Source organism: Diabrotica virgifera, chromosome 4 (assembly GCF_917563875.1).
Source record: "Diabrotica virgifera virgifera chromosome 4, PGI_DIABVI_V3a".
NCBI lineage: Eukaryota > Metazoa > Arthropoda > Insecta > Coleoptera > Chrysomelidae > Diabrotica > Diabrotica virgifera.
The window spans coordinates 156,258,286-156,330,374 of record NC_065446.1 but is presented as its reverse complement, the minus strand read 5'-3'; the positions used below and the strand labels follow the sequence as shown (position 1 = coordinate 156,330,374).

The 72,089-nt window shown below is 32.0% G+C and overlaps 1 protein-coding gene across 1 annotated transcript; it reads left to right on the top strand.

The window, feature by feature from the left end:
* Positions 1 to 24,169: 24,169 nt before the first annotated feature.
* On the top strand, positions 24,170 to 51,847 carry LOC114345692 (uncharacterized). The gene is made up of 3 exons (XM_028296484.2): positions 24,170 to 24,338; positions 42,085 to 42,198; positions 51,407 to 51,847. Exons 1-3 carry the CDS (start codon positions 24,257 to 24,259, stop codon positions 51,580 to 51,582), a joined length of 372 nt encoding a protein of 123 aa, XP_028152285.2. The 5' UTR covers positions 24,170 to 24,256; the 3' UTR covers positions 51,583 to 51,847.
* Positions 51,848 to 72,089: the final 20,242 nt, after the last annotated feature.

Below are 72,089 nucleotides of genomic sequence, written 5' to 3'. Positions count from 1 at the left end.
TATAATTAATACATTTAAAAAAGTTATTATTATTATTAAACTGTATTTAAGGGCCCGAACATTGTGTAGTGCCTCGGGCCTGATTTGAAGTAAAATAGGCTCTGGTCCTATTAGTCCAATCGTGATGTATAGCACCTCAAATGATAGGATTTGACAAACAGAATACAATGACATAGAAAAATCAAATACAACAGCATGTCAAAAGGGCCTTAGTAGCGTATCTTCGGTCCTATTAGTCCAATCGTGACGTACAGCATCTTAAATAATAGGACTTCATAAATAGAATCATATTTGACACAAACAAATCAAATACAGCAACAAGTCAAAAGGGCCTTTGTTATGTATCTTCGGTCCTATTGGTCCAATCGTGACATACAGCAACTCAAATGATAGGGTTAAACGAACAGAATACAATGACACAGAATAATCAATTACAGCAACATGCCAAAAGGGCCTTATTTACGTATCTTCGCTCCTATTGGTCCAATCGTGGAGTACAGCACCTCAAATAACTGGATTTGTCAAATAGAATACAATGACATAGAAAAATCAAATAGAGCAGCATGTCAAAAGGGCCTTAGTCTTGTATCTACGGTCCTATTGGTCCAATCGTGATGTTCAGCACCTCAAATAATAGTATTTGACAAATAATATAAAATGGCACAGAAAAATCAAATACAGCAACATGTTAAAAGGGCCTTAGTCATGCAGCTTCGCTCCAATTGATCCAATCGTGACGTACAGCGCCTCAAACGATGGGATTTAACGGGCAGAATGCGGCTGTAGACAAATCAAAATGGCGGCATGTAATAGCACTTTAAAATTGTAGAAATAAAATGGATTAACGCACAGAGGTGTATGACATATTATGTGACAGTATTTAACAAATTGAATACGATTACATATGTCCAGTTTTTGACAAGTGACTTCTCTACATGATAAACGCGAAAAGGCTCCGTTCGTTCACTGTTCGACATAGGCCTCCCGTTCACTGCATATATCCACTGCTTCCTGAAGCCGTGACATAAGAGGATAGAGTTTAACGAATTAAACGACAAAGAAGACTGCGGGAAAAACAGGACCATCCTTTGTATACTCCACAGGAAAGCATTATATATTCAACGTTAGAATTATGTTATAGTATAAGGGTATATATTTTTAAATGATAAATATATTTTTTTATTTAGTACATTCCGTACCTTTTTTAAACATGATCAGGAGAATTTGTTGCCTGAAGTCTATAAAAGAATTTCCTAACAATCCTTGTGTTATGGATTATTTTTGAGAATGTGTTTAAAAGGTAGCTTACATGCTTATTGTTCAATGGTCTTATCAGTTTTAAGCGCTTGTCTTTTTGTAGGGCTATTAATTGTGATTTCAACCATTCTTGCGGGACAATGCCTTTTCAGTAAATGAAGTGAATATTGTTATACATTTAATTTTTTCCTCAATTAATTGGATGCCCCCTACTGGTGTTTGGTCTAAGCTTACAGCTTTTCCCCATTGAAGCTATTTTATAACTAATTATAATTAGGGGTACGGAAGTTTCGCAAACAAAAACATGAATTTCGCATTTACTTTTTTTATAATTACAAAATTTCGCATTTATTTTTAACTACGAGTAAAACAACAGAAAACATTAAGTAAAAGCTAGCATCGTTGTAATTTCGACATTAGACTCTTTAAGAGCTGTTCTTCGATCTGTCACTACAATATTATATGTGCTGAAGAATCGTTCTGACTCCAAATGCTCTGTAATGCTGCTTTAGCAAATGACGGAAAACTGCACTGTGTAGCAATTGTGTCTTGTGTCACACAGATATAGGTCATCTGTTGCAAATTCTTTGACTCGATCACTCAAAATTGTTTTAGGGCGTCCCATTTTAGGGGATACTTTAAGTAACTTTATGTTACTATGAAAACTTTTTTGATAGACCATGTTCTTAATAAAAATTGACGGAATGAGCACTGATTGTCCTGTTTGACTAATTTATATGTTTTGAAAATAAGAATTAGCCGACTTTTATTCCTACTTAGATTTTTACCAATACAAAAGACCGAAATGCGGATAACAACAGTCAGATTATTTATATTTCTCAAAGAATCAACATTGAAAAATATGAATTCCTTATCTTATCTTTATCTATTTAATGATGAACAATGAAAGTTCCTTCTGTTTCAACACGTGTTAGAAAAATAAACAACCTTTCAAAAATTATGTACAATAGAAAACTTTCCGTAAAATCTTTCCATGCCTTATTTACTACGTAACTACCTACTTATTTACGGGCGAGTTGGGCACCTGCAGGTATTTCGCGGAAATAAACAAAAACTCCATATTTCACATTTATCGCATTTATGTTCAAAATTTCGCCGAAATTCGCATCTATTTCGTAAAAACGAAAATTCCGTACCCCTAATTATAATAAAACAGTTGGTCCAGAATCATTATCTCGTTGACTGTTTCTTGTTTATCGTTGATAATTCTGCCGTTTGAACCTTCTGATAATCCATATATTTTCTCTATCTGCTCTTAAAGTGTGTTTATTATATTATTTTCTTTCTCATTTAATTTACACCGATCCAGACTAGTATAGCTCCATATAACAGTTCTAGTTCTGCAGTAACGAATCAATACTTTTATTTAGCACATTAATTTTTGTTTTGTCTTCGGGTCTATTAAATAATTTTCTTGCACTCTTTTTCTCGCAATTTTTAATTATCCATTTATTACTCTACTTGTCTTATTTTTTGAATATACGACTTGAATAAAGACTTTAATGTTTTTCCAGTCGTTATTGTTTAGTAGACTGGAATATTGAGATATTAATTCTTTACATTACATATTTGTCTTTCGGTGATTTTCTATTATTAATATGAAGCTGGAAGTGTTAGGTTACACTGGTTTTTGATATTTGGTCCAGAGTTCCCTCTCAATTCTTTTGTCGGATTTCTCTTTAATATTATCGCAGCTGCATGCACTGGTACTAGGTTCTGAGTGCTCAGGTGACCTTTGAAGGACTCCCAATTACTCTATTTCGTCCACTTCTTCTGAGGTGGGTTCAGAAGTGGATATCAACTTCTATTCCATTATTCCATATCTATTTATATGCCATCTAATGATTTTACTTTAAATTTAGCTGCTTGATCATCTTCATGAGTAATAAAATTTTTGTTATTTTTGCTACTTAGCATAAAGCATTAGAAAGTCTGTAAGCTTTTTTTGTGAACTGCTGAAGTGCGTCCTATAAAAGTAGACATATTTTCGTGAAAAACATGTTTTCATGAAAATTCTTTAATTTTATACAATATGTTCAATACAGCGATTTTAACGGTTTTACAAATTTTTTATGTCGATGCCGTGCGCATAATACGATTCTGAAAGCTCTGAAAAATAGTTATTTTTTTCTTCAATTATCTCAGCTGATTTTTTTATTTACGAGTCATTTCTTCAGATTTGGGAACACTTAATAATCGGAGGGGGCCAAGTCAGGAGACTAAGCCGCATGAGAAAGTAATTCGAACCCCAACTCGAATTTTTGCTACTGTGACAACGCTCTTGTGAGTCGATGTATTGCCTTAGGTCTTGAGAACACTTTAAAGAACACTTTTTTCTTCTGTTTATAGAGTCGTTTTTCATTCATCACATACTGGAACTCACCACATAAATTTTGAAGACCCTGACATCAAAACTGTATTAAATTATATGTGATCTAAGTAAGTTATAGAAAAAGTCAGAATAGATAGAGTAGAACACTTATAAAAAAATTGTAACAAGCAATTGGACATCGTAAGTTCTAATTTTTCACCCAAGGTGACCGGAAGTTGAACCGGCAGTCGATATTTGAACTCTTCGTGTAACTTTTTGTCAGTTGATATGACGGATGAATTTTGTTCACCGACAGACATGGACGAACAGACAGGCATGAAACCGGAAGTATGTATTTGTTCTGGTCTTTCTTAGTCGCGTTGAATAATAGTTTGTACTATTTCGACGAATTTAAAACAGTACTTTCGGTTGCAACTCTGGAACAGCCAGTCCGAGGTCAAACTTCTCACATAAAATATCATATTTTGGTTATAGGCTTTCATTTGACACCTTATTTGTCATTCTTTCTGTCCTACTAACAGAGGAGTTGTGTTTATTGACGGACAGACATGGATAATTCTAGGTTTTCACATTTAATAATAAAAACAATAATTATATAATTCAGTTAACCTGACTATGTCATTGTGAGAATGACTTCTTATCTAAAAGTGACAACGGCAATCATTCCATTCACTCACGGTAAAATATCGCAAAACCTCCAGATTTTAAAGAACCGCTTGGATTGACATGAAATTTGGCACACACGTAGCTAAGATGCCAAAGAAAAAAATGAGATTATGCCGATATGTTCTCTTGCCCTGGATGTGACTTTCACCCCTTCTTGGGGTGAAAAAACATACGTTCAAAATAAGTCCGGGAGTGGATAAACTGACTAATTCTAATTCTAAGCAAATTTTGTTCTATAAAAGTTTTAAACGGCTGAAAATATTATAAGAATTTTTTGCTCTACATTGTGCTTTCTATCTATACCTTTAAGGAACGCACTATTTTCGGGGACACCCTGTATATGATCTGTAAGTTGCATTGGTTAAAAATGCTTATTTTGAAAGGGGTTTTGTTGAAAGGGCTCTAACGAATCACTAGTCACGAGTATGTATATGCAAATTTTAAACAGCCATATCTTAACCAATTTTTGTCTTCCAGAAAATCAAAAAATCCCAAATATTTAAAAAAGCAAAACCTACATTTTTTACTCTTTAAGATATTTGGTATCACTAATAATTTTTAAGTTATTTTGAAAAAAGTCTTTTTTTTTCAAAATTAATGATTTAAAATTTACTTTAAAACCAAATTTTTTCACAAATAAGCACTTTGAACTGATGAAACTTACAAACACAAACAATACATAAAGTTACTTGTGAAGTGGTAACGATTAATTCCATTTGGGCTGTTAATTAGAGGGAGATTTTTACGATATTTTTAACCAAAAAATAAGGAACAACTGTATTTTGAGCGTAACTTGTTTACTCTTGCTGCTAGAAACTTTTTAAAAAAATAAAAATAAACGTTTTCTTAAACACTTTAAAAAAGTTGTAATAAGTTTTCCCAGAAAAGTGTTTCATTTTTTTTATTTCACGTTAAAATATTCGATTTGGAATTTGACATATAAGAGCTTATTTTTCACTATAGTCTGTTTTTAAACCAAGAGGAGTAATTCAAATTTCCCGCGCCGTAAACCTTGTTTGTAATTGGTACAATCTTAGGCAATTTTACTCATATCAAATTTTGACAATAATGACATTTATAAAATTTTAACACTATTGGCATTTCATAGGTTAGTTTATTTATTTTATCAGCGATTTTTGCATTTTCTGCGTTATTCCTTTTATTTTTAGATTTTTAGTCAATATTACCGTCAAAGGCCGATATGATCAACCAAAAAAGAAGATGTATCTGAAGATATTTCTAGTGACTTTCTTGGGTGTGAATCTGTCCTTTTACCCTAATAGCACAAGGACGTCCAATGGACGTCCATAGGACGTCCTTCACGGACTTTAAGGACGTCCGTTTACGTCCGAGGAACGTCCTTTATACGTCCTATTTTGGTCCAAATGTCGCGCTACCGAACGTCCATTGGACGTCCATCTAAGGTCCGAGGGGACGTAAATTGGACTTTAATCGGACGTAAATTGGACCTTAATCGGACGTCCTAGGGGGCCTAAAAATGGACCTTAACAGGCCGTCCTAGTTTGGTCCAAAGCCACATTGCCAAATGTCCAATGGACGTCCACCTAACGTCCGAGGGGACCTAAATTGGACCTTAATCGGACGTAAATTGGACGTTAATCGAACGTAAATTGGACCTTAATCGGACGTAAATTGGACCTTAATCGGACGTCCTAGGGGACGTAAATTGGACCTTAACAGGACGTCCTAGTTTGGTCCAAATGCCTCGTTGCCAAACGTCCAATGGACGTCCATCTAACGTCCAATGGACGTCCACCTAAAGTCCGAGGGGACGTTCGGTGGACGTCAATTGGACCTTCATAGGACGTCCCAGTTTGGTCCAATGTCGTGCTGCCGAACGTCCATCTAACGTCCTGAGAGGACGTTCGGTGGACGTCTAGCGACGATATTTAGACCTGTGGAGAATGTATTGTGGGAAATAAAAAATACATTTTTTAAGGAACTTATATTACATCTTATATTAAATTACAATTATTGGATATTACATTATTTACATTAAATTACAATTACACTTCTCCAAGAAATTAACGCACCACCTTAAAATGATGCATTTTTGATGTCTCGAATTACCTAAACCTGTTGTCCAATCTCAGTGATTTTTTTTATAATATTATAGCCTAGGCTACAAGGTTACCTCTTTAAGCTTGTCATGAACGGGGAGCTATACTGTAATATATTATGTATATTATATCATATCACTCCCTATAGTAATGAGTGAGCCTGGAGACACGGAACTAATGGTTCCGTGTGTGCAGGCTCTCTCATTACTATAGAGAGCTATGTGATATAATATATATTACAGTATATAGCTCCCCGTGCATGACAAGCTTAAGGAGGTAACCTATAGCCTAGGCTATAATATTATAAAAAAAATCACTTAGATGGGACAACTGGTTTAGGAAATTCGAGACATCAAAAATGCTCAATTTTTAAGGTGGTGCGTAATGGGCTGTATATTATACATATACATATTATTTCAAATCGACACCTTGCTCATTTGGAGATAATGGACAATTTCTTAAAAAGAAGATATTCTATCTATGTATACTTATTATACAGAGAGCACGTAAAGGTTGGAATAAATTCATTTTTTTTTGAGAATGGAGGATTTTGGAGAAAAATCCCGAAACAGGTCAATTTTTGTTTTTAAATTACGACTTTTTGGCATATATATCATACTAGTGACGTCACCCATCTGGGCGTTATGACGTCATCGATGATTTTTTTAAATGAGAATAGGAGTCGTGTGATAGCTTATTTGAAAGTAATTCAATTCTCTATTCAGTAATATAAATATTAACATAATTATTTGTACAGGGTGTCCAAAAATTTTTTTTTTGATTAAATTAATTGACATGGAAAGAAGAATGTATGTAATTTATTTAATTCAAAATATATTTTACTGCTCTCAGAAAACAAAAAAATGTTTATTTGAAAAATATTCATGGCTTTTCGCTTAAATTAAATATTCAAACTGTCACGAGGCTGGTGGGTGGCTGCTTTAATATTGAATTTAAGCAAAAAACAATATTTATTTGCCAAATAAACATTTTTTGTTGTCTTCTGATAGCAGTAAAATGTATTTTGAATTAAATAAATTACGCACATTCTTCTTTTTGTCAATTAAATTAATTCAAAAAAATTTTTTTGGACACCCTGTATAAATAATTATGTTAATGTTTATATTACTGAATAGAGAATTGAATTACCTTTCAAATGAGATATTATACGATCCCTATTTTCATTTAAAAAATTCATCGATGACGTCATCACGCCCAGATGGGTGACGTCACTAGTATAATATATATGCCAAAAAGTCGTAATTTAAAAATAAAAATTGACATGTTTCAGGATTTTTTTCCAAAATAGTCCATTCTCGAGAAAATGAATTTATTCCAACCTTTACGTGCTCACTGTATAGTGTAATATTATATTATAATATTATAATAATCATTCAACTTTTGTCTAATTTTTTTTCATCCGCCTTCGCTTTCTGTCTTTAGATAATTCAATATTATAAATAGATTATAAAATACTGAGATAAATATTTTTGCTTACTAGGTACAATAACCAACCCAATCTGTTTGACAAAAGAACCGTTATGGGTAAAGGTAATAAGTTAAGACGAACAAAAGGCGACCGCGGTAGCGAAACTTTCCTTTAACAATTGTAATTCAAAATTCAAGGAAGTCTATACTTTATAGAAAATCAAAAAGATTGGCTAGAATACAAATATGTACTTATACAGAGTGTTTGGTAAAGAATAGGCCATAGATTAACCTTAGATTTCGGAGGGTAAAATAGGTCGATTTAAGTTAACTTACGTTAGTACTAAAGTTGATAATAACCGAAATACAAGGTGTCAAATTTAAACTTTTATTTTATTTATTCTTGAATATTTCCTAACAAGCATGGGATAATATCACGAAATTTGGTAAGCGGGGTTTTTTTGGGACAAGAAATCTAAATTCAACACCAAAATTGATGTATTGCCCAGGAAATAATCAAGAATAAAATAAAAGTTTAAATTTGACACCCTGTATTTCGGTTATTATCATCTTTCGTACTAAAGTAAGTTAGCTTAAATCGACCTATTTTAAGCTCAGTAATCCAAGGTTAAGCTATGGCCTATTTTTTACCAAACACCCATAAGATTGAAAAATGTATGAAAAATATACCAGAAAGAATAAGAAATATATATCAAAGAGCATGAAAAAATATGTAAATGTAATAAAAAACGTAAATAATATCAATGTTTGGATACCAGTTGTCCTGGCTGGTGGTTTTTTCCATCATTCTCGGTGAGTTTGTCCTCTAGGCCATCAGGGATCGATAGGCTATGTCCAGACGGTGGTAGCAGCAGAGTCTGAATGCTTCTTCTTTGGCGTTCACTTACCAAGAAGTGACGGGCTGCAACGTGGAGCTCCAGTAGCTGTCTGGGGTTGATGGCTCCGAAAACTCCTCATCTGATCGAGGAATCAGGAACATAGACTGTTTCGGCACTTCAGAAAAACTCCAGGAGCAGGAATCCTCAGGGTGGTAGATTAAAATGTTGTGCGCCTATGTCAAAGGGGCACATAATAATCCATTGGATGGGCTTATCCATTGATGCTCTAAATGGCCTGATGAGGCGGTCGGACTCTGTGTTATGTTGTGAAACAGCGTCTTCATAGTTTTACGTAATATATAGTATATGTATAAGTATATTATACTTTAATTCGTATATAATATAATTTCTTACATTATGAAAATCAGTGGTTAATGAATAAAACTCTACGCGGGAGCCCTAACGACGACAACGACTGAGAGATCAACTCTCCAACTTCGAACTGATATCGGTGGGTGAATCGAAAATCTATCGCCTATCGTTATAGTTTTGTGAACAGAGGAACCAAGTAGTGGGGGTGATTTTCAGACGTCCACAAAAAGTCCGTATTTCGTCCAGTACGGACGTCCAAAGGACGTTCGTATTTATTCCACCATCGGACGTCCACCATCGGAAGTCCAAAGGACGTACATATTTAGTCCACCGTATTCATATTTATTCCACCCGAAGTACGTCCAACGTCGGACGTCCAAAGGACATCCATTTATAGTCCATAGACATTAGGACTAAGACTGGACCTATTTTGGGCACGGCTACGTATATTCAACTTCAAAAAGATGCTCTTAAGATTCATTTTTAGTACAGATACATTGATAAAAATTATATTTTTGCTTACTAGAATTAATTAGCAAACTTATGTCATCTTGGTAACTAGAATAATAAAACATTGTAACAAATAATTTACAAATAAGATTTTCACACTTTACAAAAAAAAAACATGTTTAGAATATTAAACTGTGCAATTTTGAATTAAATATAATTATCTTTTCGATGTAAACTATTTTATTAACATAATTAAGTTAATATTTTATTGAATTATTTTGCTATTTTATCCCGTAATTCGTATAATATGTCGAATATGGACGATCAGCAAACGTCCGTATTTCGTCCAGTACGGACGTCCAAGGGACGTTCATATTTATTCCACCCGAAGGACGTCCAACATCGGACGTCCGAAGGACGTACATATTTAGTCCACCGAAGGACGTCCAACGTCGGACGTCCGAAGGACGTACATATTTAGTCCACCGAAGGACGTCCAACGCCGGACGTCCAAAGGACGTCCATTTATAGTCCATGGACGTTAGGACCAAAAATGGACCTATTTTCGACGTCCAGAGGACGTCGTGTGCTATTAGGGTTAGTTTACCTACTCCTCTTGGTTTTAAAACAAAGCTTAGCAATAACTCTGCTTCTACTGGGTCTACAGACCTGACACATATACCATTTTTTCACTTTTCTATAAGCTATATTTGCTATTTGCTAATTTTTTTTTCAATAAAGTAGGTACCTACTTTTTGAGTTATTTGCGAAAAACCGTCTAAAAACGTGTTTTTTTTTGTTGAAAAATGTACATATTCACTCGCAAATATCTCTAAAAGTATTGACTTAGTGAAAAACTCTATAAAATAGAAGTTGCTTAGAATTAGTCAGTTTATCCAATTCCGGACTTATTTGAACGTATTTGTTTTCATCCCCGATAACGGACGAAACTCACCTCCAGATCAAAAGCACATATCGGCACAATATCACTTTTTTTCTTTAACATATTAGCTATGCGTGTCCCAAATTTTATGTCAAACCAAGCGTTTCTTCAAAATTCTGAACAAAAACCGTAAGTAAATTAAATGAAAATGTAAAAGGTACATTCCATGTCAAATCACTCAGGCAAAAAAATTTGGATCTCCGATTTGTCTGAAAATTGGTATATAGCTTCTGCGGGACGTAAAAAGAAGATATTTAAGGTCAAAAAATCTTCTTCTTCTTTTTTTCTCAAAATGTTATTTTATGCGATTTTACAGTGATTTGGTGTTTATTTAAACAAATTTGCATTTTCTGTCGTAAAGTATCAATGAAAAACATAATATTTTAATAGAAATGACTCAAAAATGTCATTATATGGCATTATAACAAGTTATTTTGAATCAAAACAAGATTTTGATCAAATTTTATAGTGTAAAAAACGTTAAAATACCGTTTTTTACATTTTCCTCCATTCCCAAAATACATCATCATCGATTTGGCTAAAAATTTGCCCGCAGATAGCTAAAAGATAGGACTTTAAGTGGTTAGAAGGATTTGAATTATATTACAATACCAAAAAAGTTACATGCAGTAATATCATACTCAAAAGTATATATTAGTCCAGTCGGGATAGCATTTGACCTTGAATGCCAAGCTGCACAAAAATTTATTTTTCTGATCTTTAGGGGAGTCAATAGTAGCCTAAATTTAAAATCGCGAATGAATTCCTCCGTTACGTTAGCGGCCATCTTGATTTTAAAGGAGAACCTGTTTTGCTCAATATCTCCGCCATTTTAAACTTTTCCACAAAAATGGAAGGAACTGAAATTGTTCCAAATAAATCGTATTTACAATTATTACAATTTATTTTTAACAATTTTTGTCGTGAGGTCGATATTTTCGAGTTAATTTTACTTACAGTAGACGCCTATATTTTTGACTATAATATTGCATGTAACTTTTTGGGTATTGTAATATAATTCAAATCCTTATGATCACTTAAAGTCCTATGTTTTGTCTATCTGTGGGCAAATTTTCAGCCAAATCGATTATGATGCATTTTGGGAATGGAGAAAAATGTAAAAAAAACGGTATTTTAACGTTTTCTACACTATAAAATTTGATCAAAAGCTTGTTTTGAATCAAAGTAACTTGTTATAATGCCATATAATGACATTTTTGAGTCCCTTCTATTAAAATATTATGTTTTCCATTGATACTTTACGAGAGAAAATGGAAATTTGTATAAATAAACACCAAATCACTGTAAAATCGAATAAAATAACATTTTGAGAAAAAAAGAAGAAGAAGATTTTTTGACCTTAAATATCTTATTTTTACGTCCCGCAGAAGCTATATACCAATTTTCAGACAAATCGGAGGTCCAAATTTTTTTTTGCTCCAAAATTGAGTGATTTGAAATGGAATGACACAAAATTAATTTTTCAAACAAATATTTTAAGTCGTTATGAGAAAATTATAATTTAACAGATGAAATAAAATAAACACAATTCAACTCGTAAAATATTTGGACCCTTACCAGCCGAACAGGTAAAGAACCCACCTTTTATATAGTTTCTAATATACCTTTTCTACCTGGCCTCAAACGCTCGATATTTTTAACTCGTGGCAACCTCGATTGATGGCAAATAGATCGAAAATACACATTTTTATGTGGTGGAAGTCAAAATGGCTGTGAAGTGTAAAAATTTTTGTATATAATTTAAATTTTTAAAATCAAAATTTTAGAAAACTGAGAACGATACAGGGCATTAAAAAATGCGCTCAACAAACATACACGAATTAAAATTCGAAAATGATAGTATTTCTTAGTGATGCCAAATGACTGCAACATGAAAAGATGACATAATGATAGCGGGATGTATATATATATATATATATATATATATATATATATATATATATATATATATATATATATATATATATATATATATATATATATATATATCTTTTCTGCGTTGTATGCTTTTTATTACCATTTATCTTTCCGATGTAAAAGCTATATTTCTTTGACCGTTATCATTTGATATATCGTGTTTACTGTGTTTTCCTGTATAATAATATATCCTCTTTTCCCACTTCAGCATTGCAGTGTCCCATTACTATTTTGATATCAAATCGTGGTAGTTTGTCATATTCTCTCTCTAGTTGTTCATAGTATGAATCTTTGTCTTCTTCTGTGGCGTCTTCTATTGGTACATGAACATTTATTATGCTTATGTTTCGTTGATTCCCTTTTAATCTGATTGTGCACATTCTATCTGATATCGGCTTGATATTCATCACTCTGGTTTTCCATTTTTTTCTGTATGATAAAGCCTGTTCTTAACATTCTGTTATTCCCCCCACTTTAAAAAATACTATATCCTCTATTTCTACTATTTCTGTGTCTAATTGTTTTGTTTCTTGTAAAGCTAATGTGCCTGTTTCATATTTTTTATTTCTCTAATTAATTCTTTAAATTTTCCCGTTTCATAAGTACCTCTTACCTTCCATGTTCCCAAGTTAGTTTTCATTTTCTTGTCTTTAATCCGAATCGTCTCTTTGCCCATTGCCGTTTTTGCTACCGTTTCATTTAAGTCAATTAGCTTTTTTCGTTTCCTCTTTGCTGTTCCATTTTTTCTAGTTGCTTTAGGTGTTTATTCCATATCCACACATTGTCGTTTATTTTGACTCTTTGAAAACCTACTTTCACGTTTTTTCCTTGTGCTTTGGCTTCTTTAGCCCTTATTCTGATTTTTCCTTGGATCTCCCGTTCTGCTTTGTCCATATCATCGTTAATATATATCCGTTTTTCCCTAAGCTCTTTCGATTTACTTTTGTTTTTCATTACTGTCTTTTTATCCGTTCCATTAAAGGGCTCAATTAGGCAGCTTTTGTTTCCAATTTTCTTGGCGTTCTTTACCTTTGTTTTAATTTTTAGGGTGTGGTTAAAGAAATCTTCTACATTATCCTTTATTACATTTTGGTCTTCTGTTTCTATTTCTATTCCTTGTAGTATTATGTTATTTAGCCTTTTATCTTTTTCCATTTTATCTATTTTCATTTCCAACTCTTCCCTTTTTTGTTTGGTTTCTTTGCTTTCTTATCTCAGCTCCTTGATTTCAGCCCTGTACTCTTTTTTACTTTCTCGTAGTTTTTTTAATTTTCATAGTTAACATATCTAGACCCTCTAATATTTTTTCTACTTTATTATCACCGCTGTTGGGTGACCTGTGCATTTTTTTATTTTTGTTGAATGCCCAATCGTCCGTATCACTTGCTCTTTTCTTTGACTCCGCATTTGCAGTATATCCATTCATTTTGTTACGTAGCGTAAAATGAGCCACACCCGTTTCAACCACTCAGAGGTGTGCCCACTTAACCACGCACCAAAACTATTCTTATTTTTATTTTCTGTAGATTGTTCTTTTTTTAATTCAGGCAACACTGCTTAAAATTCAAGCAGGACTTCGACTATGATACATACCAGATTTCTTATCTGCTTAACCACTTACCTTTTTACAGTGTTATAATGTTTATTATTTATCCACCACAATAATTACCTCATAAAAAACGCTGTTCTGTTCATGTTTGTCTATTTCTGATTTTTTTGTCACAATAGAACGTCTCCACTTTTATAATTTACATTTCATACTTGTTTTGTATTTAAATTTCTCTACACTACGCGATATTCGGGAAAAATATAGGAGTAACTTTAAACACTTTATTTGCGTTCCAATGGCACGTTGCCAAATATCGATATAATATAGATTTATTTACTAACAGTGGATAGGATCGGTAAATACACATCAAAGGTGGAATTTCTGGTAGAGTAGACCATTTGAGCTGAAGATGAAAATTAAGGGGAGAATTGTTCAAATTCTTAATTGTAAAAAAATAATGAGCTGGTTAATCTCCCCGACTAATAAACCCCGACAATCCCCAAATACTCTGTTTGCATAAATTTATATGAATAGTGTTGTAAAGCCTGTAACTTCCAAAAGACGACGTACATAGCAGTCACCCTGGGCATTCGGTGTTCCGAGGGTCGGTTCACATGTCATATTCGTGTTCAGCAGCCCCACCAACAACCTAGTGCTATGTTTGCATTAATTTAGTGTCGGAAATACTCGAAATTCCAGAAGAAGACGTGCATAGCAGTCACTCTGGGCACTAGGTGCTACGAGGGTCGGTTCTGATGGCGTATAGAGTTTTATTTTGCACATAATGCAAGAAAAAGTAAAGGAGATCTTAAGAAACTTATAATTTCGGGAAGTGTTGAATGTAGCAGAGGCAGAACCATATATGCTTTATTGAGCTGGTAAAATTGCTTCCGTAGAGGCGAATAAAATGAATGAAAACAGTTCCTCACTATAATTAAACCGAAAACTTATAGCGGCTTTGCACCAACAATAAATTCACAAAGAAATTCATGAACCTATTCATCGATCTCTACGTTAATAAATTCATGAATTTCTTGAAAGTAAAATTTCTTTGAGTTCAAATAAATGTTACGTTAAGTGTCACTATTTTTAGTATATAGTACCTACCAATGATTTTATTATTGGATGTTATTTATTATTGTTTGTTTGAATATAAAAGTATGTAATGAGAAAATAATAAAGAAAATATTTATTTTATGGAGAACAAATTAGACAATGAGAGCTACGTACTATGAAGACAAGGAAGTAAGACAGAGTTTAGTGAAGAGCTTGAACAACAGGTAAACATTTCTAATAAATAGGTAGTGCATGTAGCAGAAAACTTGCACATTTTTGTTTTATTACATAATAATGTTAGTTTCGTTTAAAGAGATTTCGTATAAGATTTCCGAAATTTCATGCCACAAAACCCCATAATAACCTTGAAGTAAAAATTTAAAATCTTCTATGTATTAAAATCATTTCAAAACGATCTAAAAAGCGCGCTAACCCTTGTGACGTCATATGATCATACTTTATATGACATTTTTAACTTATTTAAAATTACATACAATTTTGTTTACTTTTGAGTCTAACATAGTTTTTGAAGAGATAATATTGAATTGTGTGTTTTTACTAAGGAAAATGAATGTAGATACTATGAAAGTGTTGTTTAATACCATTCTTTTACATTAAAACAATTGAAACCCCCAATAAAATATTAGATTACCAGTCGATAGGAAACGGAGTTTAATAAAGTGGTTACAAATGACATTAAAGACTTGTCATTTTAGTTCATTCTCAAGGTCTTCATGGATGCAAAGCTATAGTATTTTTACTACAAAAGCGATATTACGTAGGTCAAAATTTTTGACGTAAGAGAGTTGTCAGAACATTAGAATGTGACTGTTCATTATTGTCATGTTTATTATAAACATGGCAATAATGAAAAGTCACATTCTAATGTTTTGACAGTTCTCTTACGTCAAAAATTTTGACCTACGTAATATCGCTTTTGTAGTAAAAATACTATAATTCGAATGTATGTATCTGTAATATTATGTATTGTCTGCTTCATAGTTTTTTTTTAATAAATCAAGTGTATTTTGAACAAAAGGAACAAAGAACTTTTGAATACAGATTGTATATAGATGTAAAACATAAAAATAACAATAATATCAATTCTGTGAAAAATTTTCATCCTTTTGAAAATATGTGGCCACCTGGCCACCATAAACATAGTTACAATGGGTAAGTCATCAGACTGAAGGTTTAAGGTTAAAAATTATACACATGGCGCAGCCTATATGGAGGAATAAGAAGTCAAATAGACTACATCCTAATAAGGTCAAGATGGAAGTCGTCGGTCATCAACTATAAAACATATCCTGGAGCAGACTGTGGAAGTGATCATCAACTCCTGGCATTGAACGTTCGTCTACGTTTTAAAGTCCTCAAAAAAGGCCCTAAGAAAAGTTATGTCTCTAAATTCATCAAAAATCAATGACTTCCAACAAAACCTAGAAGAAGCTTTTTCTTTAGACCAAGTAGATAGTGACCCCGAGAGCACTTGGATCTATCTCAAAGATAAGGTAATCGAGGCCGCAAAAGACTGTGAGGCAGCGGTTTCCATGGGCCGTAAGGCATAGATATTTGATAATACGTGGACTGTGATTCAACGCAGAAAAGAACATAAAACTAGATACGGAACAGAGCGTTATCCAAAAATATCAGAAAACAGTCCCGCAAAGACAAAGCTGATTACATCTCTCAAATATGCAGAGAGATAGAGGAATATGGCTGTCAAAATGAACCGAGGGATTTATTTCAGAAGATCAAACTCCTTACCAGAGAATTTAAATCTCAAACGTGGTCTGTAATAGATAAGAAAGGTAATCTAAAGTCCGATACTGACGAAATATTGGAAATAATGCGAAACTACTGTGGAGAGCTATATAAAAATAACAAGGTATCAGTAGAAAATCAGCGGCCCTCTGACTACCCTAGAGAACCGACTGTCTTAATCGCTGAAGTCAAAGATGCAATTAAAACGCTAAAGAGAAATAGTATAAATACTATAAATACTACAGTTACTACAGTGAGAAAGGATTACGTATCATCCATTCTATCTGTTTGAAATTCAGGAAAATGGCATCTGATTAGTATACCTCAATTTATATCCCCCTACACAAAAAAGGAACTACTCCCAGATGTAAAAACTACTGCACACTGTCACTAATAACACATGCTAGTTGCATAAATATTGTTGCATAAATATCATCAAAAACAGATTAAAAACCCATCTACATTACCAAATACCTCAGGAACAAGCGGGGTTTGTAAAGGGTAAAGGTACACGGGAACAAATCCTGAACCTGAGACAACTCATTGAAAATCTAGAGAATTTCAAGTACCTATCATTATATGCTTCGTTGATTATCAAAAGGCATTTGATTGTGTAAGCTAGATAAATCTGTGGTCCATTTTAATATAAATGGGCACACCAATGCACCTGGTGACACTTATTAAAAATCTGTATCCGTCCAATCTAGCAACAGTACGACTAGATCAGAAGTTCTCAAACCAATCCAATCCGAGAGAGGTGTTAGAAAAGGATGCGTGTTGTCATCTGACTTATTCAACATTTATGGTGAATATCTCATGAGGATGGCTTTAGAAGGATGGGCCGGTGGAGTAATAGTAGCTGGTAGGAAAATCTCCAATTTAAGGTTTGCTGATGACATTACACTTATAGCAGCAAATAAGCAAGAAGTGGTTAATCTCCTGCTAAAAGTTGAGCACGTAAGCAATAAAATTGGTCTGAAAATCAATAGAGCTAAGACAAAAATAATGATGGTCGACAGATTCCACAGTATTCAACTGACCAACATATTATATGAATACCAGATAGTAAACAGCTTTGTCTATCTCGGATTTAGTATAACTAACGATGGTAACTGTGAAACAGAAGTTCGGAGACGTATTGGTATGGCAAAAAATGCAATGAGTCGCCTAACTAAAGTTTAGAAAGACAGATCTATCCCTCAAAATATCAAGATGAGACTGGTGAATGCCCTTGTATTCTCAATATAGGGGAAGAGACCTGGACTATTCGCGCACGCGAGCTCCAAAAAATTGATGCTTTTGACATGTGGTGCTGGAGAAGAATGCTGCGCATACCTTCGACAGCTCATAGGACAAACGTTTCCATTCTAAACCAACTCGAGATTAAAAGAGGCTGTTCACAATATGTCTGCAACGAATTCTGCAATTCTTCGGTCACGTGGTTCGCGGAGGTGACGACAGGTTGGAAAGAAATAATGTTTCAGGAAACGTTCCGGGGAGAAGATCAAGAGGACGATCACCAACTAAATGGTCCGACCAAATTAAGAATTCATCTGGAAATTCATTCTGCGAAGCTTGTAGAGCAACTGAAGATAGAGACTAATGGAAAAAAATTATTAGGAATGTTGGAAGAAATTACGATTCTCAGTAATGGGGAAACGACAAGCGAGAAAAAGTTATCAGATGCCCCTTTAGAAAAACCCTCTTCGGTCATTTTAAAAAAAATTTCTTAACCAAAACACTAGAATTATATGAAAAAATATATGGTTCACAGCAACAGCAACTATCTAAAGATTTATAAAACTGAAATACACCATAAAATGATTACAACAAGTAAATGAAGATAAAACGTAATAAATTAAAAGCACTGAGATTAAATATTAAGATGATATGACGTCACGACCAATGAGGGCGCGTTTTGGGCTGGCCGCTATAATTTGAATTTTCCTCGATTTTAATCGTCTTTAGGGGCCAAACGAAAGACAAAAACAACTAATTTTTTTTGACATATATTTAAAAAATTAATTCATTTATTTATTATTGAATTAAAAATTTTATGCAAGTTCCGTAAAAACTGTTGATTTCAAAAAACCATGTCAAATAACTTAAATAAGGACAACCTGGCTGAAGAAACAGATAAGAGTTGTAATTTTTTTATATAATAGCATAAAAAGCCTAGTATTCATTACTTACTAAAAATTGACTGTAGTTAATAGAAACATTAATCAATTTATTTTAGCATTTACCATGATGAAAGTATTTATTTAAATCCAATACCTGAACGAATTTTGTTTTCACCACTTTTGAAAAACTGTGAAAACGTTGACCGTTGACGTCCAACCGTCCGTCCGTCTATCTGTCTGTGAACTCAACTTCTCCGTCATTATATCAGGTAGAATGACAAATGGGGTGCCAAATGAAAGCTTATAATCCAAGAATGGTACTAAAGGTGAGAAATTTTACCTAGGCTGTCTGTCCGCCGGTCCATCTGTCCGTCCAACCAAGAATATAACTCCTTCGTCACTATACTAGGTAGAATGACAAATGAGGCGTCGAATGAAAGCTTACAATTTAAGGATGGTACTAAAGGTGAGAAATTTGACCTAGGCTGTCTGTCAGTCTGTCCGTCCGACCGCGAATATAACTTCTCCGTCGTCACTATGCCAGATAGAATGATATATGAGGCGTCGAATGAAAGCTTATAATCCAAGGATGGTGTTAAAGGTGAGAAATTTGACCTAGGCTGTCTGTTCGTCTGTCCGTCCGATCCCGAATGCAACTCCTCCGTCACTAGACTAGGTAGAATGAAAAATGACATGTCAAATAAAAGCTTATAATCCAAGGATTGTCCTAAATGTGAGAAATTTGATCTACGATTTCTGGTTTTAGAAATGCGACCGAAAGTACTGCTTTAAAGTCATCGGAATAATACAAGTGATATATTATTCGACGCGCTTTCGCAAGACGAGAACAAATATATACTTCCGGTTTCATGTCCGTCTGTCCATCCGTCCGCGAATACAACTCCTCCGTTATTAATACAGATAGAATGACAAATGAGGTGTCGAATGAAAGCCTACCCAAGCTTAGCTTATAACCCAAGGATGGTATTAAAGATGAGGAATTTGACATCGGACTTCGGTTCTAGAGTTGCAACCGTAAGTACTATTTTAAAGTGACTCAAAATATGATATGAAGTTAAATAAAGATGACTTAAAACTAGCAAAATGATATATATTAATTGACGCAAAGTTAAACGAAGAGTTCAAATATCGACTTCTAGTTCTACTTTCGATTACTTTTGTGAAAACATAGGACTTACCAAGTCCAATTAATTGTTTATGATATTTTAACAGCTACATATCCATAATATATATTCTCAAGACATACCTATACTAAAATCACAATAAAGATGCACTAGGAATAAACAAATCAAGACACGTTGAATGTTACTTTGTAAATCATGATTTGGTATTTACAATTTATATACATTGTGAATAATGATTTGGGAGTGCTCCTCGTAACACTCAAGTATCTTGGTTTGTTTATTTGTAGTGAATCTTTATTGTGATTGTAGTGTAGTATAAATAAATATGTTTATTATTTGAACATTGAGATGCCAGCCCGTTTCCTTGCTTTCATACTTTAGCTATTGAAAAGTTCTCAGTGAGCTCACATTTTATGTATTCTTATAGTTGCTGTTGACGAGTACATTGTTGCTTTTACTACTCAGATGCAGTTTTCGGGGATAGTAAAGCTGTGTAATATTTGATATAATAATTTGAGTCTTAAGTCTGTTCCAAACCTATGAATATGTTGTGAACGTCAATTTCGTATTCCCACAATTTGTTCAGAATTTATGATTTTTAAATATATCTAGATTATTTTTTTTCTACTTACTAAGTTTTGAAGCTATTCCTTTACGAGCCAAGTACATAATCATTACATCTTGAAGCAATTTATGAAAATTTGGTCCATTGTTGATCTGCCTGATGTAAATTTAATATGATTTTTAAATATTTTAGATATAGTCCATGTAATGAAGCTTAATATAGGACAAAACCTCGCAATTTTTACAGATTTGCTTGAAAATTTGAAAATAAGTAGTGGATAGTCCAAGGATCCAAATCTACATGATGTCGAAAGGCGCTTTTACCATGGGGGTGGTTGCCACCCCATCTCGGGGGTGGACATTTTATATTATATTTTGACTGCAAAACTTCATAAAAACATTCATTCTAAGCAAAAAATGTTCTATACAGTTTTTTGATAAAATTAATAGTTTTCGATTTATTCGGTATCGAAAGTGTTAGTTTTATATAGAAAAAGTCAATGTTTTTCGGTATAGGCTCATTTACAATTCACTCAATTTTTGCCGTAGAAAAAATTTTTTTAAACCAGCCTCTTAAAAATTAAATAACCTACAATTTCATATTTAAATATTTTTTCGTATCTCTGATGCTAATCTTTCTATCCTGAAGAAAATGGCATTTTTTACCAAATTACAAAAATTCGTTTTTCGTTTTTAACTCCAGTTTTATAAAAACTGATCATTCCAAGTCAGTCAAACTTTTTATAATCTATTAATAATACATAAACAAAGAAGGATAAATAAGGCCAATGACTGAAAACACCGCTAACTGACATTATTATGCTTCCAATTGGATTTCTCCTTTTTTTTTTTTCAAAAAAATATGTTGACTTTTAAACCTTAAATTTTTTATTTTTTATCTTAGAAAGTTCGGTAAAATAATTTTGTAGGTTTTTGCATGGTCTTTAAGCCTATTGATATTAAATCTTTCTAAAATGCTCAGTCGCAAAAAGAGGTGAAAGGGTTGGTAAAGGTGGTTTTTGCATGTTGTTACAAATTTTAATTGTCAATAGCTCACTCAATTTTTGCCAAAGAAAAAATTTTTGCAAACCATTTTCTTGGGAATAAAATAAGCTACAATTTCATATTTAAACATTTTTTGTATCTCTGATTCTAGTTTTTCTATTCTGAAGAAAAACCATTTTTTTAAACTTCAAAAGTTCGTTATTCGCTTTTAACTCCATCTTTTTAAAAACTGATCATTGTAAGCCGGTCAAACTTCTAGAGCCTATTAATAATACATAAATAAAGAAGACCAAAAATAACGTACATGAAGAATTTTAATTAGGGTGGTGATTAAGGAGTTGCTTCCCATCACTTTTTCGCTGAAAAAAATAGGGACTGGCATTCTTTTCATTATAAGTCACTTAATTTTTGAGCTAGAGACCTTTGTTTTATTTGTAGAGATAGAGATTTTTAAATAGGTACTTTAAATTGGTTTGAATAAGTTATTCTCGAAAACTGCATAGTTTTCCCGTCTTTTGACTTTAAATCTACAATATTTAGCATTTGACGAAGAAGAGCTAACGTAGAATAAACTATAGCTCGATTACTATTGGTCTTAAAGAAAATGAAGGAAAACGGTTTTGTTTCTTTTTTCAAGAGGTAAATTTTTGTTAAGTAAAGTTGTTTTGATGAAACGAAAACTTTTGAAGTTATTAGCAGAAAAAAAATTAAAAACATTGATTTTTTCGATATAAAACTAACACTTTCGATAGCGAATAAGTCGAAAACTATTAATTTTATCAAAAAAATGTATTGAACGTTTTTTGCTTAGAATGAATGTTTTTACTAACTTTTGCGGTCAAAATATAATAAAAAATGTTCACCCCCGAAATGGGGTATCAACCACCCTCCATGGTAAAAGCGCCTTTCAGCATCATATAGATTTTGATCCTTGGACTATCCACTACTTATTCTCAAATGTTCAAGCAAATCCATCAATTCTGTAAAAATTGCGAGGTGAAAAGCTTCGGTTCCTGGACTAATAGGTTATTATAAAATTATTTTGTTACTTATTTCCCAGTTGTCTGAAGTCTTGAATTATGAGTTATAATAATTATTATTAACACTTTTTAAATGTTTGGAAATATAACAATACACAATTACTAGAATACACCTAGGAGCACACTAATACACAATTTTAGTATAGTGATATTAATTAATTTAAGAAAACTAATAGAGAGAAGCATAGAAGAAGCAGAAGAGTTGTTACTAATATTCATAGACTTGAAAGCTGCCTTCGATTCAATAGATAGAGAGAAAATCTGGAAATGCTTAAAGGACCTGGAAGTACGCATATAATTAATCAAGATTATCAAAAGTACATACGACGTAGTGAAAGCTAAAGTACAAATGGGAGGTCAGCGGTCAGAAGAGTTTCTAATGGAAAAAATCCCAAAACAAGGCGATATTCTCAGCCCCTTACTCTGTATAATAATAATGGACCGAATAATAAAAAATATCAGAGCAAGGGGACAAAAAGTTAACACCATAATCGGCTACAGAAATTTGAAATCAGTAAAAATAAATAGTCTACTATAAGCAGATGATATAGTCCTTAGAGCCAATAATAAAAATAAAATGCAAAAAAACTTTAATATATGGAATGAAGAAATTGAAATGATGGGAATGAAAATAAACATAGACAAAACCAAAAAAAAAATAATAATAAATAACAAGGAGAACCTACATAAAAAAAGATAAAGTGCAATTATATTATACATATTAGAAAAAGTATCAACCGATGAATACCTAGGGAGTATAATAACTGGGAGACGGGAGAATAGACGCTGAAATAGCAGAGAAAACCACTCGACACGAATATTTTATGTCTTAAATAAACCCATATTAGGACATAAAGACATACAAATTGAAGTGAGAAGGAAGATTCATAATACAATAACAAGACCAGTAATAACCTATACAAGCGAAAATTAGACAATGCAGAAGAAACATGAGTCAAAAATAGAAGCCATGGATATGAAATACTTAAGAAATATCGCAGGAAAATCAAAATGGGATAGAATAAGAAATGAAAAAATAAGAAGAATAACGGAAATAGAGCCAATATTATATCACATCCGAAATAAACCACTATAGAATGGTATGGACATGTGATAAGAATGAAACCAGAAAGGATGCACAGGAAAATTCTGTAAATGGGAAACACGACAAAAAGGAGAAGAGAGTGTCTCGGAAAGGACTGGAGGGATCAAACAGAGGACATAGGAAATGCACGAGGAAAAACGAAAGAAGAAATGAAACGCCTAGCCAAAAACAGAATTGACTTGAAAAATGGGTGAAAGAAACAACTGATCATAATCCGACGCCGTAATAATAGGCATAAGAAAAAAAGGCAAGAAAAAAGAAGAAGATATTAATGAAAGTCAGTTGGTGTCACATTGAGGCTAAAAGTCGGATTACCTAAAAATTGGATATTCTTCTGCTCAAAAATCCCTCGGCTTAAAAAAATAATCAAACTTTTATGAAAAAATTTTCCATAACTATTGTACAATTAAAGTTTTGATCGTCTCCCCGTATAATAATGTTATTAAATAAAAATAATCAAAGCACTGATATTGTGGAATATATGACGAAATATTTCTTATGATCTTGAAGCCAAACAAGCATGATCAGTAGTTATCAGTTATTGGCTAGACTTGGTCCAGTAAATTAAACCCAAAATGAATTTTTCGTCGTGGATATTTTTCTGCCTGACTTTTGTTATCTGCATATCAACTACTTTGCAAGCGTATATTGGCGAAGGTAAGGATTTGTGTGAATATCGTTTGTAATAACTCATTTAAAATAATGAATTAAACATATAGGTATATCTATTTCCCTATTTACCCCAAGTTGTGAGTGAAAAAAGGTATAATAATTTAATTACAATAAGTGCATAATTTTGTGGTTATTTCACGTTGAAATATTCACTTTGAAATTTTACGGATATGAAACTATTTTTCATTAGCTACAACTTTGTTTCTAATGGGTCTAGAGAGTTCATACGTACACCATATTTTTCAATTTTATTGGGCTATATTTTTCTTAAAAGGTTTTTGACAAAATACTTACTTTTTGAGTTATGCGCAAAGAACCGCCTAAAAACGTGTTTTTTTTCTCAAACGTATTTACTCGCAAATAACTCGAAAAGTATTAACATAGTAAAAAAATGCTAAACTTCTGTGACAAAGTCCAATATGTCAGTTATTATACAATATATGGAAAAAAGTTGTTAATAAAAGTTATAGACACCTTTAATATACACATTTGAAAACTAGTGAGAAATATACAGGGTGCTCCATAACACGGTGCCAAACCAAAGTTATTTTTTTTAAATGGAACACCCCGTATTTTATTCAAAATCTGGTTTCTCTAAATTTTTTTGATTAAGAAGATATAACACTTGTCTAAGGTTATACTGAGTATTTCAAAGTTATGAGCACTTTTATTAAAAAATCATACTGATTTGATTGCCCTGTATGTTTCTAACGGTGTAGTATAAACTTATTTTTTTACTGCTTTTGACTGTCAATATTAATAGTATATTGTGCAACAAGTGCAGAAAGGTAATAATTTCTCACGAGTTTGAAAAGTTGCGGTACGAGCGCAAGCGAGTGCCGCAATTCAAACGAGTGAGAAATTATCTTTCTGCACGTGTTTCACACTATACTTTTTCTACAAGCACAGTTTTTCCTAAAAATAAAAATCACAATTTCCAAACGCCGATTAATTATAATAGGTACCTATGTGATAAATTTTAAACTGTGTTTAATTAATACCTACTAATCAATTTAAATTCCTTATACCTAAATAAATTGCACAGAAATCAGTTAAAAAATTAATGGACTGCCTTAATTTGTTTAAATTTAAACAATTATTACACATTATTGACATTATATTTATGCAGTCACGGATTTACACAAAACCTACTTCATTCGACGTCTCTTGCACAGGTTGCCAAATCCTTATTGGTTATTTGATAATTATAAAATGTTTAATAAGAATAAAATTGTAAAATAAAACAGTTGTAACATCCATAATTTAGTTTCTATGCTATAGTTAAATATAATAATTGTCTTATAGGTTATATATTTGTCTAAAGTTTAACCACGGATGTAAACAGAACATAACGTTACTCAGAATGCGGTAGTCCACGGATGTAAACAGAATATAACGTTACTCAGAATGAGGTAGTCAACTGTGCAGAAAAGAACTTTGCGGCACAGAAACGTCACTTTGCGGCACAGAAATGTCACTTTTCTGCACACTAATGTCAAATATCTTATACTGTGAGTAAATATCAAGTTTGCTAACATAAAACTGTGCATAAAAGTGCATTTTGAATAGTGGTTGTAGAAAAAATAGTTTTTTGCAACAATGTACAATTGTTTTATAACTACATAAATTGTATACAGAGTAAGTCAACATTAAAATAAAAGATTTTCTTCATATTTTTAAATGGAACACCCTGTATTTTATATTATCATCGAAAAGTTCTATCAGTATACTTGCATATCTTTTAAATATTCCTGATACCTAAATTTATTAGTTTTCGAGATATTTTAGTTTTATTTTTGATAACAGCATGTATTACTTAGTTATTATTACCAATAACTTTAATTTACTAAAATTTATTAAGAAAACTAAATTAAATAAAAAATGATCAACGTACTTCTTATGTTTCTTATAAAAGGTGTTCAAAGTGTCCTCCCATAACGTCTACAAAAGCCTGGAGACGAGTTCGAAAGCCCTATTGACTTTTGTAAGCATTATTTGTTGTGTGACACTTTGAAAGGCGTTTTGAATCCTTATTTTCATATCGTCAACTGTTGTTGGAGCTGTCCTATCCTATACACTACGTCCTTAATATAACCTCAGAAAAAGGAGTCAACTTTGTTTAATTCTGGTGATCTGGGTGGCCAGTGAACTGGCCCATCTCCTCCTATCCATCTTTCAGGAAATAGTTCATCGAGTTCACCGTTGGCAAGTGCGTTGTGGTGAGCAGGGGCTCAATCATGAAGGTACCACATATTATTATGTTGGCGGATGTTTAGTGGTACATTTTCAAGTAGAATAAGTAAATTATTGACTAGAAAATTTAAATAAACCTCACCATTTACCAATTCCTAAAAGAGAAAAGGACCTATAACGTAATTGCCTATGATTCCACCCCAAACATTTAAGGACCATCTCGTTTGACTATGTGCGCGAGCACAGTGCGGATTGGTTGTGGAATAATAATGAAAATTGTGTCTGTTTACACTACAATTTTTGTGGAATGTTGCCTCGTCTCCAAAAAGCACAAACTCAAAAAAATCTCTCTGTATAACTATTTGCTGTTGTGACCACTGACAAAATAGTACTCTTCGTTCTAAATCATCCCCAACAAGTTCCTGATGTAATTGTATATTATGATACGGGTGCATGTTGTTTTTTTAAAGTATGTTTTGGATAGATCCATAACTTATATCTTGCTATCTTGTAATATTTGGAATACTTGTATGAGGATTTTCTCTAACAGCCAGTAAAACATTTAATTCATTTTCATCCGTAGTAATGGAAAGTTTTTTCCCTTGATTCATATAAAACAAAACCAGTACGATTAAACCTGTCTAATAAGTTGTCAAATGCTCTCTTATTTGGTTGTCGACGCTGTGGATACCGTTCCTTATAAATTCTTGTGGCAAGGAATGAGTTTTTGAAACACTCTCCTAAAATCCATATCATGTCTGTCATTTCTTCACGACTAAAATTCATTGTTGAAACAGTATGGCAGACAATTATAATCACAGAATAACAAAAATAAAAACGTAGAGATAATTAAAATCTTACATCTGACAGTTCTTATGTCAATTATTTCAACGCCACCTTAAACAAGAATTATAGTTCCCATTTCGTCGCGGAAAATTAATATCATTTTGTTAGTACATATAAAATTATCGTTATTGTATAGAATTTACTAGAAACTTTAAAACAAAAAGAAATGCAGTCTAATTTTAATTATCACTGACAAACACATTGGAGGTTTCTAATATTAAGGGTATAATTAATTACTGAAATAAACGTATCTATGAGTTATCAACAATAAAACTAAAATATCTAAAAAACTAATAACTTTAGGTATAGGAAATATTTAAATGATATGAAAGTATAATGATATAACTTTTCGATGATAATATAAAATACAGGGTGTTCCATTTAAAAATATGAAGATATCTTTTATTTACATTTTGACTTACCCTGTATACAATTTGTGTAGTGATAAAAAAGTTGTACGTTGTTGCAAAACTACTTTAATATTGACAGTTAACAGTAGCAAAAAAATAAGTTTACTTTGCACCGTTAGGATCATGCAGGGTGATCAAATCAGTATGATTTTTTAATAAAAGTGCTCATAACCTTGAAACACTCAGTATAGCCCTAGACAAGTGTTACATCTTCTTAATCAGAAAAATGTAGAGAAACCAGATTTTGAATAAAATATAGGGTGTTCCATTAAAAAAAACCTAACTTTGGTTTGGCACCGTGTTATGGAAGACCCTGTATATTTATCACTAATTTTGAAATGTGTATATTAAAGGTGTCTATAACTTTTATTAATATTTTTTTTTGATATATTGTATATTAACAGATATTTGACTATGTCACAGAAGTTGATCACCCTGTAGAAAAAAAGTTGCTTAGAATTAGTGATTTTATCTATTACCAGACTTATTTTGAAAGTATATTTTTCCACCCCCCATAAGTGAAACTCACCCCCAGGGCAAAAGCACACATCAGTCTAATATCACTTTTATTCCTTGACATGGTATTTATATGTATGTATGAGAAATTTCATTTGAGAATCACAGCAAAAACCGTGATTCAATGTAAGTTGCTAAGGGCAACCGACAAAATAAATTACAATCGTAAAGAAAAATAAATCTCCGCTCCACTTTAAAAATCATTTTTAATAATCAAATGTAATTCTCTTTTAAAATCAATGACTGTGAAATAATTTCTGAATTGTTTTAAATAAAGTCACTACGATTTAAGAAAACAAAAACAATTACCTCGGCTTCAGTTGGTCGTAGAAAATTTTTATTTTGTTTTAAATCTTTGTTTTGTCTTCAGCAACAACAATCAGAGAGTTAGAAACTCATAGGATGTATAGTTGTATAAAGACCGCTTCAATTCTAAATATTTAATTTGCTGATTTTTCTAAACAAAATTTGCCCCCTTATTGTCAAACCCCAAATAAGAGGTTGAAAAATGTTTTATGCATTTATTTTCATTAGAATATGAAAATATAAGTCTTTAGAAAGAGAATGGGTCTAGGATTAACTCTCTATGATTTTATTTCAAAAAGTTATAGTCGTCAACATTTGACCTCTCGGGATAAACAATTTATATTGTCTAAGCAACAAGTTCACCAATCGGGCTTTGCAATTTTTTATGTTTTGAATTGGAAGATATTTATTTTAAAGCCTTAAAAAATAAAGTTATTTTTCTCAATAAATAATGCAATTGCAAAATCAGCCGTTTTGGACCTTTCGCAGGCTGTTTTGCAATAACCAATTAAAGAAAATTAAACTTACCGTAGGTATAATTGTAGGTTTTTAAAATTTACTAAAACTTTCTATTTAAAAGTATTTCTCTAAAATGAATATCCTAAGCTGCAAAATTAAAAATCTTTAAAAATGGCAAATTTAACAATTGAAAACGTTATAAATAAAAAAGAGCACAAAATTTTTGGTTACATTTTAGTAGAAGTTATTCCTGGCATTATTCCTGGCATCGTCCTTTACAACACCTGATAGGTTTCAAAAATTCCTGAATTATATCCTGAAATCGCCCTATTTTTCACCCACAGCTTGGACTTATTTCACTACAGAATCAACCATAGATATGAAAAATTATTATTCCATTTTAAAATAATTTCATCATCCAAAGCTTTATTATATTATTATTATTATGCTTTTTCTTTCACCAATTTTTAGAGATTTCCCTTTAAAGTCAAGATCATAAATCATAATCATCATTAAAGCGCGGAATATAAATATGCAACATGTTTTTGAAAAAATATGCGCATATACAGGGTGTTTCATTATTAATTGTCAATATAGTAACTGAAGAAACCTTAGCACAAAATACGAAGATTTAACCTAAAACACTTAAATAATATGTGGTTCCTTACTGTGTTACAGGGTGTTTTATCTTAAAATTTAAAAATTATTTTTGCTCAGCATTTTAAAACTATTTGACGTATTATTTTCATACTTGGAAGAAAGTGCGACTACTTATACACCCTACTAAATTATGATAAACAAACGTTTCTAGCCAGTACCAGAGGCGTACGACAGGGGATAGTAAATGGTTGACCCTTCTCAAATTCCTACGCCACTAGAGGAATTACCATTTTAGTACCATTTTTAGATTCTCCAATACTTTCTACGTAAATAATATACTCTTCATTGGTAACGATAAAGTCATTAGTTTCCGAGATATTTGAAGTTAAATATGAAACGGCACAGTTATTTTGATTAATTTATGATGTGATTCATATGATTAAAATTTAAAAATTATTTGTACCCAGTCAGTACTTTAAAACCATTTGGCGTGTCCTTATCATACTTGGCGGAAGGTGTAGGTACTGTACACCCTACTAAATTAAGATAAGTAAACGGTTCTAGGTTCTACCAGAGGCGTACGACAGGGGAAAGTGGCTGGTTGACTCTTCCCGAATTCTACGCCACTGACGAAATTGCTATTTTAGTGTTATTTTTTGATTTTCCAATACTTTTTATGTAAATAATATACTCTTCATTCGGAACGATAAAGTGATTAGTTTTCGAAATATTTGAAATTTAAAATGAAGCAACACAATATATTAATCAAAATAACCGTGTAGTTTCATTTTTAAATTCATAGATCTCGAAAACTAATGACTTTACGAGTAAAGCGTACATTATTTTCGTAGAAAGCATTGGAGAATCCAACAGTTGAACTAAAATAGCAATTCCGCCAGTGGCGTAAAATTTGGAAAGGTCATCCATTCACTTTCTCCCGTCGTGCGCCTCTGGTAATAGCCAGAAACGTTTGATTAAGATAATTTAGTAGTTTGTACAGTACCTATACTTCCTGCCAAGTATAAAAAGGGCATGTCGAAAATTTTTAAAATTTTTAGATAAAACACCCTGTAACTCAGTAAGAAACCACATTTTATTTAAGTGTGTTAGGTTAAATCTTTGTATTTTGCGCTAAGGTTTCTTCAGTTACTATATGGACAATTATTAATGAAACACCCTGTATATGCATCTTTTTTCATGAAAATACGCACGAATATATTGACTTTTATTACAAAATATGCAATTCAATATGTAATAAAATTTAATAATGTAATAAAACAAAATAGTGTGCAAAAACTACTGTTTTAAAAATGGTTTTTATTTGGAAAAATACACATAGTAAGTAAGAAAAACATAGTCAGATACAATTATTTACTATTTTAAAATGGTACAAAATAAGTTTATAACTTAATCATCTAGATAAAATATATACAAGGCACAAAAAGTATGTATTACAACATTATACAAATTCTCGTTTGGAAATACTATAAAAGGCATTTACAACAATAAACTTTTCGAAGTTTTCCAATAAAAATAATTGTCTTCTATCAGTAAAAATGTGTTTATACATAGAAAAGATTCTTTCAACGTCTACTGAGATAATTGGACAATATTTAAGTTTTGGCAGTATACTATAAGGCCATGCATGGTACATGTTCGTCAGAAGACTTATTTTCGTAAATATTTTTGACCAGTTTTAAAAATTTAAACCCTTCATTCTTTGTTAAAGTCACTTCCCCTTTGCGCCTCATTTGATCTCAAACTTTACCCGGAACGTTGCCACACTTAGCCATAACAGTTTCAATGGTTCTAATGGACTATCTTAAACTTCATTGTCCAGTCTATAACGATGTGATCATATCTGGTATAAAACCAAAATTTACTAATAAAAAGTAAATGTCTAGCTATACTTGCACTTTGTAACAAGTCCTTACTTTGAACTACACTCTGAGCGTCGTCCTCCATGTCCAAACTTAATTATTTAACGACATAAAAATGCTCAGGGTAGAATACAGCCGCGTTAATCCACTGAGCGTCGTCCTCCATGTCCAAACTTAAGTCTTTAACGGCATCAAAATGTTCAGGGTAGAATACAGCCGCGTTAATCCACTTTCCCCATCTGTTAATTACAGGTTCTGGTGGTAAACTAACTCCAGGCTAGGGATGGAAAAAACCTACCGGTTATATCCTAAAACCGGCTTTTTACTCCGCAATAATCGGTTTTTCCGGTTGTTTTTTTGTCCCGGTTATAACCGGTTTTTTCTTTTTCAACTAATAACCGGTGAAAAACCGGATAAGTGGAAAAAATAATGCATGCAAACAAAAAATAAGAAATTTTTTCGCAAACGCACGCGAACGAGAAATTTTAAGCTGACCAAAACCAATTTGAAAACACTGATGAATAATATCGATTCGTATGGAGTATTGCAAACTAAAGAGCAATGTAATTGTAACCTACTGCGTATTGGCTATTTACTACAAAAACCGACCACCGGTTTTTGGAATAACCGGATTTGACCAGTTTTAACCGCCAGGTTAAAGCGTAGGTAAAACAAACGGTATAACCGAAAACCGGTGTTTTGTCAACAACCGCCATCCCTACTCCAGGCCAGGCAATCCCTCCCTATACATCTGCACTCTTAGAGGGGCTTTGATGAATACTTTTTTAACATTTGAAATTAGAAAAAAACCACGAGGAAAAAAATTCCTGTAGTTGGCTGTACATATACCATTTATTACAAAAAACCATGAAATCCTTTCTAAAAGGTATATTTGTTAAAATCCCTACATCATAAAACAAACAGAACTAGTTTTCAATCGGTTGACCGATCATCATCAGTGTTTCCTTAAATGTGTATAACCTGATAAAATGATGCAAAGTATTTAAAATTTTGACTAGGATTTTAGAAAGTTATAGGTTATACTCACTTGAATCAAACATGCTAACCACCAAAGTAAAAATATTAGGGTAAAAACTCTTTAAATTAATCCATCATAGGAACATATAAAAATGATGTGACTCTACACATGGATGTATAAAATATCCAATGTTTCACGCTCGAGGTACCATTTAGCTAAATTTGACTTGTTCACATCATGGCTGTGTTGAAGCAAGTGGCTTTGATAGCGGAAACCCTGAATGGTAACATGACAGAAATGACAGTTCCACAGGAATTTAAAATTTCCCCGTTGGTTTTCCCAAGAACCAACAGGGAATTAAAAGCCCTGTATAGGGATTTTAACAAATATACCTTTTATAAAGGATTTGAAATTAGCTTATTTACTAACGGAAATTCTGTTCTGATGGTTTCTGCTACTGGGTTTATCCCGTGCAGAAGACATGTAACATACACCAAATTGGGGAAATACTTTAAGGTTCTGTCTTACTTTTACCATACAGGGTGCGGAATCAGATAGAAGCACCAAGAAATTTTCTTCTGGTACTGGGTTTGAAAGAAAAAAGCTTGATAGAGACTGCTGTATGAATCTAGATACCGCCACATTATTGGTTTTGTCCAACTGCTTCGAAGCTATTTAGTATGCGTTTGTAGAATTATTTTCTTGAAGTGCTCCAATCATCAAATGTGCGATATATCTGCCACAAGCATTGGTACCTTCATACACAACGATGTAGAAGATTTTCTTTCCAATTGAAGATTTTATTTTCTGAAGAACTGTCTCGTAGACCGAATGAACATTTTTCTTTCTGAGGGTCGACTCATCAGGAATGGTTTGGTTGCAATGCCTTTGTAAAAAACTTCTAAATTAGGGTTTCTGAAGTTTTCTTAGTGGTATGTTAGCTACCAACATAGTTTTACACAAGTCTTTCTGAAAAAGTTCCTTATCTGACTTAGATTTTGCACTGACATTTTGAAATGCATTTTTATCATTCTGTTGAACATACGCACATTTCATTTTTGCAACCTTCCCAATATTCAGCTGTGTTTTTAAATGCTGATCCACTTGAAACTTTTCCTTACAAATAATTATTTTTGAACAGGCTTGGCAAAAAACTTTTTCTTCACTAAATTCTAACTCGGAATTACACTTAATCTACGTCGGTTTTACTCTTTTCGCCATTTTTAAAACCAATCAAAACTCTCTATATTATATTATATTATATTATATTGTTAACCAGGGCCCCCTAAGAACTACTGGCGCCAGTGTGCAAAGAAGGATTTTGGCGTCCCTTGTCATTTTATAGGCATAGGTATTTTGATGTTTTTTTATGTATTTTTTTGGGGTCCGGAAAAAAAATCCCCACAAATTATCCCTGGACAAAAAATCCCCGGACAAAATTAATACCCGGACAAAAAATTCCCACAAAAAATCCCGGACAAATATCCCCCACAATTTTTTTTGGAAAAAATATCCCCACAAAAATCCAGGACAAAAAATCCCCACGACTTATTTGGTGCCGGATAATTCTCTAAAAGTTTTCCCGAAATTTTACCAAATTTCGAATTCCAATTCCATGCAGAAATCTTCAAATTTTACATTAATCGTCCAACACTACATGGAATACAATTTTTACGGACACCCAGCTCGACCAAAATGGCCGAGTTGGACGTACAGAAGAAACTAACTGCGGTAACGCAAATGCATCTAAGTAACTCCTTTGTACAAGTTAGAATAGTGGGAAAAATATCAAACGGTTTCTGCGTAAATTCTGGACTGAGACAGGGAGGTCCGTTGTCAGCATTGTTGTTTAATCTGGCCTTAGAATATGTCATGCCAAAAATTTATCCAAAAATCAAACCAGACATAGCTACTCGGGGAGAGGCCAGATGGGAGAAGGTCTGTAGGACGGCCTAGAAAAAGGTGGAAAGATACAGTCAGAGGAGATTTGGAGAAAATGGGAGTGAGACAATGGGAAATAGTGCAAGGGCGGATACAGGACCGATTTTCGGGAGGGGCCATGAACTTTTTGTGGGGAGGGGTACCGGGGGGCCAGAGAGTAATTTTTAAAAATTAGGGTTACAATGGTGAGTTTTAAGACACTTTTCACAAACATTTGAGCTGCATACAGACATTCAAAAGTTATCGTTATTAAAGTATTATTAAAGTCAGTACCGATTCCTCCACATTTCTTCGGATCCAAGTGCAGTTCTTTTAACAAGTTTAATACTATTTTTCCCAATGCTTCTCCTGTCAGGCCTTGTTCTTCCCCTCTTTCTTGATTTTCACTCATTGCATTTATGTTCTCATAAGCGTCAATGAACTTGACTTTTCACGAATGTTGTTATTGTGTATGTATTTTAAATTTGGAGAAAGCTGTTGTGTGTGGGATACGTCGGTGATTTCGTCAAATATCACAGAGTAATAATTTGCACTTTGAACCTGATTCATTATTTTTTCAATTGTTTCTTCACCACAACATGTTATCAATTGATTTTGACATACTCAATACTCATGTTGTGACTGGCTGAATGACATAAAGTCCATGCCATAAAGAAAAGAAAAGAAAAAAAACTTCATTTTTTTGTTAATTATCATTTTTGATATTTTTGACCTGGGGGTCATTCCCCCCCCCCTTGGTCATCGGTGTAACAGAAATAGGTTGGTCATCGGAAGGTTAAAGAGAAGCTAACCATAATAATAAAATTCCTCAGGTGTAGTGTGCCTCACCTCCTTCTACTATCACGAGCCGCCCCTGAAAACAGAATAGTCTGGTAAAACGGGATACCGACGATAATTTAAAAATAATCGGCGCCATTTAATGACCGGTGATGTTAATCACTAGGGATACCGTCTATTTGAATGTAGCAGGAAGTTACTCTGATTAATCATTTATCTGTGGCTTATGGCAAATGCTAGTTTTAAAAAGTATGTTTATGCTAATTAGTTTCATCCGTAGTTAGTTAAGAATTATTATGTTTAAATCAACAAAATTAGTACCGGTGAGTATTTTTTATGTTTCTCTATGTAATATGAGTGTGTTTTGCGATATTTGTGATTATGATAACTTTTTTTTATTGAAAAATTTCAAAACATTATTCAGTGTTTAGTTGGGTAAAATGGGATATCGAGTGGTTGTGTAAAACTGGATATTATCCCGTTTTGTCCAACCAAAACGTAGATAATTTTTAACAAGCATATTGAATTTAATTTGTTTTAGGGTTATTAAAAGATGGGAAAATATAAAAGAAAAAGTGATCGGCAGTCTTGGAATGAGGAAAGTATGCGCCAAGCAGTGTAAGAGGTTCTTGACGGAAGAATAGGTTATCTTAAGGCTTCTAAAGAATTTGGGGTACCTCGAACAACTATTGAAGCCAGAAAATGAAAAATGGAACTCTCGAACGAGAAAATTCAGCAAAGAAAGAACTAGGGCGTCACAGACCAGTTTTCACAGCGGAACAAGAGGAGGAGTTGGTGGAACACATTTTGTTAATGAAATCACGACTATTTGGTTTTACTTTGAATGACTTTCGAAGTTTGGCTTTTCATTTAGCTTAATGCAATGGATTACATAATCCATTTAATAGAGACAAAAAATGGCCGGTAACACTTGGTTATACAGCTTTCCAGAAAGATATCCAACCGTTAAACTTGGTACCCCTGAGCCAACATCTCTAGCTAGAGCCATGTGTTTTAATAGGCTTGCCGTAAAAAAACCTGCTTGAGAAAGTGCATTAAAAATATAAAATACCACCCTAATGGATTTACAGCGTTGACGAAACGGGTATAATGACTGTGTTAAAGAAAAGATCGAAATGTTTGTCATTGCGTGGGAAACGGCAAGTTGGGTGTATATCTTTAGCTGAACACGGTGTTCTTGTTACTGTGGAAATTTGCATGCGTGTTTCCGGTGTATTTATGCCGCCTACCTCCATTTTTGCCAGGTCCAGAGCAAAACCTGAGTTGCGAGATAATGCTCCACCTGGCAGTAAAGCTTTCTTTCATTCGTCAGGATGGACGCAAAAATAAATTTTTTCTAATTGGTTTAGTCATGTTATTGAGTTTTCAAAACTCTCTAAAGAACATCCTGTTCTTTTACTTTTGGACGGACATACGACCCACTCAAAAAATATTGACGTTATACAGAAAGCTAGAGATATTGGTGTTGTAATGCTGTGCTTCGCTCCGCAAACCACGCATCAAGAAGTTCAAAAATGGATGCAGCAACATCCAGGTCGACCAATTACTGTCTCCCAAATAGGAAAACTTTTCGGATATATGAAACGCATATATGAAAGCTGCTAGCGCGCTATAGCGTCCAAACCGCTGTGAATGGGTTTAGAAAGACTGGCAGTCAACCACTCAATCCGGAAATCTTTGAAGACTAGATGTTTAAACCAGTTGAAACCACAGAAACACTGATGAACGATCCGATGATTGGTCCCGTTTCGTACACCACCATTATCAAAAAACCAAGTTGATGGTGATGCAGAAAATGAGAATTCTCCAAATATATTGCCTTCAGATACTTTTACACCACAAAATCTCCTAAGGTGCTTGAAAATAAGGAAAATTGTCATATTATTCCTCCTACTCTTTCTTTCAACAACTTCTATGCTAATGCGATACCCTATTGTTCCTACTCTGTCAATAAATTTCAAGTCACTCCCAAAGAACTAGTTGCCCTTCCTCACGCAGAAAGAAAAATTAACCCTAATGATGAAAGGAGAGGAAAAACAGCTGTGTTAACCTCAACACCTTATAAAGAAGAACTGGAGAGGTTTATAGGTAAAAATCCCATCAAGAAATCAAAACTAAATTTGGAAGAAAAACAAAATTGGAAAGGCAAAGGAAAAAATAAGAAGTTCCAAAACCAAGAAAAGAAAAAAGAGACAGAAACAAAAGAGATAGCAGTTCAGATGATGAATACGAAGACGAAGTTTGCATTTATTGCTGTGAACTGTATTCAAAATCAAAATCAGGTGATGGTTGGGTAATCTCGACTTTGGGCTCACGAACATAATATGTGCGTCCTGATGAGAGAGTAATAAGTTTCGAAACCGGTAGAGGTGCTTGCTGCACTCTCTGATTGAACTGGAATAATGATGCGGCTGTAGTTTCGTGTTGCAACTAAACTGAAAATGGTTATCCATTTTTAATGATATAACTCTATTTGTTGTGGCGTTTTTCAACACGTACGGCCGTAGAAAAAATATTGTTCCTCGTTCGGGTCAACGGCAGTCGCGTGCGGGAAAGTATCACTTTCCGCACTAGTTATGAAGATAACAACTATTTTGTTTTAGTATAATGTACATAGGTATGTAGGTAAATGAACTTTTAGATCTTCTTATTTTTTAATTTCATAAAAGTTTAATAATTTCTTTCGTTTAATTTCATCTTTCCTGTTCGAATTAAATTTGATTAAGTGTCATCGATTTCCACATTATTTTACCTAATGTGACAAACCTAAAAAGACATATTATTTGTTAACATTTTATTTGTTCATATTTTATTTGTTAATATTTTAGTATTAATAATTTCAGATATTTCGTCTTTGGTCTATTAAGTTTTAAACTCTTCCTCTAAGAGTCTGCCTTTAGTGTTCAAAGTTAGCTATTTCAGTATTTCAGTATTTTCTGGTAACATTATATTATCTTATATCACTTCGATCGATGACGTTTAAAATAACAAAACCGCACGACGGTGGTCTATTGGGACCCAAAATAATGATTTGTAAAATGAAATGATAATGAAAAATGATAATGAAAAATACAGTAAAATTATTAATCACGTGGACAGTTTCTTAGGTTTTTTGCTGAATACACGCCTCAGAGAAGGCTGCAATATGATCCATTTATAATCAACCTTTGCAAAATGTACATGACTATCGGGATTTCCTTTTTTTACAGTATTTTCAATGCCCTCTTTTACCTGATGGTGGATTAGATCGGTTTTGTGTCGGCATTCCAGGTTCCAAAGTATTGCCGTGGATTAAATAATATACACCTGGTTCCAAAAAAAACTGATACGACTCTTGAAGCGTATTTTGTAGAAAATTGAGCAGTGTATTTTGAAGGATAGATACTTAATATTTACATACTGTCAATGTCACTGCCAAATCTTAAAATTTGTCAGATATATTATTCTGTTCCACGGTTATTAGACTTTATTATTAATCTTTATTATTAATAATTTCTTCGCAACTGAGGGTATCTTATCAACTGTATTGTTTTTAAACAATAGATGATAAAATAAAAATATTGACAGTTCAAAAATGTGAACATATTGCATTGTGTGTGGCCTAAGTTTGGGCTGAAAACTGAAATGTATTACATTTTTACAAAATTTTGGAATATGTTTAATTACGTAGACCAATTTTAACAGTTGTTTTCAATACAGATTTCAATCCTCTACAAATAGTTTCTAATGTCATTTGATGTCAAATAATTAGGGAAGCTAGAATTCAACAGTTTAGAATTTTACATTGAGTTAATGCAAAATTGTGACGCATGTCAAAATTCTCAATGTATTTTAATTGTATTCATTTTTTTTCGAATCCTGAGAAAACTAATAAATATTTTTGAAAAATTTAAACTCAAAATGAAAGACTACATTATTATCGAGGGCTGAAAGTCCCTGAAAACTTCTATAATATTTATTTTAATAAGTTACAGGGCTGAATTGAATATTAATTTGTTTTGTTGTATAATCCATGTTTACAATAATTATGTGATCTATTTGATGTAAAAACTATCATTTATATGTTCTTTATAAAATATAGAAATTCAAAATAATATAAATATTTAGACCTTAATAATTAGTACAATTTATGAATTAACATAATATGTAATCAGTTGTTTGTTGTTTGTTGTTTGTTTATTTTATTATCTGTCTGTCATAATAAATATAATGTCAGATCAATCAAATACACTGCTCAACATGATCAAATCTTACTAAGAGTCAGTTTTTTTAGGAACCGGCTGTACATTATATTCATAATATTTCAGTTAACAATATTGCATAACAGTTTGTAGAATATACGAATGTAATCCTGACCTTGCAGCCCTAGATTGCAAACAACTTTTTACTAGGTCTACTATTTTTTAATAAATTACATTCGTAGTCCAAGCTGTGGGTGAAAAATATGTCAATTTCAGCATATAATTCAGGAATTATTGAAACCTATTAGGTGTTGTAAAGGACAATGTCAGGAATAACTTATACTAAAATGTAACCAAAAATTTTGTGCGCTTTTTTATTTATGACGTTTCTTATTTGTTAAATTTGTTATTTTGAAAGATTTTTAATTTTGCAGCTTAGGATATTCATTTTAGAGTAAAACTTTTAAATAGAAAGTTGTAGTAAATTAAAAAACCTACAATTTGAGCTATGGTAAGTTTAATTTCGTTAATTGGTTATTGCAAAATAGCCTGAGAAAAGTCCAAACTGACTGTTTTCTGCAATTGTATATTGTAAAAATAACTGTTTGTATTTTTTTAAGGCTTTAACTTAAAGATCTTTCAATTTCAAACAAAAAAAAAATTGTAAAGCCCGATTGGTAAACTTGTTCCCTAGATATTATAAATTGTTTATCCTGAAAGGTCAATGTCGGATGCTATAACTTTTTGAAAAAAAAAAATCGTAGAGAGTTAATGCTAGATCCACTCTCCTTCCAAAGACTTATGTTTTCATATTTTAATTTAAATAAATGCATAAAACATTTTAAAATCTCCTATTTTGAGTTTCAAAATAAGGGGGAAAATTTCGTTATAAACATTTAGAAGTGAAGCGGGAGTGAAGTGAAGCGAAGTGAAGCGGAGGGAAGCTATACATCCTATGAGTTTCTAACTTGCAGATTATTATAGCTGGAGAGAAAATAAATTTTTAAAACAAAATAAAAATTTTCACCGACCACCTGAACCCAAGATAATTGTTTTTGTTTTCTTAAATCGCAGTGATTTTATTTATAACAATTAAGAAATTATTTCAGTCATTGACTAAAGAATGATCTATATTATATTAAAATAAAAATTATTTTAAAAGAAAATTACATTTAATTATTAAAAATAATTTTTTAAGTGGACTGGAAATTTATTTTTCTTTACGATTGTGATTTATTGTATCGATTGGCCTTAGCAACGTATAATACATTGAATCACTGTCTGCTCCAAATTTTAAAGAACCGCTTGGATGACATGAAATTTGGCGTAGACATAGATAACATGTCAAAGAAAAGTGATACTGGGCCGATGTGTGCTTTTGCTCTGGGGGTGAGTTTAACCCCTTATGGGGGGGGGGGGGTGAAAAAATGTACGTTCAAAATAAGTCCGGAAATGGATAAACTAACTAATTCTAAGCAACTTTTGTTTTATAGCATTTTTTCACTAAGTTAATACTTTTCGAGTTATTTTCGACTAAATACGTTCATTTTTCAACAAAGAAATAACACGTTCTTAGTCAGTTACTTGCAAGTAACTCAAAAAGTAAGTATTTCATTGAAAAAAACATTCTAAGCAAAAATATAGCCCATACAAAAGTGAAAAAAATGTTGCATATATGAGATTCCTAGATCAACTAAAAGAATGAGTTCTAAGTAACAAAATATAGGTTCATACTCGCCAAATTCAAAATCGAATATTTCAACGTGAAATAACCAAAAAATGAAGCACTTTTTCAGGAAAACTCATTAAATTCTTTTTACAATTATTATAAAAAGCTTTCTTTTTGTTTTTTAAAAAAGTTCCTATCATTAAAAGTAAGGAAGTTATGCTCAAAATAAAGTTGGTCCTTTCTTATTGTTAAAAAAAATCGTGAAAATCACCCCCCAATTAGCATCTCAAATACAATTAATCGTTACCATTTCACAAGTTACTTTACTCGTGTATGTATTGTTTATATTATATGTAAGTTTTATCGGTTCAAAGTGCTTAGTTTTGAAGAGGCTGTAGTTGAAAGAACTTGAACTAGTCAATAATCACGAGTATACGCAAGTTTTAAACAGCAATTTCTTAACCAATTTTTGCCTTACATAAAAAATAAAAAACACAGAATATTTTGAAAAGCAAAACCTACATTTGTTTACTGTTTCTGATTTTCAGTATGATTAATAAAATTTAAGTTATTTTGAAAAAAGCATTTTTTTTAAATTAAAAATTAAAAAAAAATTACGTTACAACACATGCTAGGTTTCAAAACTTCCTGAATTATAACACGGTTTTTCACCCACAGCCTGGGGTATCGTTGTTTATGAATGGTATACTTACATCCTATTAGGATTATTAAGTTTGGTATATGCAAAAACGTAGGTAAAAACCTACATAACGAACGACGGTGGTCTACCAGGACAAAGATTTATTTGTAAAATAATTAATATATTTTACATATTATGTAATGTAAAATATAGGTTTTCATCTTTTTCACCGTCGTTGAACGGAGTGATATTATATTACCTAAAATTATATCGTTGAAAACAAATCTTTAATATGTTCAATATTTTGTTGCAGCTCCTCAATGTTATGGTAGCCAGTGCCCTGCAGGAACAACACGCTGCAAAAAGCATATGAAATCACAACAAAATGGATATTTACATATAACCATTAATTGCCTTGATGCATATGGTAAGTGAAGGTTTAATTTTAAAATATCTAGGCCTCTAAGTTGATATGACCCCTGTTGAGCTGCAACCCCCACTTGCAGAAATTAAAAAACAAATAGCATGAGCTGTCTATGAGCTTTCATATCCTGCAAATAAAAATTGTTGAGCTCGTTACACTGGGCAGGAATTTAACATATTAGTGACTCCACTACTCCACTACGTAAAAATAGGTATATTGAATAGGTCTTTGCGGTAGAATTAAGAGCTATTTATGAGCTTTCAAAGTGATATAGTTTAGATTTTTGAACTCATCCGCGATACGACATATTTTAAGTTTTCTCAGCATTTTCGCTCTTAATTAAATCAATTATAGGGTTGTTGGGAGTGAAGGGTAAGAGCTCAAAAATCGAAACCATATCAGCAGAGGCGTAGCTACCGCCGTATCAGCCGTATCAATTATACGGGGCCCCCCACCTTCAGGGGCCGAATTTTCGTGTTCTGCCTTTCACCATTCTATACCAGAGCTTTTTGCTTTCAAGCTACTTTTGTATTGTCTATTCACCGTTGTAATTGCTTTACCTTTGAATATTTGAAACACTGTATTTTTTGCGCATATTTTCGTGTAATCTGTTCTTTATCTATAAATTGTATTTAGGTATATCTATTTGCCGGTCGCTCGCCGATATAGAACAAAGCTTCTTTAATGTCCATTCACCCTTGGCTTGAAAAATTGAATCTGTTTTTAAACAATGAGTCTCAATAATTCAATAATATATTTTTCGGCTTTAGTTTATTAGAGTTTATTAGTGTATTGTTACAGTGGAACCCCTGAAACTCGGAAGTCCGGCTAACCCGGCCCGATTTTTATCAGACAAATATTTCAACAATAAAAATATATGTAGTATAATATTTGAGAGATAATATGTTTTTGTGTAATTTGAACTATATGATATTAAAAATGACTCATGGCACACGGCGGCAGAACCACGTTCATTGTCTCGGATTATCAGAAACAACGGGCACCTGTAGTATTCCTTTATTTATTTTAAACTGTCTTAGCGTTGTTTAAAAAGACTAAAAGAATATTTACAAAAAATTTTTATTTAAAAATGGGCTTAGTTTTCACTGTTCTTAAATAACATAACATCGTTCCTATTGTGACTGCATTGTGTGTAGTACAGAGTCTTGTATTGTTCGCTTCCGTTTGCTTAGGTTTGCGTTTGCGTGTTTTTAGTAATTTAGATATCAGGTACTAATAGGTAATATATATCATATTTTACCGTTTTTATTCTAATCTTATTTAATTGTGGTGCATGTCTCAAGAGGCATTCAGTACGGGACTTTTACCTTCTACTAAGGCTGAGTGCCTCTTGTGTTTCTCGTTTTGTTTCTGTTTTGATTTATGTTTTCCTTGTTCTACCCGTGTCCGTCCTCGGGCAGCTGGTGGGGGAGGACCTTTTACATCCAACCTACGCCAACTACCTCCTTGTTTTAAGTCTGAGATTTTTAATGAATGTGTGTATTGAATAAATGAATTGATGAAAGTAAGAATGTTTGGCGTTGCTCGTAATTACCAACTGGTTCTGTTTTGCTAGTTCCATCGTGATGGGGGGCATCCCGGTCACCCTACCCGCGGGAGGGTTGCGCTGGACGGTCGCTTCACCGGCCGGTCTGGCGTGAGGCTATTGCGGGGAGGAGGCTAGGAGGCCGCCAAACTCATGGAATGCACGCGAAGAGTGTCGGAGGGGAGTTAAGAGTAAGGTCGGCGGGTCAGATATGCACGCTAAGTGCGGTTCCAGACCCGTCGGCTGGAGAAAGAGGGGGTGAGTTTAGTCGGTAGGCGGCCTCGGCCCGCGGTGAAGCGTGCCAAACTGAATCCGACACACCTGGAACACCTTCCCAGAGGGTCTTTTAAAGATTCTCACCTCTAAAAAAAAGATATCAGGTATTGTGCATATATATATTTCATGTTATTTCAATTATAACGAAGTTTATCTGTAGGTATACCGTATTTTATTAATTTTTACGATATTCTCCGGCTAACCTGCATTTTAGATAACCCGGATCGGCCGCGGTCCCGATTAATCCGAGTTATCGAGGTACCACTTTATCTATATTTGGGTGTTATACGCAGAACTTATTATTTTATATTATATTAGTTCCTAAGGTTGTATTTTGCAATTTATTTAAATTTGCAATATACAGAGTCTTTCATTAATAATTGTAAATACTTTAACTGTAGATTCCTGGGCTCAAAATATTAAGATTTAATCCAAATCACCTAGTCCGAAAAAATGCTTCCTAAAAAAGCTAGAGCTCTTTGAAGAAGGCGTCTTGTAATTAGTTTTTTTAAATACCCCCAGAACGCTTCTATTTAGAGAAATGAAAACTGGACTATTTATTCTCCAGCGACAAATCGATCCCATAAATTGCGAATTTCTAGTACCAGTCATACGCGTCCGTTTTGGGTAGGGCAACGGTTATTTTAACTTTTAAGCCTTTTTGACACTGGATTATTAAATTGTGAGGTATTCTAGTAATAAAAGGTACTCTTGCTTTAGGTCGATAGGATACACCGTTTTCTAGAAACGTCGATTTGAAAATTTTGTGTTTTTTAAATTTGACAAAAGTTTTCAAAAAAAAACTATGTAAACAAAAAAAACGAAAACTGGTACTTTTTTTTATTTATTTAATTATGCCTCAACCTCATAGGGTCATTGGCGCAATACAATTAAAAGGTTTACAATTTATTTAGTACATAATTTATAGAATACAAGTATGATGTAAAATTGTTCATATCAGTTCCGTCACTTAATTTTGCTTGTAAGGTGTCTTGTAGTTTATATTGAAGTCTCTCCATGCAATAGAGAGGACACTCCAGTAAAATGTGGCGAACACTGAGCACAATATCACAAACGTAGCGCTATGGTTTTACTTCACTCTCCAGCAGATGTTTGTGAGTGATGGCGGTGTGGCCTATTCTCAGACAAGAGAGAATGGTTTGATGTAATCGCTTATTTGGGGTTGATTTTTGAGGTATTATTGAATGTTTTACTTCTTCATTACCAGCAATTCCGATATGTGATGGAATCCGTACAAAGTTGACACTGATATTCATAGTTTGCAATTGGTGTAATGCTGATTTAATAAGTAGTAGACTTGGATGAAGAGGAGGATGTAGGTCATTTAACCATTATCCGGGCAACACATTTTACTTACGTAACCGGGCAAGTCGGGTCCGTTGGGCCCACCACTGTTCTTGAATGTACTATTCATATTTACCCATATATTTCTAATATTATTTTTTGCTTTTTTATTAAAATTAAATTTAAATTGTCTAGATTAAGAAAAAAGTGCTACTATTGTGTGCGGTCTACCTCGAGAGTGCGATCTACCTGAAGGATTTGCACAAGATAATGAAATGCAAGAAAACTTTTGCAGAAAAAATATTTATTCACAAGTAATAAACATTTGGAGCCAAATAAAGACTTAATTAATAAATAAATAAAAACTTTTGTAAATCTATCAGGCCATTTTATTTGAAAAGAGGGGTTGATGTTTACCCATACCCTGGAAAAATATTACGGTGTTGTTGCCTTTCATTGTTGTGTGAAAACCCTTCTGAGAAAAGATTATGGTAATTAACAGCTCATGTATAAAGTACCGACAAAAACAATCTTTAGAAAATGAATAAAACGCTTAAGTCAGAAGAATATTATTATTTTACTTTTAGAAATTAATACTTTGTCATATCAATTTATTATTTTAGTTGGGACTAAGCCACAAGATTGGCTTATTCCCAACTAGAATAGCAAATTGATATGACAAATTAAATTATTATTAAGTACTAGGGTAAAAAAAAAAGAATAAAAATAAAAAACCATAGATTAGTTTTCGGGGCATTTTATTCTCACTATCTACTTTCACTGTAATTCAATATAATTTTAGGAGCTTAGTTGTCGACACTAACATCGATATCAAACGACTGATAGCAGATGCAATATTTATTTCAACATATGTATAGGTACCTACCTAACAATATTATTGCATTCCAACAATGATTATCAGTTTTTAAAATTCATTTAAAATAGATATAACACCTATTGTAAGTATCTCTTTGATGTTCACATCAAAGAGATGTTTACATTATTTGTTACACATTTAGACATTATTATTGGATTTCCGGAATCATAAAATTATTTAGATAATCGACAAAAACATTACCTGACTGCCAGATTAACTTCTGTAACAAAGAATTAGACTTTAGGTATAAATACAAATAGGGTCCGGCGGGCCCGTGTTGACCCTTTACGTGACTAAATTCTTTCGACGCAATAATTTCAAAAATGATAATGAATATTTTGAATAGCTCATGACTATGTTGAAGGAAACATACTTCTAAACAAATTCAGTGATGCATAAAATTTAATAAATTTTTTTATCAGTTTATGATAAAAGAATTGGTGTCTCGGGCCCGTTGGACCCACCTTGCCCGGATAAGGGTTAAGGCAGTTACAGAACTTAGGGAATCCGTAATAATGACAGGATTTTTCATGTTATTTTCTACCACAAAATTTATTGCGTTGAGGATAGCGGTTAACTCGGCTGTATAAATGGAAGTTAATTTCGGGAGTTTAATTAATATTTTAGTTTTATTGAATATAAACGCCGCTCCCACTCCCTCCATGGTTTTAGAGAAACCGGTATATATAAGATTATGATTACTATATATCTTGAGTTCTTAGAGGGCATATTGATATAGTACTTTGTGATGGTTATCTGTTTTTTTATGTATGGAGAGCTTGGTATTTATAGTTGGGATAGAGATAGTCCAGGGAGGAACAGTGTTGACAGTTGGTAAAAATACATATCTGGAAATTTGAATTCAAGTTTATTGAGGTATCTATTGACCCTTTCCTAAAAAGGAACGTCAAGTCTAGAATGTCTTGTAAAAATCTTTTTCAAATTCGTTTTCGAATTCGGTGTTTGTGTCTGGTTGTATGAATTTAAGTATTTTCTTCCGAAGTCTGGTGCATCTAGCTTTTGATTTCTTATTTGGTAAATTTTCGTGTAGTTGACTTAAAAGATTCAATAGGCTTTCGAGATCGTTTGTATAAGTTTTTATTAAGCTTATTGCGTCAGGGGTACCATGAACATTTTCCAATATATTTACGAATGTTTCATAACATATTGAATGTGTTAGGTACTGAAGTATCGCCATATATTAGTCTAGCTGAATTTTTTTTATCTTCCATTACTTGAATTGATCTTGTATCTGTGATTGAAGACTTTGGCTTTTTTAATTTTGGAGCTGGAAAGGAGCTGTTTTCTGGAGTATCATTTGGGGGAGGGCTTCTAATCTCAGAAATAGTTCGTTGGTTTGAAGGAGGATCGTGTGATATTTGTTGGTTGTTAGTACTTTGTGTATAATGAGTAGCGGGTAAAATATGAATATTAGGTTTAGTCGATAGTGTAGGAGTAAACGAAGATATATTTTGCGTTCGGGGAATGTATTCATTGTTTATTTGATCAGTTGAGGTAGTTGGAGTGGTTGAAGCAGTTGGAATGTTTTCATTGTTTATTTGATCAGTAAGGTGTTGGAGCGGTTGAAGCAGTTGGAATATATTCATTGTTTATTGGATCAGTTGAAGTAGTTGAAGCAGCATTTTGTATTTGAGATGTATGGGTTTCCGAAACAGTTAGACAATTTTCAGCCAAATGTCCGGCATGTCTGCAAATAGTACATAAATCTTTCTCCATTACAAGAAATATACGGTATGACATCATTTCGTAATTTACAAGTATTGAGTCAGGTATTGATGAGACAGGAGAGAAAAAAAGTATGGCTTCTGAAACTGTAAATGTGTTTGTAATCAGGATTTGATCAATTTTTAAAAAATTTATTGGAGTTACCAAATTTAATCCCAACTTGGAAAGTTCATTTTCAATAATTGAATGAGGGATTGAAGGAAAAACACGTGGTATCAATAATCTTTCATTTGGTGATATTAATCTACGACCCTGAATTTTTTGGTGGTTTACAGTTATTATTCCCCTATTAATTTGTAGAAAATTGTTAACTAAAAAAAAAGAATATTTTTGCGATGCATTAAATCACCACTGGTACGTTTATTCCAGAAATGAATCGATTTCATCAATTTCGAATTTCTAGTACCGGTCATACCTATTCCTTTGTATATAAAGGAGTCAAGCAGATCGGGCAGTCTATTTCGATCGGTTGGCCAGTAAGTTGGTTTGTAGGTCGAGAGATATTGTAGTTTCATTATTTCTCTCACCACATCGTATACGACTCTACCTCTTCCCGGGGTGGGGGGTATAATCTTGAGCCCCAGCTCTTGTGTTTTGAATTGTAGTCCCCACCCATAAGAACCTGGGACCTAATGATTTAAAAAGTGTTTAGTTGTAATGCCATAAATTATTTTTAGTAATGAGTTCTCTTAACTGTTGTATTTCTAGTAATAATAAGTTAATTGTTTGTTGTTGGGTTTCTACTGTCTTTTGTAAACTCGAGATGAGTGTGATAAAATTAATTTGACTCTCTTGTCGATTTGTTTTTGGTAGTGGCATAGTTATAGGTTGCTGGTTTTAGACTACTTGTAAATATGTGCGGTTATTTGTTTGGTGCGTGTTTTAATTTTGGTTGGTGTTGCTGATTGGAACGGGCATTTGAGAGGTATTGTTTGTTTGTAGTAATTTCACATTTCTATTTGGGTGTCTTCTAGCTTGTATCTCTAGATGAGCCTGGCATTTTTTATAATTGGATTGATGGGCACCTACACATAAGGTACATTTTGCTGGTTTTCCATCATTTCTGTTTTTCGCAATTCCGGTAATCATGATTTCCAGCACATTTAACACATCTGTACGGTAATGTGCATTGGTTTCTTGAGTGATCGTAGTTTTGGCAACGTTTACACTGCATTAAACGGGATTTTTATGTGGTACTTCGAAGCGTACTATAGCATGTAGTAATTTTGTTATTCCAAAGATGTATTTGTTGTTTTGATTATGTTTCAGATCGATAAATAATATATTTTGGGTTGCTTATTTTCTCTGTTATGAACATTCTTTATTTTTGTTGCTGTATGTCCTTCGTTTGCAAGGGCTTTTTGGATTTCCTGAATTGGAGTACTGTGGTGGATATTTCTTAAAACGACCCTAAAGGATTCCTCTTCAGGGAGTACAAAAGTATGGAACACTGTCTTTTTTTGTTCAAATGCTTTTCTGAGAACTTTGTAATCCTCACTTGTTGTTACTTGAATTTTCAGTTTGTCTTCTTGTAAAAATTTGTATGTAAATTTCGAAGTATACTGATGAATTTAAATAGCTGTTGAGCTTTATTTGTTACTCCGTGTACTATAAAAGGTGGAATTATTGCGCTGATCTTATTAGTTCTGTCTAAAGGTGATTTTTGCAAGTTTTTCTCTTCATCTACATTACCCAATTGACTATATTTACTGCTTGTGGTTGGACCTGTTCTTGTTATTTTTTGTCGTGTCGCATTTTTATGTTTATGTGGACTGTATCTCTTCCTTTTACTTTTAACAATTTGGAATTCATTTTTTGCCAATATTTCCTCCTCCTCGCTTGTATGTCCATCATCTTCCATTCTTTCTGTAGTTGTGTTTCCTTGTTGTGAATAACTAGTTTGTTGTGAATTTGATGGAGGAATTAATTTAATGTCCGCGTCCGTCGATGAAAGAAATGCGACACCAGGAACTTGTTAAATTATTGTTGTTACTGGAACAAGGATTTAAGAATTTTAACCGATATGTCTGATTAAGCCTCTTTAATAAACGTAGTTGTATTTTTATGAGAGTTTTTGCAACATGAATAATATGGTGTCCGCCAAAAGGAAGTTTTAAGTTCGAAATAAAAAGTCGATTAGGGTGCTGCATTAGACCTAAAATAATTGTTTTCGATTGATTTTGTAAAGTACGGTATATAAATATTCCTGTTTCTGTAAAATTATGCAAGAAATTCATTAGAAGTTGCAAGGGAACTAAGCGTTGATATGAAAGCTTCTGGTGGATGGCTCGAGAAATTTTGTAAGCGACACAATGTTCCAGTCAATCTGTGGCGAATCAGTTGTTGTAGATTTATTAGTGGTTTCTAACTGGAAGGAAAAACTGCCCTTTTTAATGAAAGTATACTCTCCGCGAGACATTTTTAACGCAGATGAGACGGGATTATTGTTTTAGAGTTTAGAGCATTACCCAAGAAAACTTATACCCTGAAAGGAGATAGGTGCATTGGACGTAAGGCTTCTAAAGATAGGATCGCAATAATTATATTTTGCACCAATATGATGGGGGACAAAGAAAAGCCACTGACAACCGGGAAAAGTAAAAGTCCTCGTTGGTTTAAGAACACGCAGAACAATTACCTATCGAATGGTACAGCAATAAGGAGTCGTGAATGACAAATGACAAGGGAAATCATGACAGACTGGCTAAATAAATTTGATAGAAGAATGCACAGAGAAAATCGAAAAGTTCTTTTGTTTCTAGACAATGCTGCGTCTCATCCACAACTTGTGTTATGTAATGTTAAACTAATAGTTCTACTCTCTCTATAAAAAATTAATTAAAATTGATATGCATGCACCATTCAATATCCAGTCTTTGCTGGCTACAGGATCACAACAAATATACAATATCATTATAAATTTCTTATCAGATACACGCATGGTCTCATAAGATTTGTACTCGGGCATGATATTTTTTATGATTTAAGTTATATCATTTGTTATATCATTAATGTTTTATCATTTTATCAGAGATCCATTATTGTTTTTATTGTATTATTATTGTATTGTATTATTTATTGTATCACTATATTGTTTCTGTTTAATTTTGTGTTAGGGATAGGATTGTATACTCTTTATTGCAACTGGCTGAATGACTAATGTCTATGCCATTAAATGAAAAAAATAAAAAAATGAAAAAAAATTTATATGTATACACATACATACATGCACTTATTAAAAAAAATTAAGTTAAAATATGTTTTCCCTTCAACGGACACCTCCTTTACACGGACACTTTATGCGGAACGACTATTGTCCGTTCAAGGGAGAGTTCACTGTAATTCATTCATTATTCGGTTAGTCAGTCTGTTGTATACGTTATACCATTGTTTCTAATATATCTTATTAAACTGTAAGTACATTATGTCATACATATCTAAAGTAATTGGTTTTATTTTAGGTGGCAGCTTAAAAGAGTTCTATTTTGAAAATCCCTCGACTTTAAATCCAAATACGAAGTACGAAAGCACTTCTTATTCAGATATCGGCTCTGTCAATCCTTACGTGCAGACAAATTTTGGAAATGGCGACTACAGAAATAATGAAGCAGCAGACCTAATGGGTTATGGCTATTAATTAAAAAAAAGTGATTTACAACGGAATGTAAAAAAGTTTAATGGTCATGATGAAGTTTGTATTTATATCAAAAGAAAATTGGAACTGTAATTTGTTGCTTTATTTTTTTAGGCTGAAAGCAATTGCCATTTAGATCATTAAATTTCGGGATGGGTTTTATTTTTTTAATATATCTAAATTATTATATTTGTTATGTGATTGTTTAATGTTGTTATTTTTATAACTTTATAGAATGAATCTGTGTTATTAAAATTTTAGGCAACTAGGAGGTGTTTTATTGGTAACCTATTTTATACTATTTACCTTACTATTTTACCTTGACTGGGTTAAGTTAACATTATAATCCTGATTCCGAGATAGTTCTTCACATAGTTCTGCCATATAGTTCATCCCTTCGAACAAAAAAAAATTTAACCAACCATGTATAAGTCAATTATTCAAATGCTTTGCTGCAAGGGCTGTAAATCATTTACACATATCTTTCAACCGGTCGGCATGGCATAGTGAAAAAATCTCAGTTCCAATTTCGTCTTACTGTGTATATGTATTAACAGGGATCACTACAGGAGCAATGTTACCATTTTTGGTCATATTGTCAGAAGACCCTGTCATCAAAGGGATACAACTAACACTGCCAAGAAAGTAAGGCTACCTGAGAAAATGAAAAGCCACAATAGAAATTATTGAAAAAGGAAATAAACGTTTCCGAAAACTGGAATATCAGACTATAGTGTACTTTAAGGCCCCAGTTTGAGTCCAATACCCAAAAAGTTAGTAAAGTTTGTATTTCCAAATAACTCAATGAAGACACTATTTTTAAGTAGTAAAAATTTACTTTAACGAAAATGTTAAATTAATGGATTAACCTCACGTTGTAAGTTTTTTTTGCTTTTTTTATACAATGTATTTCATATTTAATTTCATTGTATTGCTTAATAATTATATACCTTTTAACTTATTTTGACAAAGTTTATTTTGCGAAATCTCGATAGTAACAAAGAGTTTTTCTTATCCTGCTCCTTAGAAATAAATGACTGCATCCCTAATTAAAAAGCTAGAGTCTATATATATTTAAATCAAGTGAAATAGAGAATGTGGAGAAATCCCCTTACGATTAATTCACACATCCACCATTTTGGGTTGGGAAAATTTTTTGAATAGAATTAAAGATCCAAATTATCCAAATACATTTCTAAGAACACATTCGTACGAGTGGTCGTTAAACCAGTAACTTTGGATCTTTTGATCACTGAGTGTGTTTCTTTTGTTTTTTTGTTGTTTTTTAAACATATATTTTACTTTAAGTAATTAGGGAATTAAAACTGGAGACTGTCATTGTCAGACTGGGCGTAGATTTACGCTCCTGCTATGTCTAGGTCTCGAATGTTGTTTTGTGATTGGAATGTGTCTGAAGATATTCAACCTCTCATCTTTACTGATGAGCCCAGAGAGGTTGAAGAGGGCGAAACACATTTCTGAGAACTGGTGTTTGGATCTTTGATTCTATTCAAAAAAAATTTTCCCAGCCCGAAATAGTGGATGTGTGAATTATTCGTTATGGGGATTTTCCACATTCTCTATTTCATTTGTTATATATATATATATATATATATATATATATATATATATATATATATATATATACAGGGTGGTGAATCGGAAAACGGACCATAGGAAACTCAATGTTAAATTTTAAACTGTTGAATTCCTGCTTCCCTAATTATGTTACATCAAAAGTCATGAGAAGTTATTTGTAGAGGATTGAAATCTGTATTAAAAACAGAAGTTACAATTGTTCTACAATTTAAACACATTCCAAAATTTTGAAAAATATAATGTATTTACCGCAGTAGGTACGTGTGGGCATGTTAGGCCACACGTTACTATTTAACTGACAGTGAGCACACTATTGACTGAAGAAAATATCTTTTTAATACTTTCTCCTTAACTGAGAGTATCTGATCAACTTTATTGTGTTTTAACCAATAAATGATAAAATAAATAAAGAAATTGACAGTTCAAATTGTTAATATAATAAATTCATTGTCACCGAATGCAATCTTATACACATTATTGCACTGTGTGTGGCGTAACTTTGGCGTATTTCTCTGAAAATTGTATTATATTTTTACAAAATTTTGAATAATTATTGTTCGTAGAACAATATTAACAGTTGTTTTCAATACAGATTTCAATTCTCTACAAATAGTTTCTTATGAATTTTGATGTAAAATAATTAGGAAAACAGGAATTCAACAGTTTAGAATTTTACATTGAGTTTCCTATGGCCCGTGTTCCAATTCACCACCCGGTATATATATATATATATATATATATATATCAAAGTCAAAGGTAAAATTCATTGGGTGTGCAGCTGGAAATGAAAGCCAAAGTGTACTCTTTTCAACTTGCTAGCAATATTTCGTTTAATTTCTTAAACATCATCAGGCCAGTTGCTACAAAGTTATTACAAACTGGTGAAATTGTGCAATTTACATAATAAGTTAAAACACTTACTTGGATGAGCTTGTTAAGCCTCGAAGCCTTTTTTCTATGGAGAAAAAAAGTTCCATGAAGAACGCCAAAGTGAAAAAAACCAACATTGGATTTGGTGTACAGTGAAAGGCATAATAACTCACACAACCAAGTGTATTAATTTCCGTGTGTGCCGGAGTAGTCAAAATTACTTAAATTAACATTTAGGACAAACAATTTTACGAATACATATACGAAACACTTAATAATTCAACATTTTGATGTTGCCATGTTGAGAGGAGGGCGTGAAAGCAAAGTACCTCAAGGTCACAGCGGTCTGTTAGCTGTCATTATACGGAAGTGTCAGCCAGAGCTAGGCAATTTTTAGTTTAAGTACAAGTTGTATTAAATTGATAGATTTTTTGTTAAGATCAAGTAAGATCATTCTGTTGTTATTTATTAAATAAAGAATTTATAAGGCAGATTAGTAGCGATTGTCTTTTTTATTTTATTCATGTTTGTACTCAATGATTAAAGAAATGCATACAATTGTAATAATAATTAACTTCTTTCTACAATTTGGTGGTATAATTGTAATCACAAATAGAATGCAGAAGGGTAGACCACTTTGTAAAGAGGCATATACATATACCCACACACACACATACATATACACACATGTAATACATGTGTACACATACATATGTATATACATACATAGCTAATACCTCCACATTCCAAGGTGTCAAGTGTAATGGTAACTACAGAATCTAAAAAGCAAATTCATTGAACTAAATTATAAATATTGGTAGTTAAGGATGGCAAAATAAAGAGTGGCTATATGACAAAGGAGCACTAAATTAAAAAAAAATACTAAATATTATTTATGACTATATTCAACACATAATGAGAGATAAAAATCACTAATAAAGATTGACCAGAACAACTGATATCTTGAGAGGCAACCAAAAATTGTGATATATGAAACGAACAAGAAGTTTGTAATAAACAAGATGGTATTATTGAGAATCGTCTAATAAACTAACTTGGTTATTATTTGTGTCTAGCTTTAACAAAAAGGAATAAATTTCGCTTAGATGTTGTATATCTGATTTAGTGTTAATCACGTTGTCAGTTGTTGCAATGTGGGTCATTTCCAAAAAAGTCTTCTTTTGTAAGATGTTTCTTTTTCAAGGATCTTGGCATCTGCAAAGTTCATTTTGTGATTGAGGGTGTGTACGTGGTTGGCTAGTGTGCATCTATCTGGATACAGTCTACAGTCACTTTTATGTGTTATTATTCTATCCTTCAGTCGTCTAGATGTCTGGCCTATATATTTGCCATTACAATCACTACATGGAATGCAATAAACCACATCAGAAATTTGATCTTGTGGGGTTGGATCTTTAAGTTTGGAAAAAATAGAATTTACTGTTAGAGAGGTTTTATTAGTTATTTTAATATTCTCATATGATTTAAAGATTCTTGTCAGTTTTGGTGTCAGTTCTTGTATATAAGGTAACACACAATATTGTGGAGGAGTGTGATTGTGAACAGTGTTTTGTGTGTTAGTATCTGTAGATGTGCCAACAGATGTTGAGTTGATTGGAGTGGGCTCTAATGGAGTATTGTACAACAGACTTTTGAGGAGAAGTGGTGGATAAGAATTATCAATAAAGAGATCATACACTATTTTAAGATTTTTTTGATGGAATGATTTATCAGAAATGTTTATTCCATCAAAAAAATCTTAAAATAGTGTATGATCTCTTTATTGATAATTCTTATCCACCACTTCTCCTCAAAAGTCTGTTGTACAATACTCCATTAGAGCCCACTCCAATCAACTCAACATCTGTTGGCACATCTACAGATACTAACACACAAAACACTGTTCACAATCACACTTCTCCACAATATTGTGTGTTACCTTATATACAAGAACTGACACCAAAACTGACAAGAATCTTTAAATCATATGAGAATATTAAAATAACTAATAAAACCTCTCTAACAGTAAATTCTATTTTTTCCAAACTTAAAGATCCAACCCCACAAGATCAAATTTCTGATGTGGTTTATTGCATTCCATGTAGTGATTGTAATGGCAAATACATAGGCCAGATATCTAGACGACTGAAGGATAGAATAATAACACATAAAAGTGACTGTAGACTTTATCCAGCTAGATGCACACTAGCCAACCACGTACACACCCTCAATCACAAAATGAACTTTGCAGATGCCAAGATCCTTGAAAAAGAAACATCTTACAAAAGAAGACTTTTTTTGCAAATGACCCACATTGCAACAACTGACAACGTGATTAACACTAAATCAGATATACAACATCTAAGCGAAATTTATTCCTTTTTGTTAAAGCTAGACACAAATAATAACCAAGTTAGTTTATTAGACGATTCTCAATAATACCATCTTGTTTATTACAAACTTCTTTTTCGTTTCATATATCACAATTTTTGGTTGCCTCTCAAGATGTCAGTTGGTTCTGGTCAATCTTTATTAGTGATTTTTATCTCTCATTATGTGTTGAATATAGTCATAAATAATATTTAGTATTTTTTTTTAATTTAGTGCTCCTTTGTCATATAGCCACTCTTTATTTTGCCATCCTTAACTACCAATATTTATAATTTAGTTCAATGAATTTGCTTTTTAGATTCTGTAGTTACCATTACACTTGACACCTTGGAATGTGGAGGTATTAGCTATGTATGTATATACATATGTATGTGTACACATGTATTACATGTGTGTATATGTATGTGTGTGTGTGGGTATATGTATATGCCTCTTTACAAAGTGGTCTACCCTTCTGCATTCTATTTGTGATTACAATTATACCACCAAATTGTAGAAAGAAGTTAATTATTATTACAATTATATGCATTTCTTTAATCATTGAGTACAAACATGAATAAAATAAAAAAGACAATCGCTAGTAATCTGTCTTATAAATTCTTTATTTAATAAATAACAATAGAATGATCTTACTTGATCTTAACAAAAAATCTATCAATTTAATACAACTTGTACTTAAACTAAAAATTGCCTAGCTCTGGCTGACACTTCCGTATAATGACAGCTAACAGACCGCTGTGACCTTGAGGTACTTTGCTTTCACGCCCTCCTCTCAACATGGCAACATCAAAATGTTGAATTATTAAGTGTTTCGTATATGTATTCGTAAAATTGTTTGTCCTAAACGTTAATTTAAGTAATTTTGACTACTCCGGCACACACGGAAATTAATACACTTGGTTGTATGAGTTATTATGCCTTTCACTGTACACTAAATCCAATGTTGTTTTTTTTCACTTTGGCGTTCTTCATGGAACTTTTTTTCTATCGAGGCTTAACAAGCTCATCCAAGTAAGTGTTTTAACTTATTATGTAAATTGCACAATTTCACCAGTTTGTAATAACTTTGTAGCAACTGGCCTGATGATGTTTAAGAAATTAAACGAAATATTGCTAGCTCGTTGAAAAGAGTACACTTTGGCTTTCATTTCCAGCTGCACACCCAATGAATTTTACCTTTGACTTTGATATTAATTAGACAGCTGTGATCATCCTTCAGTTATATATATATATATATATATATATATATATATATACAGGGTGGTTCATCTTATTCGCCTCGGTCTCTGTACGGAAAACCACTTGATATTTAAAAAAAAATTCTTCACAGAAATATACACGGCCTTTAATACTACAATCTAAAAATTATGTGAATTATACAGGGTGCTCCAAAAAAGAGTGGTATATCAAAGTTATATTTTTTCTTATGGAATGCCCTATATCTAACACCTTAAAAAATAAGCTATACTTTCATAAGGGTTCCCTTTACCTAAATACAGGGTGTTTTGATTTATTTCGATTTTTATAAAAATGTAAGGTTTTAGAAAAAAATAAATATTTACGAATCTAAGGAGCAGTAACAAATTATTTCTTGGATCTTAATAACAGACTATTTAGCATACTTAAACAGATGCTTATTGCAAAGAAATTTCTTACAGGGTGGTCAAAATATGAGATTGTTGTATTAACAAATTCAAGCTGTAATAACTTACTTATTTTAAATGGAACACCCTGTATCTTACTAGTCTATCGCGTAGAAAATTTACTTAGCTTTCAATTTGTATTAGGGTTTCCTATACCTATCTTTTTACAGAGTGGTCAAAATATTAGATTGTTTTATTAACAAATTCAAGCTGTAATAACTTACTTATTTTAAATGGAACACCCTGTATCTTACTAGTCTGTCGCGTAGAAAATTTACTTAGCTTTCAATTCTTATTAGGGTTTCCTATACCTATCTCCCTTCATTTTTTAAATATTTAAAGATTTCCTAATTTGTAAGCTTTAAAAATTAGAATTAAGTACCTATGTCGTGGTTATGTACAACACATCACCAACACCGGCAATATACTTAAATGTCAAGAGAGTTTCGTTAATAAAATTTACATTTTTATCATTTAATCACACAGAGTGTTCTTATTTTAAATGACATACTCGATATTCTATTCTTTATAATGGAAGATATTTAAAATCTCTTCAATTCCATGTAAATATTCTCAATACACATGTTATTCTGTAAATATAAATTCCCATGTTATTCTGTAAATACCATTTTTACATATTTTTGTACAATAGGGTCGTTTTCGTCAAAGTAGCCATTGCATTTAATTGTTTGTAATTGCGATTCAAAGATTCACACAAAAAGTGGTGTTCTTAAATTTACTCAATAACCGTTGGGATAAGATATGGAATATACTTATACGGAATGAAATATAATTTAAATACCTTCCAGAATACGGCATCTAATATAGAGTATGCAGTTTAATATAAACATATTATTCAATGTCACATGTAGGCCAAAATCAACTAAAATAATACAACACTCTGTGTGATTACATAATAACAATGAAAATTTTATTAATGACAGTATCTTGTCTAAGTATATTGCCGGTGTTGGTGATGTGTTGTACATAAACACGACATAGGTACTTAATTTTAATTTTTAAAGCTTACTAAATTAGGAAATCTTTAAATATTTAAAAAATGAATGGAGGTAGGTATAGGAAACCCTAATTAGAATTGAAAGCTAAGTAAATTTTCTACGTGATAGACTAGTAAGATACAGGGTGTTCTATTTAAAGTAAGTAAGTTATTACAGCTTGAATTTGTTAATAGAACAATCTAATATTTTGACCACCCTGTAAAAAGATAGGTATAGGAAACCCTAATACAAATTGAAAGCTAAGTAAATTTTCTACGCGATAGACTAGTAAGATACAGGGTGTTCTATTTAAAATAAGTAAGTTATTACAGCTTGAATTTGTTAATATAACAATCTCATATTTTGACCACCCTGTAAGAAATTTTGTTGCAATAAGCATCTGTTTAAGTATGCTAAATAGTCTGTTATTAAGATCCAAGAAATAATTTGTTACTGCTTCTTAGATTCGTAGATATTTATTTTTTTCTAAAACCTTACATTTTTATAAAAACCGAAATAAATCAAAACACCCTGTATTTAGATATAGGGAACCCTTATGAAAGTATAGCTTATTTTTTAAGGTCAATTCAATAATGTCATCAGATATAGGGCATTCCATAAGAAAAAATATAACTTTGATATACCACTCTTTTTTGGAACACCCTGTATAATTCACATTATTTTTAGGTTGTAGTATTAAAGGCCCTGTATATTAATGTGAAGAATTTTTTTTAAAATATCAAGTGCTTTTCCGTACAGAGACCGAGGCGAATAAGATGAACCACCCTGTATATATATATATATATATATATATATATATCCTGTAATGATGTTACCTAAAGTTAAAATGAAATATGCTTAAATACTACTTATTCTGGAAGTGTGAATCTGGGTTTTTCTTGGTTCATCCTTGACATTAAAAAAAGCAAGCCGGATTTTTTTCACTTGTTTTTTATATGTAACTGTTACCACATGGTCTTGTCTTTAGCTGTATTAAAGTTTTTAAATATTAACTATACATTTAAATGTTATATACTTATACATTGCATTGGTTCGTGGATAAGATTTGTTACTATGTACAGCTTATCTATTGCTACATGTCTTTTTAAGGTAACGCTAGTGCCTTTTTTACATCTCCTTTGGATGTTGTTTCTTATAACACTCTTTTTGTAGATGAACTGATGATGTCTACTGAGCAGTAGACGAAACGTCTTCAATTAATAGATAAAGTAGCCGAATTCTTTGTCTTTTTTTCAACCACTTGACCGATAAAACCCTACACTTACGAGTGCTCCTTTTTTATATATATATATATATATATATATATATATATATATATATATATATATATATATATATATATATATATATATATATATATATATATAACAAAATTGTTTTTCTTGGGCTTAGGTTCAAAGATTAGGTTTTAAATTTGGAACTAGATTTTATTTTCCATTTATACACAATCAACGTTTCGGTGGATATCTCTCACCTTTGTCAAGATTGATTCTAAAATTACAAATGAAAGATAATACATTATTTTAGAAAAATATTAAAAACTTACCAAACACGTAAAACGACACACTAACGACGATGAACAGACACAAATTAAAAATTGAGTGTTGATATCTCATTGCTTACTGTCCAAACGTATTTTATAGAGATATCAACACTCAATTTTTAATTTGTGTCTATTCATCGTCGTTAGTGTGTCGTTTTACGTGTTTGGTAAGTTTTTAATATTTTTCTAAAATAATGTATTGTCTTTCATTTGTAATTTTAGAATCAATCTTGACAAAGGTGAGAGATATCCACCGAAACGTTGATTGTGTATAAATGGAAAATAAAATCTAGTTCCAAATTTAAAACCTACTCTTTGAACCTAAGCCCAAGAAACACAATTTTGTTATATATACTTAGTATGGTTCAAGAACATCAATAAAACTTTATATATATATATATATATATATATATATATATATATATATATATATATATATATATATATATATATATATATATAAGAAATACTGGATATTAGTGACTGTCGATATAAACAAACAACTAGTTTATTAGGGTTGCAGTCAGAAGGTTGGCCAGGATGTTAAAGAAACACTCTTTTGACTTTTTGTCTAGCTTTCGGAATGGTTTTATTCCTTTTTCAAGACTTAGTCGTTGAGATTATTTAAAAGCTTTATGACCCTCAGCAATACTAACACAAACATAGAATATAGAAAATAATGGACAAAATACATTCTAAAATTTGGTAAGGATGGTAAATTTTTATATTTATTCTATGACATCTTTTGATGGTGAGATGTCATCATGACATCATTTTGATGACACCATCAAAAGATGTCATAGAATAAATATAAAAATTTACCATCCTTACCAAATTTTAGAATGTATTTTGTCCATTATTTTCTGTGTTCTATGTTTGTGTTAGTATTGTTGAGGGTCATAAAGCTTTTAAATAATATCAACGACTAAGTCTTGAAAAAGGAATAAAACCATTCCGAAAGCTAGACAAAAAGTCAAAAGAGTGTTTCTTTAACATCCTGGCCAACCTTCTGACTGCAACCCTAATAAACTAGTTGTTTGTATATATATATATATATAGATATATATATATATATATATATATATATATATATATATATATATATATATATATATATATATTCTTTGAAGGAAGAGATAACACTGGGAGATACCCTTTTTATTACTGAGGAAGCAAAGTAAAACTCGGGTGCTTCGTAGGATGTGCCTTTTTATTAATGGTCTAAGCTTTCGTCTATGCTTATAGACTTCATCAGAGTAACTAAAAAATATAGAACAAACAATGACTGATGGAACTTACTATAAATTATAACAAAACTCACCCAAATAATAGCAAAATACTCAGGGATTTGGGTGGAAGACAAAGTTATCCTCTTATATCCCGTTATCCTCTTTTGGTTATATATATATATATATATATATATATATATATATATATATATATATATATATATAAACAGTAATAAACGTTCAATTAATTACAAATCAGACACAAGTAGATTAAGCGAAATTTACTGCAATGTTTTAAAATTCGAAAAATAGCAGAATATTAAACAGATGGCTCGATATTGGAACTTTTGACCCTTAACACATGTGAGAAAAGATACCTGACTCAGTGCCGCCCTCGACGTTCTCGTGAAACGACATGCATAGCTTTAAGTTAAATTGCTTTATATAACATACCTACAACAATTCGTAAGTTATATCATTGTAATATTATGTTTGTACCTAACTGTTAGTTAATTTTGTAGTTTGTTCCTGATGAAGATGAAAAATTAATAAATACTCATCGAAATATCGAAATTCAACAGAATTAAATGTAGTTTCAATCTAAGCCACAGACCGCAATTCCCGATAATTTCAACACTGTTTTATAGTGTTATAGAATATACTTGCACGGTCGATAAATACATCGGATTTCGAATCCAGTTCTGTATATATATATATATATATATATATATATATATATATATATATATATATATATATATATATATATATATTAGAGAACTCATATCCCATAGGGCTTTTAAATAAACTCATTTTCGGTTCTCCTCTTCCTTCTCAATTTTCTGGTAAACAAAATTTTCATAATAATGAGGTCCGACAATTGACATTGACAGACAGCGACAACACATCAGTAATACCACCTAAAATAACTTTTGGTTCCTTGCCCTACATTCCAGTTCTGACACCTAAGCTAATTAACATTTTCAAAAATGTTAATGGCTTAAAAATTTCAACTAGGAACGTGAAAACGGTATCTAAATTATACTCAAAAACAAAGGATCCCTTCACAAGACAAGAGTCTTCGAATGTTGTTTATTCCATACCGTGTTCCAATTGTAACAACGTATACATCGGGGAAACATCTCGCAATTTCCACAGTAGGGTGATCTCACATCGTAGTGATATAAAAACCAATAAAATAAATGCATGTGCACTTACAGAACATGCATTAACTTTGAAACATGAGTTTAATTTCGAAGATTCATGTATTTTGGCCAAAGAAACAAACCATCCAAAACGTGTTTTCTTGGAAATGTGTTTGATAAAATCCAGTACGTCTTGCATAAATAAAAAGTCTGACATAGAAAAACACCTAATTACATTTTAATCCGATTGTTTTTTCTTTCTGTTCTCTATGTATCAGAGTTAAAACACACCATCAAAAGATGTCATAGAATAAATATAAAAATTTACCATCTTTAACAAATTTTAGAATGTATTTTGTCCATTATTTTCTGTATTCTATGTTTGTGTTAGTATTGTTGAGGGTCATAAAGCTTTTAAATAATCTCAACGACTAGTAAGTTGAACTGACGAATTGTGATATTTTATAAAAATTTACATACTTCTTTTTATCTATATTACAGTCTTCAAAAAGGAATAAAACCATTCCGAAAGCTAGACAAAAAGTCAAAAGAGTGTTTCTTTAACATCCTGGCCAACCTTCTGACTGCAACCCTAATAAACTAGTTGTTTGTTTATATCGACAGTCACTAATATCCAGTATTTCTTATATATATATATATATATATATATATATATATATATATATATATACATATACATATATACAATATATATATATATATATATATATATATATATATATATATATATATATACATCCCGCTATTAAATTGGCATCTTTTCACGTTGCAGTCATTTGGCATCACCTAGAAATGCTATCATTTTCTAGGTATAATCCGTGAATGTTCGCTTAGTACACTTCTTTAAGCTTGGCACCGTTGTCGGATTTTCAGTAATCCGATTTATTTATATATTTTATTCCTTACACTATAACGACAATTTGACCCCCGTAGGTCAAAAACATTGCTTAAACATCACTTTGGCAACAACAGGATGTTGCCAAGATATACATTTTTACGGAAAAGACAGTACCTAGTTAGATACATAATATCGATCGCTTCACGTTACAAGTCTTCCACTCGCACTCAGGTAAAAACCAGTTGTAGGCTCTTTTGTCTGAACGGGTCCCTGAATGAGTTTAATAATTCACTTTTATTGTGTATTTTGTTTCGTTTAGTTGAAATATCAGATTTTGTTTGTAACGAATTTCATAATAGATATTTAAATTATTTTTTTGTTAACAAAAACAAATTTTAAAGTTTGACATTTGAAAAATTAATTTTATATTGCCATTTTCATGACATGGTCAATGGTTAATTGCATTTATAATAATTTAATGGGTCATTGCGAAACAATATACAGTGCGTCCATAAAGTAACGCATAAATTCATTATTTCACAAACCGGACACTTTCAGGAAAAATACCGAAACAGGTCGATTTTTATTTTTAAATTACAATTTATTGGCATACATATCATACTAGTGACGTCATCCATCTGGGCGTGATGACGTAATCGTTGATTTTTTTAAATAAGAATAAAGGGCATGTAATAGCTCATTTGAAAGGGTATGTAATTCTCTATTCAATAATATAATTGTTAATATAATTATTTATACAGGGTGTCCAAAAAATGTTATTTAAATTAAATTAATTGGTATAAAAAGATGAATGTATGTAATTTGTTTAATTCTAAATATATTTTATTGGTGCCAGCAAACATAAAAATGTTTTATTTAAAACCTAAATATTGATTTTCGCTTAAGCGTAATCTTAAACTTCCAAGAGGCAGGTGGATGGCAGCTCTAACATTTAATTTTCTGACAAAAGTAAAACGAATTTTGAATTAAATAAGTTACATACATTTTTCTTTTTGTCTCAATTAATTTAATTAAAGAATTCTTTTTGGACACCCTGTATATATAATTATGTTATTGTTTGTATTAGTAAATAGAGAATTAAATACCCTTTCAAATGAGCTATCACATGACCCCTATTCTCATTTAAAAAATTCATCGATTACGTTATCAAGCCCAGATGGATGACATCACTAGTATGATATGTAATATGCCAAAAAATTGTAATTTAAAAATAAAAATCGACCTGTTTCGAAAATTTTCCTTAAAGTCGCCGGTTTACGAAATAATGAAATTATGCGTTACTTTATGGAAGCACTGTATGTTACAATGTGTAAATTTTTCAGGAAACGTAAAAATCTTTCCATTAGTAGTTAGAGATTCTGATAGTAATACTATATTTTATATAAGTATTATGGGTTATAAATGCATCTATTAGGTCTGGATCCCGCGTATGAAAAAAAAGTTGATTAATAGCAAGCTGAAAATTTGTTAATAGCTTAAGGGTGTTTAGTCGGATAAACTTTTATATATGGGAACACTGGAACAGGGGCAGTTTTAATTGTGAAACAGGTTGAAAATTTGGAACGGTCACACCACGAAAACGGCACATTTATTTTGTCCGACATAACAGACTTAAACTCTCCGAATAGAGATTAAACTCTCATGCAAAAATTAGACTGCTATTTATCACCTGTCATAATTCCTGTCATTTGACATATTCTACATGCTCTACTCATTAAAAGGCCCATTTGGTGATAAATAGCAGTCTAATTTTTGCATGAGAGTTTAATCTCTGTTCGAAGAGTTTAAGTCTGTTCTGTCGGACAAAATACATGTGCCGTTTTCGTGGTGTGACCGTTTCAAATTTTTAACCTGTTCCAAAATTAAAACTGCCCCTGTTCCAGTGTTCCCATATATCAAAGTTTATCCGACTAGACACCCTTAAGCTATTAACAAATTTTCAGCTTGCTATTAATCAACTTTTTTTTCATACGCGGGATCCAGACCTATATCTGAAAGACCAAAAAAGTTTAAATGTTGCTTATTTTTTTGATATTATGTTTTAAAGTTTGTGAACTTATGTTGTTTTCGAAATGAAACCATAATTGGTAAAGTTTTTTCTTTATTCTCAACAAGAAACAGTCATAATACGGACAACGCACACATCTTATGGAAAATATAATGTCACTCAAATTCAATAAAATTTATACGAATAGATCCGTTTTAATTTACCGATCAAATCTTATCATTGCGCCAACTCTTAATTATGATTAATTACGGCGCAAATTGCAATTAAAGTTTATCGAAATCACATTTTTGGAGTCCATAAAGTGTTAAAAGTGTTAAAGTTACAATCATTATTGCTCCGAGTGCTATTCATAAGAGCTTAAATCCCGCTGGGCCTAAGCGGATTAGTGAAACTAATCCGCTGATTTATGGAGTACCGAAAATCTGGGTAGTTTAAAATATTTTTTCTCTCTCTAACTTATGTACCTACCCATTTGATTTCAGATTTATTTGTATCAATTTCTGCTCTTATTTTTGAAAATAGAGAGTTGGCGCAATGATAAGATTTGATCGGTAAATTAAAACGGATCTATTCGTATAAATTTTATTGAATTTGAGTGACATTATATTTTCCATAAGATGTGTGCGTTGTTTTCGAAATGAAACCATAATTGGTGAAGTTTTTTCTTTATTCTCAACAAGAAACAGTCATAATACGTAGAAATTTATACTAAATTTAAAATCCAGATTCAGTAGAAATAAACAAACCAAGACACGTTAAATGCTACTAGGAGCACTCCCGAATCATAATTATTTACAATGTATTGTTATATTTCTATTTGATATGAAAATTAAATTTTGATGGTTGTAAACAGGATTCAATTTAATATAAAATATTTTCAATTTTCTCAACCACGGGCATATAAATTTAGAACACCCTGTATACAACAAATTGTTATATTTAATTTTAAGAAGTGATTAGACGGAACTCGGGACAGTGCGCTTAAAATAAACAAAGTGAATGACGCGTACCATTATCGTTCTTCTCGGAAGCTCGATCATTAGCCTATGCTAAATAAAACTCAGTGAAATAGATGATAGTTCATTATCGTTTTTCGCGGAAGGTTTCGATCATTAGCCTATGCTAAATAAGACTCATTTGAAAGAGAGAATAGGTCATTAAAATTTGTAAATAGTAGAAAGTGATTTTAGAATGGGAATTAAATATTTTCTTTTGAAATCCATTAAGCATATTTAGAAAGATTAAAAATTGGTTTTTGAGGAATACTGAGAATGAGAGTTGGTGGTGGAAGGTTGATTTGTGAATCTGGAAGGGATATTGAGAAAGTAGGTGAATGAATGACAAAGTGGGATCAGAATGTTTTGAGCTGTCGAGAAGTGAAGTCGAGTAGTAGACGGTAGTGTTCGAGGAGTGAGAAAGCCGGTAGTTCCGTGAGTGTGGAGTATCTATCGTGGAACGAGAAGTAGGCCAGGTCGAGAGTAAAAGAACCTCCTTGAGCCCAGAGTGTCCCGGTAGCTGATAGCAGTTTCGAAAAAGGTAGAACACAGCATCACGACAAAAGCAGGAACGAGAGCTATTCGAGCTAGTTTTTCAAAGGAGAACATCACTGGAAGCCAGGACGAGGTTTGATCGCAGCCAAGGATAGCAGGAAAGGGTTTTGTGTGAGGACATTTTCAGTTCACCAGGAAAAGGTCAGTCTCATTTGTTTGGACATGAATGTATGGGTTTTTCGTATTAAATTCCACATAAAAAATTGAATAACATAATCAATAATATCAGAAAAGCTTCATCAAACTTAAATAGAGTTGTCCCTAATAACTCCTAATAGTTAAATGTTAATAAAAACTTTCAATAGAAAACCAAAAGGAAATAAAATTCCCAGTTGTAAATGTTATGTTTAAGAATAATAAGAAATAGCAAATATTAAGCATTGATTGCCTTTTGAATAAAATAAAAAATATTTTGATTATAATTGTAACCCATATTTGTATTTTTTTTTTACTCTTTTCTTTTCTATCCCGATTAGGAACCATTAAGAAATATTCAGAAGCCACGAAAGTAAGTAATTAATTTATAATTCGCCCTGAGATTGAAAACATATTGATATGTGATCTGGTTAATTAATTAGATTAGTATTAATACATTGATTAAATTAAGTGACATATAAGAATATTATCTCATATCAATAATCAAGATCACATCAGTATATACATTGTAAATTCCAAGTCATGATTTCCAAAGTTTACACATTGTAAATTATGATTCGGGAGTGCTCCTAGTATCATTTAACGTGTCTTGGTTTGTTTATTTCTACTGCATCTTTACTGTTTCTGTTAACTAATCTAAACGTAGAGATATTTTTTGAGATTCTTTAACTCTTTCAATGCTGGGGTTTGTCACATCCCACCTGTCTGTTAGTGGCAAAAAAGTTCACCTGTCGGATGCCGGGTTAAAACATGACAAATTAGATGTGGAATGAAAGCTTATAACCCAAAGATGGTACTAAAGGTGAGAAATTTGGCCTCCGACTTCAGTATAAAGAGTTGCAACCCGAAGTATTGTTCTAAATTCGCAGAAATAGTACAAACTATGTATTACTCGACGCGCCTTAGAAAGACGAGAACAAATATTTATGCCTGTCCGGTTTTATGCCTGTCTGTCCGTCCGTCTGTCAGATATAATCACAGAGGTTGAATGAAAGATTATAACCCATAGATGGTACTAGCGATTAGAAATTTGACGCGCATTAGAAAAATGAGAACAAAGAAATACTTTTTTTAGTTTTACACCACTTCCGGTTAAAATGGTGTACCCGGAAGTGACACACATAGTCACAGAAAAATATACTTGATCAATTTACGTGTATTAAGAGGTCGAAACCGAATTTTTTTAATTCTGGTTTTGATGTCATATGCGGTTAAAAAATTGTCTGGAAGTGGAAGAAACCAGTTTAATAGTTGTCCCCTTCGAGTAGCGAAAAATAAACAATACTTTGTAAAAACATTCAACATTGGTTGATATTCCGCTGTTTTCATATTATTTATTGACCTAAGTTTTTGTAAAATGCACTAGTCTTTTTTAAAGATATCATTGGACAATTTACTCACTGTTTTTGGATTTTACAAAATCGCTTGGATTGGCATGAAATTTGACATAAGCATAGCTAACATGTCAAAGAAAAAAGTGATATTGTGCCAGTGTGTGCTTTTTTCTGGGGATGAGTACCACCCCCTTCTCGAGTGTGAAAAAATATAGGTAAAAATATGTCCGTAAGTGGATAAACTAATTAAATTCCTTGTATTTTTTGTTTTTAGATGGTTTTTCGTAAATAAATCAAAAAGTAAGTATTTGATCGAAAAAACTATTCTTAGCAAATATAAAGCTTATAAAACAGTAAAAAAAATTATGTATGTATGAAGTCTGGACACACAATAAAAACAGAGTTGGAGCTGAACAACAGTTGGTTCTTATTCGTCGAATTCCAAATCGACTAGTTCAACGTAAAATATCCAAAAAATAACGCACTTTTCGGGGAAAACTCGCCACAAATTTTTTAAAGTGTTTAAAAAAGTTTTATTTTTGTTATTTAAAAAGTATCTATTCTATCACCATCAGCATCAAAAGTAAGTTACGCTTTAAATAAAATATGTCCCTTTTTTTTGCTAAAAGAAATCGTGAAAATCACCACCTAATTAGCATTCCATATGAAATTAATAGTTACCGCCCTAGTTAATTTACTTATATTATACTGTTTATATGATCTATAAGATTTATTGGCAAGAAATGCTTATTAAAAAAAATTGGTTTTAAAATAAAAAAATTTTAATTTTGAAAAAAAATGCCTTGGTTTAAAATAACTTAAACATTAGTGATACTAAATATCTCAAAGAGTAAAAAATGTACATATCACATAAACAATACATAAGTAAATTAGGCGGTGATTTTTACATTTTTTTAACAAAAAAGAGACTTCATTTTGATGCTAACTAACTTTTGATGCTAGAAACGTTTATAAAAATACAAATAAAACTTTTTAGACATTTTATAACAGTTGTAAGTCATGAGTTTTTCCCGAAAAGTGCTTCGTTTTATGGTTATTTCATGTTAAAATATTCGATTTGTATTTTGACGAAGTAGAACCTGCTTTTCATTAAGGTGATACAGTAGCGATCAACAGGTAGCCAAAACGCGTTCCAAGATTGCGGCTGTAATTTTGAATATTTTTTCGAGATATTTGGCACACGTATTCGTAATATAATAAAGAATGGCGGTACAGAGCCGAATTTGAAAAATATATTAATATGTGGAAATTACTCTGTAATTAAATATAATATTAAAAAAACGAGCCTGTACCGCCATTAAGAAGAACAAAAAAATACACTTTCTTCAAATAAACTTTTTATCCGATGCCTAGATTTTGTGTCATTTTGGAACTACTAATGAAATACAAAATTTTAGTAGTTCCAAAATGACACAAAATCTAGGCATCGGATAAAAAAGTTCATTTGAAGAAAGTGTATTTTTTTGTTCTTCTTAATGGCGGTACAGGCTCGTTTTTTAAATATTGTATTTAATTACAGAGTAATTTCCACATATTCATATATTTTTCAAATTGGGCTCTGTACCGCCATTCTTTATTATATTACGAATACGTGTGCCAAATATCTCGAAAAAATATTCAAAATTACAGCCGCAATCTTGGAACGCGTTTTCGCTACCTGTTGATCGCTACTGTTTCCTCTTAACTACAACTCTACTTTTACAGGGTCTACAGACTTCATACATACACCATTGTTTTCACTTTTTTATACGCTATATTTTTGCTAAGAATATTTTTCGTTAAAATACTTTTTGAGTTTTTTTCTAAAACCGTCTAAAAACGTGACTTTTTTGTTGAAAAACGAACATAATATATTCACTTGCAAATAACTCAAACAGTATGTTAAGAAAAAATCTATAGAACAAAAACTAGCTTAGAATTACTCAGTTTATCCACTTTAGGACTTATTTTGAATGTATGTCTTTTCACATTATAAAAGTGGTTGTACTAACTCCCAAGGCAAAAGCACACGTCGGCACAATATCACTTTTTCTTTGACCTGTCAGCTATGTGCATACCCAATTTCATGTCAATCCAAGCGGTTGTTTAAAATTCGGAGGTTTTGCAATATTTACCGTGAGTGGATGGACTACAGATATATGTATATTAGATAAAAATTATAGTCTCAGCGAATCTTTGAAATATCTCCATTCCTTTGAAATGTTACATTTTTTAAGCCTTGAGGGAGTAGGCGCAAAATTATGACCAATGCTATTTAAATGCATTCAGTTTATTCGAATCCTGAGAAAACTAATAAGAATTTTGGAAAAATTTAAACGCAGAATGAAAGATTACATTATAACCGAGGGCGAAACTCTCTAAAAACTTTTATGTTTATATTGATAAGTGAAAGGGTGAAAAAAAAAGAAAATTTAGTGTGATTTTTTATTTCAAATATTTAATTCAAAAGAAATTTTTGTTTATTCTGTTCTTTTTGACATGAGGCTGTATTTGATTTCTCTATGTCATTGTATGCTATTGGTTAGTTCCTATCATTTCAGCCGACGTACGTCACGATTGGATCAATAGGGCCGAACATACATAACTAAGGCCCTTTTGGCATGATGCTGTATTATTTTGAAGTCGATACAGCCTGAATATTTTTTTTTATTTTTTTACGTTCTATGTGATTAAAAAAATTAAGAATCACCGCAATTTTAGCCCACCACCCCCTTCCCCTTTCCCCACATCAAAAAATGTCAATTTTTCGATTTTATTTTTTTTTAAGTTGGTTTGCAATTAAATTATAAATTACAAAAAATTCACACGCACAGCTGAGGCTTTTACAAAACATATATTTTTATGGACCCGAAGGTCGAGTGTACATAACCTCAATGTTTTTTGTTTTTTTAATAGGTACGTATAACTTTTTTTGGCGATGGCTGCATGTCTAATTTTTTTGCGTTTTGTGAATTTTATCAAAATCTGTATTTCTGACTTTTTTCAGATTTATTCGTAAGGTGCGCCATCTTCAAAAATCCGGAAAACTGGTTTTTTCGGTAGTTTTTTGGGATTTTCTCCATTTTATATACTTCAAAATAGACTAACTCAAGGTTTTTTATAGGTTACGTATATATAATTTG

Excerpts from the sequence above, each read along its gene's own strand:
- LOC114345692 (XM_028296484.2), top strand. The coding sequence starts at position 24,257 with ATGAATTTTTCGTCGTGGATATTTTTCTGCCTGACTTTTGTTATCTGC. Across the intron at positions 24,339-42,084 it reads GCAAGCGTATATTGGCGAAG|CTCCTCAATGTTATGGTAGC; the intron begins GTAAGGATTTGT and ends ATTTTGTTGCAG. Across the intron at positions 42,199-51,406 it reads TAATTGCCTTGATGCATATG|GTGGCAGCTTAAAAGAGTTC; the intron begins GTAAGTGAAGGT and ends GTTTTATTTTAG.